The sequence below is a fragment of the Scylla paramamosain genome, chromosome 10 (genome assembly GCF_035594125.1).
Source record: "Scylla paramamosain isolate STU-SP2022 chromosome 10, ASM3559412v1, whole genome shotgun sequence".
NCBI classification, from domain to species: Eukaryota; Metazoa; Arthropoda; class Malacostraca; order Decapoda; family Portunidae; genus Scylla; species Scylla paramamosain.
In genome coordinates, this window is record NC_087160.1 from 19,003,519 (window position 1) to 19,074,582 (window position 71,064).

Below are 71,064 nucleotides of genomic sequence, written 5' to 3' on the forward strand. Positions count from 1 at the left end.
CTAACACAGTGTTGCTAATTCTTGGACACGTTAACAGAACATTGTATTATGCACTGTCCTTACATGTTCGTCATATTAATACTTCTGCATTTCTTCCTCCTCTTCCTTTTCCTCCTCCTCCTCCTCCTCCTCCTCCTCCTACTACTACTCCTCCTCCTCCTCCTCCTCCTCCTGTTTTTCTCCCCCTCCTTCCATGAAATTCATTGGCAAGGGTAAGGATTCCCGTACGTTGATTCAAGCTAGAGACAAAATTCTGGGAAGGAAAGGGGAAGAGAGACAGGAAATGAACCACCACCATCACCACCACCACCACCACTACTGCCACTACATGCCTACCTCGATCGTCTAGCTCTTCTGTCTCTTCCCTGTTCCAGAGAGAGAGAGAGAGAGAGAGAGAGAGAGAGAGAGAGAGAGAGAGAGAGAGAGAGAGAGAGAGAGAGAGAGAGAGAGAGAGAGAGCTTAATGTTTGGATACTGGGTACAAAAAAAAAATAGGAAGAAAACGAAAAGCAGGTTTCTCTCTCTCTCTCTCTCTCTCTCCTCTCTCTCTCTCTCTCTCTCTCTCTCTCTCTCTCTCTCTCTCTCCTCTCTCTCTCTCTCTCTCCTCTCTCTCTCTCGACATAGACACTTCAAGAAAGTAGTAGTAGTAGTAGTAGTAGTAGCAGTAGTAGTAGTAGTAGTAGTAGTAATAGTAGTACACCAGCAGTAACATCATTAATACGAATGAATTTAACATCACCTACTACTACTATACTACTACTGCTGCTGCTGCTGTTGCTGCTGCTGTTGCTAAGGCATTGCTGTGCGTAGATATGGATTTGTTAGATAAAAGATAGAACCTGATGAGAAACGACAATAAGGTGTGTGTGTGTGTGTGTGTGAGTGTGTGTGTGTGTGTGTGTGTGTGTGTGTGTGTGTGTGTGCGCTTGCTCGCAATCCTGATAATAATAATACCGTGATAATGATAACAATGAAGACATATGAGGCACAAAACCTTAAAGAACAATCATAGCGGAAAATAAAAGTCATATTTCCTTACTAGTTAAACTGAATAAGGAAGCAGAGAGCGAAAAAAAAGAAAGAAAAGATAATTAAAAAATAAATAAAGAGGAGGAGGATAAATAAAGCTACACAAAGGCTGATGATGAGGTGTGAAGAGGAGACGACACGCTAAGGTGTCGTGAAAAGGTAAAGGTGAGGACTTACAGGTGTGAGGTACAGGTAGGAGGGAGGGAGAGGGAGAGGAGAGAGAAGGTGTAGGCTGAAGTAGTTAGGCTTCTTTTCCCTCATTGTTCTGTTCATCATCTTCCTTCTTTGTCTTCGGAGTCATGGCGTCTGGAAGCGTTATCATTATTATCATCATTATTACTACTGTCGTTATTATCATCATTATAACTTTTCCTTTTTTGTGTGTGTTCTTGCTCGTGTTTTCTTCATCTTTATTTCTTTTTCTACCTCCTCATCTTCCTCTTCCGCTTCTTTTTCTTCCTCCTCCTCTTCCTACTTCCATGCATCCCAGTCTTTTGTTTGTCTATCCCAAAGCATCTCAGTAAAATTTCTAATCTCATCTCTCCATCTAGTTTGTTTCTCTCCTGCCTTGCTTTACACTTCTTAGACTTACATTCTTTCGTAATTTTTGTTTATATGTTACTACTACTACTACTACTACTACTACTACTACTACTACTACTACAGCTGCACGGTTTATTACACTTATAACTTCCTCACAAGGTTATCTATCATTGAGTTACTCGTTGTGAATATTGATGTTTTATAGATTCGTATTCTGAAACGCTTTGCTCTCTCACCATGACTGATTTCAAAGGTCACAGAGAGGATTAACCGGGTTCTCACGAATGTGTCTCCAGTTAATAATGAAGAAATCTTGTTAATCTGTGACTAGAACCGTAAAAAAAAAAAAAGAATTCCTTAAAAACCCGTATTACTTAAACTGGAGCCTTTTGAAAGTAGTTGGAGTGCGACGCAGAAGTGTTTCAGAATATGATCCTGTATAAACGCATCTACTTACTTATACTCTTATAGAAACGTGACCGTCTTAATTGTCTACATCATCCCTAGTACTCAATCTGGTTCCCGCGGTTGCATCTTACGAGTCTGACCCGGAACCTTCACCTGGCCCCACATGCACCTCGGTATAAAAACAAAGACAGGCCAGCGTGGATACTTTGGTGGGTTTTCCCCCTTGCAGTGTCTATATGAGGCGTAGTTATTATCTTAAAGGCTGCACACTTGCCGAAGACACAGGGTTGGGTTCAGTTAAGAGTTGTCATTATTGTTTTTTTTTTCTTTGTTGTCCTTAAGTTTGTTGTTGTTGTTGTTGTTGTTGTTGGTGGTGGTGGTGGTGGAGATGGTGGTTTTAGTGTTTTGGGTGGTTTTCTTGTTTTCGTTTCTGTTGTTCATTTTCTTCTTTTTTTTTCTTATTCTTTTTCTTCTTCCTCCTCCTCCTCCTCCTCCTCCTCCTCCTCCTCCTCCTCCTCCTCCTCCTCCTTCTCCTCCTCCTCCTCCTCCTCCTCCTCCTTCTCCTCCTCCTCCTCCTCCTCCTCCTCCTCCTCCTCCTCCTCCTCCTCCTCCTCCTCCTCCTCCTCTTCCTCCTCCACCAAGATTCCAAGATTGCGCAATAAGCCGTATGAGGAACGACTGGAAGAACTAAACCTATTTAGTTTAACAAAGCACAGGATAAGAGGAGACCTAATTGAAGTGTTCAAAATTTTCAAAAGATATAGTAACATTGATGCACATAAATATTTTACCATTGATCATTCTAACCCAACAAGAAATAATGGATTCAAGATTATACCCAAACGTTTTAAATCCCACGAGGCCAAACATTTTTTCTTTAATCGTAAAGTAAATATATGGAATAAACTTCCTGCAGAAATTGTGAACAGCAATACTATTGAATCATTCAAAAATAAAATAGACAAATATTTAAAAGCAAATCCCCAACAAGCTCTCTTCTTGTCCGAATAATTACTAAATTCATTAATAAACTCTTATTTTACAGACACCAGTTTTAATATAAATTGTATTAACTTTCAGATAGGCGTATAGAGTTCATCGTAGGGTGAATAGTAGAACTTCCTTTCATCCTTTCCTATGAAAATTCCATGTCAGTTTTTCCATACTGCATGGTACTTTTCCCAACTATTTCCATGCCAGCGCAAGCTGGAGGGGGTGGTGGGTGGGGAGGAGCCTTCTCCTATGCTGTCCTGTCTCTCTTCCCTGTTGCTAGTTAGAAGTAGTTACCAAACAGCCTTGCAAGGACCAAAAGGTCTGTTGCTGTTTGGCTTTCCTTTGTATTCCTTTGTATTCCTCCTCCTCCTCCTCCTCCTCCTCCTCCTCCTCCAGTACCTTATGTCACACAGCCTCGTAAGAATCAACAGGTGTTATACTCATTGTTTTCCCTCATTGTGTGTTTGTGTCTGTGCGAGAGAAACTCTCTCCCCTCCCTCTATCTCTCTCTCTCTCTCTCTCTCTCTCTCTCTCTCTCCTCTCTCTCTCTCTCTCTCTCTAATACCCATTTCTCCCTTTTTTTGGTGGTCCACGTGCCCAGATTGCAGCGGAAATTTAAAATCACTTTACTTAAAGGTTATTAAAGATTCGGCGACATAGGGGAAAATAATCATAGTACATAAATAAAAGTGACCAATGGCGGCGAGTCACGAAATCATGTCTTATTCAAGTTTAAAGCATCACCGCGCCTTCCAACATTTTTATGGACGTTGTTGTTGTTGTTGTTGTTGTTGTTGTCCTCCTTTTCTTTCCTCCTCCTCTTCGTTTTCTTTTTTCCTCTTCCTCCTCCTCCTCCTCCTCCTCCTCCTCATCATCATCATCATCATCATCATCATCATCATCATCATCATCAAAATTCTTTTCTTTTTCCTTCTCCCCCTTTCTTCTCTTCTTTTCCTTCTTCATGTTTCTTGTTTTTTTCTTCTCTTTCTCTCCTAAGGTCCTTAAATTAAACTTAACGAAAACAATCACATGGTTGTCAAAAGTTCCTTCCTAATTTGAGGGAAAAGTCATAGATTCTTTATGGACACACATTAACATATCTGGGTTTTCACAACTTACTTCTCCCTCCTTCATAATTTCCTGTGGTGTGACGGTGTCATTATCATCAGTTCACTCTCAGATATATTGCATTATATATATCACTAGCTTTTGATTTTATATTATTATTTTTCCATATTTGATTAATTTTATCGTCCTTTTCATTCTATTGCCATTCAGTCGTTTCCTCTCTCTCTCTCTCTCTCTCTCTCTCTCTCTCTCTCTCTCTCTCTCTCTCATGTTGCTTTTTCATTCAGTTGATTTCATTCACTGCATACAAAATCGGAGGCAGTATAATTATACAATACTCACATGGCAGACTTAATGAAAGAATTAATTCTGACGAGGAGGAAGAACATATAATGAATGAATGAGTGAATAAATGAAGGAGAGCAAGGATCAGGACATTTAAAGCGACATTAGTATTATACAGTATCCACCATGGCAGAACTACTGAATGGATGAACACTGAGGAGGAGGAGAAGGATTGGAAAGAGGAGGATATGACGAATGATTGAATGCATGAATGAAAGCGAGCATGGAAAACAAGAGACATTTAAATGCCCCACTATCAACATCAACAGCTGATTTTGGCAGCGAGACTCGGCCACGCAAACCCTTCAGAAAACCACAAATACACCAAACCACACGACCTACAGTCACCGACACCCCACCAAATAAACCTAAAACAACACCAAATAGCACCACACATCTGAAGAATATTAAAACACACCTTGGGAGGTGATATCAATGTAGAAACCTATTTTGGCGGCGTCACGTGTAAGGAAATACTGGAACTGACTTGTGTTTTGGGATCAATGGTAGTGGACGTTCCTGTGTATTTGTAGACAGGCTGCTGCTGCGTCCTGTGGCAGTCCTTGCATGTTGGAGTAGTGGCTGTTCAGTGGATGGAGGTAAGTCTGAGGCTGTTTGGTGCTTAGAAACGCGTGTATGTAAAAGTTGAATGGGTTATGTGAATGTATTGTTTGGGTTCCTCTCCTTCCTTCCATCTTGTCATCCATCCACTGCCCACTCACTTTTGTTCTCGTAGACTTATTTGGATGTTTTGTGTTGTATTTTTCATTTGGTTCACCTCACTGGTGTTGTATCTTCTCATTTGTCGTGTTTCGTGTGTGTGTGTTCTTGGTTTTATTGTTTGTGGTATAAAGTCATCTATTGCAGGTGTTCTATTTTTCCACCTGGCCGCTCGTTGTTACGCATATACGTATTTTTTGTTTGTCGGTTAGATTATCATCTGTTTTATCTCACAGTCAGAGTCACACATGTACACGTATTAATATTTTTATTCTTTGTTGGTTGTATTGTGCATTAGAAAAGCCGTGTCCAGTCTTGTCATCCGCCCACACATATAGGTTAAACACGTATGCACTTACACACTTATGCAAATGCTTAATTTTTGATTGGTTTATGCTATCTTGTTTTGCATTTTTTCTTTAGGGGAGACAACAATGAACGATACACAAAGTTATCAGTACATTACACATGAATAATTTGGCTGTAGTGTTTATAGTAGCATTTTTATATAGTACAGAGTGATTCAGAAAAGTGCACCTGTATCAGGTAATTCTTTATGATAGGTCCTTTTTCCCGCATCTTTCCCCCTCCCCCATTCCCCTAAAACCCTCAAACAAGCTTGGGGACCTAGTGGGAAAGTGGGGTTTTTAGGGTGGGGGAAGCCAAATTAGGGCAAATTTGGACATTCACGAAAAATCTAAGGATGATACACCATATTTTGAAACTGGTGGAAAGGGAAATATCTAGCCTAACCTAACTTTACCCAACTTCTTTCTCTATACATATATGTATAGGTATATCATAGCCTCATAAGAATCAACAGGTCTTATGCTCCTTGTTCTTCATCATTGTGTTTGTGTATGTACAAGAGAATCTCTCTCTCTCTCTCTCTCTCTCCCTCTCTCTCTCTCTCTCTCTCTCTCTCTCTCTATCTCTCTCTCTCTCTCTCTCTCCTCTCCTCTCTCTCTCTCTCTCTCTCTCTCTCTCTCACATATAGGTATAAGAAATTTCACTTTTAATCAGACCAGCTCTGAGCAGAATATGCTATGAATGTATGAGGGTCAAGGAAAAGTGTGGAGTAACAAAGTAAAGAAAAAGTAGATTATAATTCTCGTGTACATTGCGAGCCCTTATGGAGGGATGCTGTAAACTTGTTCCATATGTTGTAAATCTGTTGCAAGGTGATGCTCTCAAACACTAAAGGTTAAGAGCAGTTTCTTCATAAATTTTTCATTGTAAGTGTATGTGTGCGCATATTTCACTAATTTACCATATGAATAGAGTCTTAGCTACTCTATTATATTATAAATATGTGGTCATGTCCACATATTTATTTATTTTCAATTTTTACCTTCAGTTGGCACTTGAGGAAGCAATTCTTGGTTGTGTGAAGGACATCATTGTGTGTGTGGTTCAGAAAAGTTAGGTGAGGGGAGAGGAAAAGCCAGTGAATGGAGTAGTGAATTAGGAGATGGTCAGGGATGCAGGAAAAAATGTAAGTGATAGAGAATTCATTTTGTTATGTCCTCTCCCTGCCATCTTGTATCCAGAGACTATCATATATTCTATTTGAAAATACACCATTTGTTCTGCTTATTTACATTTCCATTTTAAGAGATACATCATATACTTGTTTTCATCATCACTGTCATGTCATTACCAACTTGAATGTAGCTTTCTGCCTCCCTCCATCTCTATCATTCTCTGCCTCCCTCCACCTCTCTTAGACCCATATTCAGAAACACTGCTCTCTCACCACAGCTATTTTCAAAAGCCACAGAGATGATTAGCCAGATTCTCAAGAATGTTTCTCCCGTTAATGATGTAGAAGTCTTGTTAATCTGTCACTGAATCTGTAAGAATACCCTTAAAAACCCATGTCACTTTAACTAGAGCTTATTGAAAGTAGTGAAGGCAGAAGTGTTTCAAAATCAGGTCCTTACTCTCTGTCACCCTCCACCTTGTTCATTCTCTGCCATCCTCCACAGTGGTATGGCGAGTGGCGATGGGGACCGGCTGAGAGTGGTGAGTGCGGCGAATCTGCGTCACAAGATGGACGCCCTCGTGTCTGACCTCTCCCATGCGCTGGACGAGTCGCAGCTCCCACAGTACCACCGCAAGAGGAGAGGCTACAAGCGCCGAGCCAAGTTAGCTAGCAACCTCGGTAAAGGATAGGCTTTTCATTCCCCTCCAAGTGATGGGAGAAACTGCTTTAATTGTTCAGTCATAATCCCAGACTACCTTCTCATGTAGATAATTGCTTCAAAGAAAATAGTTATTAAAATAAAACTGAGACTGATTAATAGAAAACCAGGTGACTCTGATCAGTAGAAAACAAGATCTCATATGAATGTCTAACAAGTGCGTTTTCCATCAGGGCTGTCAAGTAACCGCGGCTTGAGTGAGGATTCTTCAAGCAGCATTGGTGAGGTGCTCTTGTCTCAGGATAACAAGTCGTCCATCCCTCTCACCGACTCAGATGACATGAGTCCCCCGCCGGAGCAACGGCACCGCACACAACTCCTCACCCACCACCGCCCCTCCTCCAACCTGGTGGAGTCAGACTCTGTCAATGAGAACTTTTCACCAGCACGACCTCACAATCGCAGGTAGGTATTGGGGGTTCTTGGAGTTGCCTGTTCATTGATTGGTTACAGTAGACATGCTATGTAGATTAAAGATTCTCTCCAGGGATTCCTTATAAAGTCAGAAACAAATAGAAAACTCACCAAAATTTCTTTAAATAACTAGTGTAGACACAAATATAAACACTAATATGTACTTACCTGTGTTGAATGATGAGTTTATGGGCAATTTTTGCAACTGTTGCTTTGAGCTTGTTTATCTGCCTCCTGTGTCATTCCCACTTTTTTTTCTTTTACATTTAATTATCATTTGCAACATCTGAAATTATGTAGTGACAGGACAGTCTCAGCCAATCAAAATCCACTCAGTCTGTGATGATCATCATTGGCTTTTGTTCAGCCATTTTGAAAGAGTATGCATTCAGTTGCTGTGCAGACAGACGTTATACATGAGTGGCAGGCAGCTAAGGTAGCAAGGCATGGCTGAGTAGTGTGCTGGTAGGCTTTTGCTTCTTTGCTTCATTTGAAAATGGAATAATTTTATGTGTAGTAGAATCCACCAAAGAAAATTTATCAGTAATAAATCTTTTCAACCAAACTGATATATACAACTCTTTTAAAATAATTTTAGCAAGTATTATTAGACAATATTGTTTGTCAGGAGTCAGGATACACCCTCTGAATGCTCTTCACTCACTTCAAATTAACAGTACCTTGCATGTGAAAGAGATTGTGTAGCCCTGCCCACAAGTGGCCTGCCTTGATGCACCAAACACTCCACTCACACCTTGCTCCATCTGTCATCTAACATCTTCACCCATCACAACACCCAGTCACCACACACCACCAGTGATGGCTGGTGCTGTCCCACCCTTCATGTCTGGAGGAACTCCTGAGGAGCCCAGATGCCAAAAAAATTGACATACAAGTTCAAGTTGTACTTGACTGTGTGGCTGGATGAGCTTATATTAGATGGCAAAAAGCTGACCCATTTAAATATAGAATGTACCTTTTACAATATAATTGATGATAATCATACTCTCATCCACATTCACTTTAACATTCTCTTAATCTTCTCATTCATTCATTTCATTCAGGTGACTATCTAAAGGTGCTACATTATATCAATTCTACTTCGTAGCTTTCACATCCACCTGTCACTTTGGTCTGCTCTGGTCAATCACTTGATACCCCATAGGAGTCTCTTGGATGCTTCTTTTTCACCTCTGGGATCAGGAACCTCATTCTGTGGTTCCATGCCCCTTTCTTATTTGTATGTACCAAAGTAGGAATTATCATGCCATTTCTTAGTGTCTGTTTAACCTTCATGCCCACTGTTCTTACGGTTATGATGCTACCATTTTCTTTCCCAGCAGAGCTTTTCATTTTGTATCACTCTCCATGTTTCTTTACTTGCAATGGAGGGACCCAAGATACTTCAAACTCACTCACTCCTGTACTTGAACATTTTAGCATATACTTTATTTGTGACACTGCTCTTCTTATAGATCACCCAAACCAATTTATTCACTCTTCGTTCCATCTGAGGCTGGTGACTGGAATGCAGTGCTTGGCTCATGGCCTCAGAGTTGTGAGTTAAGTTCTGCCTTATGAAATTTTCTCTGTGGTAGAGGTAGTGCTCTTCTCATAACTCTACAGTCTCATTGCAACACCTTAACTCAGTCATTTAACTCAATCTTTTTTTGTTTCTATTGAAATCATCACTTTCCTTCACACTTAACCCTCAGTCTTTCTTCTTACAAACAATATCAGACTCATTTATCACCACAAATATCTCTTCCTGGTGGTGAAATTAGCCAGAAATCCTTTGAATAATTATTGATGAACATGAAGGCCCAGGAATATGAGAGAGAAAGAGAAAGAGAGAAAATATTCTGCTGGGTTTGTGCAAGGGTGAGGAAAAAGATTTCAGGGATTACAATTGAAGGGATGTATAAGGGAGTGAAAGTAGTTATGAACTGATAGCAGGCAGACAGGTAGTGTTGTGCAGTAAGGGAATAGGGGAGATATGCAGTCGTGATCACGTTCAGAGATGGAGAAGCCATGAACATAGGAGTAGAAGACAGCAATAGGTGCAACATTATGATTGTAGTCAGTCCATGAGATATCAACATTGCTGATGCTTTTGTAGGATTTTTGCTTCTGAAGCCATTGCTTTATTACAAAATGGCAACATAATGATTTCCTGTCCATCTGCCAGAACTAAACATCATGTTGGTATGATTTGTGTGAAGGTTATGTATGATTTGTCTGTGATTTGAAGCAGATCTTGTCAGAGAAAGAGAGAGGGGTGGGGAGAGTTAATGCTCCTTGGAGTGCACTTGCAAGTGTCAATACTTTTTGTATAAAAAGAAGACATGTATGATCTCACCTTAATTACTGACCTGAAATAGAATAACATTTGTACAGGCAGAGGTCTGGCAGATGTCATCATTCGTTTATGTCATCATTGTGTTTATGTGCGCAATGACTTAACCTGCTCTCGTGCCCACGCTCTTGAATCTTCCAAGTTTTCCACCATCTGGCTACGACTACAGAGTCACTCTCAAACTAAATTTATCTGTGCTGTATACCTCTCACCTAACTCCTCTGACTATAAGAAATTCTTTGACTACTTAACTTCCAAAGTGGAGCACATTCTGACCCTCTTCCCTTTTGCAGAGATCTCCATTCTTGGAGACTTCAATGTTCACCACCAGCTTTGGCTTTTCTCTCCCTTCACTGACCATCCTGGTGAACTAGCCTACAACTTTGCTATCCTCCATGACCTAGAGCAGTTGGTGCTACTTGTATTCCTGACCGTCTTGGAGATACGCCCAACATTCTTGATCTTTTCCTGACCTCTAATCCTTCTGCTTATGCTGTTACCCTCTCTTCTCCGTTGGGCTCATCCGTTCACAATCTCATATCTGTATCTTGTCCTATCGCTCCAATCCCTCCTCAGGATCCCCCTAAGCGAAGGTGCCTCTGGCGTTTTGCCTCTGCTAGTTGGGGGAACCTGAGGAGGTATTTTGCTGATTTTCCTTGGAATGACTACTGCTTCCTTGTCAGAGACCCGTCTTTGTGTGCTGAGCGCATAACAGAGGTGATAGTGTCTGGCATTCCTCACTCTTTTTCTTGTCCTAAACCTTCTAAACCTTGGTTTAACACAGCTTGTTCTCGTGCTATACATGATAGAGAGGTGGCCCACAAAAGGTACTTAAGCCTTCCATCACCAGAATCTCATGCACTTTATATTTCTGCCCGGAACCATGCCAAGTCTGTTCTCCAACTAGCCAAAAACTCCTTCATTAACAGAAAGTGTCAAAACATTTCAAGATCTAACTCCCTTTGTGACTTCTGGCATCTAGCCAAAAATATCTCCAATAACTCTGCTTCTTCTTCTTTCCCTCCTCTATTTCAACCAGATGGCAGCACTGTTATTACATCTATTTCTAAAGCTGAACTCTTCGCTCAAACCTTTGCCAAAAAACTCTACCTTGGACGATTCTGGGCTTGTTCCTCCCTCTCTTCCACCCTCTGACTACTTCATGCCACCTATTAAAATTCTTCGCAATGATGTTTTCCATGCCCTCGCTGACCTAAACCCTCGGAAGGCTTATGGACCTGATGGGATCCCTCCTATTGTTCTCTGAAACTGTGTCTCCATGCTTGCTCCTTGCCTAGTCAAACTCTTTCAGCTCTGTCTGTCACCATCTACCTTTTCTTCTTGCTGGAAGTTTTGCCTACATTCAGCCTGTTCCTAAGAAGGGTGACCGTTCCAATCCCTCAAACTACTGTCCTATTGCTTTAATTTCCTGCCTATCTAAAGTTTTTGAATCTATCCTCAACAGGATGATTTTTAAACATCTATCACTTCACAACCTTCTATCTGATCGCCAGTATGGGTTCTGTCAAGGCCGCTCTACTGGTGATCTGGCTTTCCTTACTGAGTCTTGGTCATCCTCTTTTAGAGATGTTGGTGAAACTTTTGCTGTTGCCTTGGACATATCAAAAGCTTTTGATAGAGTCTGGCACAAAGCTTTGATTTCCAAACTACCCTCCTACGGCTTCTATCCTTCTCTCTGTAACTTCATCTCAAGTTTCCTTTCTGACTGTTCTATTACTGCTGTGGTAGACGATCACTGCTCTTCTCCTAAATCTATTAACAGTGGTGTTCCTCAGGGTTCTGTCCTGTCGCCCACTCTCTTCTTATTATTCATTAATGATCTTCTAAACCAAACTTCTTGTCCTATCCACTCCTACGCTGATGATACCACCCTGCACTTTTCTATGTCTTTTCATAGATGTCCAACCCTTCAGGAGGTAAACATTTCACGCAGGGAAGCCACAGAACGCTTGACTTCTGATCTTTCTAAAATTTCTGATTGGGGCAGAGCAAACTTGGTATTGTTCAATGCCTCAAAAACTCAATTCCTCCATCTATCAACTCGACACAACCTTCCAGACAACTATCCCCTCTTCTTCCGTGATACTCAACTGTCCCCCCTCTTCTACACTGAACATCCTCAACTATCCCCTCTTCTTCAATAACACTCAACTCTCCCCCTCTTCTACACTGAACATCCTCGGTCTGTCCTTTACTTATAATGTGAACTGGAAACTTTACATCTCATCTCTAGCTAAAACAGCTTCTATGAAGTTAGGCGTTCTGAGACATCTCCGCCAGTTTTTCTCACCCCCCAGCTGCTAACTCTGTACAAGGGCCTTATCCATCCATGTATGGAGTATGCTTCTTATGTCTAGGGGGGTTTCACTCATACTGCTCTTCTAGACAGGGTGGAATCAAAAGCTTTTCGTCTCATCAACTCCTCTCCTCTAACTGACTGTCTTCAGCCTCTCTCTCACCGCCGCAATGTTGCATCTCTAGCTGTCTTCTACCGCTATTTTCATGCTAACTGCTCTTCTGATCTTGCTAACTGCATGCCTCCCCTCCTCCCGCGGTCTCGCTGCACAAAACTTTCTTCTTTCTCTCACCCCTATTCTGTCCACCTCTCTAATGCAAGAGTTAACCACTATTCTCAATCATTCATCCCTTTCTCTGGTAAACTCTGGAACTCCCTGCCTGCTTCTGTATTTCCACCTTCCTATGACTTGAATTCCTTCAAGAGGGAGGTTTCAAGACACTTATTCATCAATTTTTGACTACTGCTTTGACCCTTTTATGGGACTGGCATTTCAGTGGGCATTTTTTTTTATTGGATTTTTGTTGCCCTTGGCCAGTGTCCTTCCTACATAAAAAAAATAAATAAATAAATAATTCAGCAAGTTCACTCTTTAAACTCTGACTTGTGTTGTCAAAATTTTGTCATGTAATTTACTTTACTGGTATCATGCCCTGATGTGTGTGTGTGTGTTGAGAGAGAGAGAGAGAGAGAGAGAGAGAGAGAGAGAGAGAGAGAGAGAGAGAGAGAGAGAAACTCTTTCTGCAAGAGACCACAATCTACACCACATCTTGTGAAATGGTAAACAGTCAAGGTATGGGAAAGAATAATAAATGTATTTCCTTTCCACTATTACTACAGTGTTGATTAGCAAGTTATAGATGGCTAGCATAGAGAGGCCAGCCCTGAATGGCCTCATGGAGTTACTGGCTATTAAAATTTTCTCAAGGCCATAAGTATCAGTTATAATGTAATAGATTATAATCATGGCCACCACTGATATTTATATTAAGAATAGATGATTAGTTGACAAATTTCAGAAAACAGCAACAAGAACAAATATATAAAATAAGAGTTCCATCATTCAGACTCACTCCCTACAGCTGGCCGCACCCTGCCAGCCATTCATCTCAAAGCTCTCCCGGCCCTGGAGGGAGGCCAGGCCAGAGGTATTTAAAATTTCAAGTAATTTGTGCTTCATATTAAGGATTTTTAATGATGTGAAGGGAATAATCTGTACAAGCACGTAGTATGGTACATTGTTAATGAATGCATACATTCTCTCTCTCTCTCTCTCTCTCTCTCTCTCTCTCTCTCTCTCTCTCTCTCTCTCTCTCTCTCTCTCTCTCTCTCTCTCTCTCTCTCTCTCTCTCTCTCTCTCTCTCTCTCTCTCTCTCTCTCTCTCTCTCTCTCTCTCTCTCTCTCTCTCTCTCTCTCTCTCTCTCTGTATCCTCCCTTCTCACCAGAGGCTATCAGCTCACACCCACAGCATCTCTGCAACTCATGTTTATTCTTGTCACCATCTCACTCGCATCCCTTCTCCCGGGTGTCCAAGCCATTTCAAGGTGTGGTGTTTCCCCACCTCTGTCACTTCAGAACTCATTCAATGAGGAAGTGAAATAAAAAGATGCGTAAAGATTTTCACCCCTGTCTTATCCTCAAATTCGTGTGTGTTATCTTGTTTAATGTTATTGGCTGTGAGCTGTTTCATACATTTCTGTTGCACAACCATTTCACTGTCTCTTGATGGAATGTGGAATGTGTTCTTCTCAAATCAAGTATATATTTTGTGATGCACGGTATGTTACATAGATGGACTGAAACATTACATATTTTGTTTTTAAGGGGATTGTAAACCTTAGGAAATTGTTCCAAACTTGTACTTATGAATTGCATTAATATTGGTGATGCAAGTAGTGTGAAAAGAAAGATTTTGGTCCATGGTGGCACATAAACCTCTGAGCTGTCACAAATCTTATTCCATCCTGATGTTCTCCACTTGGCAACTACTTCATCTATATCTTGTCTCCATTATGTACTTTATCTTCCATATTTCTCAACACTGTCATCTTATTTTCTCCCTCATCTGTAAACATTCATCAACTTTCTTTTCCTGAATTTAACATTTTCATTATCTTCCATTTTCTCCACATGACCAGGGACTTGAACCAACAGAGGCACACTTCATTTGCCTCATTGTACATGTTATCCATACTACTCTTGCACTTTCCATGCCACAGTAAATGATACTTCTCTGCATTCTTTCTGTGATGAGAACTCCACATCCATCTTTACCTTGGATGGAATCTTTCATGATGTACTCCCACTATTGTTGCAGTTAGCTCCTTCCTTCTTTCTCTTCTCACTCACTGGGCAGCCACTGTCAGGTGGTAAGGCTAGAGAGATGCTACCAAGAAAGTTCTGGGTTACCAAGCTGGTACAAATAAAAATGTCTCCACTATATAATTGATCCTCCTCATGAGTCCTTTCAAAGTGAGGCATGATAACAATGTGACCCCTTCAAGGTGTAGAGAGGCAAGCTGTCTCCTTCACATACATAAATGCCACATGTACAGTCTTGGTTGATGCAGTAATTGGCTTGAGATAAATTTTTTATGAATATTTCAAGTGCAAAAGTTGATATATATGGATTTTTGTTTAGTTTTCCTCATAAAGTTTTGAGCTGTTGTGAGGAATCGTTCTTTACATTTGTGAGCACACCTGATCCTTTTCAGTGAGATAAACATTAACCATTGTGATAACACACAGATCATTTGCTGTTATTCTGAAAGGTAGGTTCTCATTCTTTCATAGATCAGCCTTAATCACCAAATCACCAAGCCGTGGCATGGATATTCATCTTATGGTTATTATTACACTCACAGAGCTGTATGTTGGTATTTAGTAAGGGAAAGGTGACTGTAAGGTTATCCTCAAGATGGTTTCATTTGTCAAAACTTTTCCTTTGATGAAATTAAGAGTCTGCTTATTCTTTTTATCATGTATTTGTATTTCCATGCAGGAGACATCAGCATTATCATATGTTCTGTATGAAAATATTATGACATTTTTACTACTTAGATTTGAGTAATGGTGAACATCCCTTTTTTTTCATAACACTGGCTTGGGCATTTAAACAAGCACTATGAGTGTTAATTTTTGCATAAGTACATTTTAAGGTACAAAGATGGAAGTTGGAAGTCTCCTAATTGTTTCTAGTGTCAACATTTTTTTATACAGGAAGAGGAAGTGCAAGAGGATGGCGCTAGACCCTGATGTCCCTTCCACCTCCACTCCCCCTGGTCCCCCCACCAACCCATCCATTCTTCCCATGGCCAAACCCACTGTGGCTGTCACCTCGGCCGGCCTGCCTGGGGCTTCCTCCAACTGCCGCAAGAAAAAAGTCCTCCGGCCATCGCTGGACTCAGAGAACAGGTCAGTCAGGCTTCCTTTACTGAACATTGTTTCCACTAATTATATATGACTATGTATGATGAAATGTTTCTTATCTTAGCATTTTTATTAGTTTCACTTTTATGATAATTATTATCATAACTTTATCATATGTTTTAAGACAGGTTCTGTCTTTACATAGCTCAACTTTTGTCATTTGGAAGTAACTTGCCAATTTATGTGTCTACGTAGCTTGCTCATCGTTCTGCTAACTTCAGTATGCTGTGGATTCTTGTCATCATTCATAGTAACTAATGTCTCACTGCTATTTTGATTGGGAACCATGCATTAGCCATCATTCCTTAATGTGAATCTTTAGACCTAGGTTTTGAGTCTGATCCTAGGTGCACAGTCTACATCTTACTCACCTTTCCATTCTCCCTCACTAAGGAAATGACAAAGTGCCTGAAGAAAATAAAGCTTGGCCTTTGCCTTATGAGCATAAGACTCAAAGGGCAAGGACTCGTTGATAATTGAATGCATGTTCTGCTTTTTGCATCCCAAGGTACCTGGCAGTCTCAGCAGGCAAGCGTAAGAGAGGGCGTGAGCGGAGTGTGGAGTGGTGCAGCAGCAACCATCTCTCCCACAGCAAGCGGCATGGATCCTCCACCAGCCACTTCCACAGTCTTCGGATGCACCGGTCATCCCAGCCCACCACAGAGAACAACATGGACTATGACTACTCTGATGAAGCCAACATGTATGTATGCCATCCCTCTTGCTGCCTGCTGCTGAATGATTGCTTTGTCAGCTGTAAGCATTGTGATTTAGGAGGTAGTCATGGTGTGACACAGTGAATCTTACAGGGCAACACAGGAAGGCTCTTACCTTCATGACTTAGCAAGCTGAACTTAACAACCAGAGAAAAGTTAGTAGTGCCTTAGGTGTCTGTAAAGTTTCTTGGCCATTCAGGTGGTTACATCAGCAGATGTTATCTAGTACACACATGGTGAGTGTTGCTATATTGCAGGGAGCACAGCAGTAGTGAGAGCAGCAGTGAAAGTGAGACAGGCATCTACACCTGTGATGAAGGCCGGGAAGCAGATGATGAGCAGAGTGACTGGTTTGCTGAGCCAGACCCTGTGTATGGTGTGCCGGGTGCCCAAAGCTCCACGCGGCAAAGGAACCCTTCAAACCGGCTCTCCTGGTGGAATGATGAGTTTGGCCTGTCCCTTTCAGCTAAGGTATATGACTGGCACAGCTGATATGAATGTTGTTATTGTTGAGGAGGATGAGATTGTGTTGTTGATCCAGTCTTTGGGGCAAGGGAGCCATCCTACATGTGCCTAAAACAAACTGCTCAAGTGTTGCATGGCTACATGTGACAAAACTGAAGCTGCAACTGATATTTCACTGCACCACTGTAATTTTATCATATATTGAGTTGGCCTGCAATTACTGTAATTATTTTGACTTTCACAGGTTACTGACTTACAAAAGCAACCCAGAAGATTTATCAGTGGATTGCAGTATCAAATATAAAGTCTCTCAACCAGTCACAAGACTTGCATCATTACATGTGTTGATACACTCAAGACCTATTGCTTTCACTTTGTGGCAGCTGCTTGGGACACAACTAACGTCTTCCATCCAGTGATGCTCCAGATCTACTGCTTTACTAATGCTGATAGATAGAAAACCCAACCTAATATGAACTGAAAGACTGGAGTGTGTGTGTTTTTTGTTATACATTATGATTTGTACAATAATTGCCAACAGAAACAAAAACTTGGACTTGATGACATGAAAAATAAAGAAAAATTAGACATAATCTTTGGTCATGCAGTATGGATCAACAATTGTTGCAGGTGTTGAGGCACATGGAAAGGAGGTACAGAATTGCAGTAATGCTAATATATATATATATATATATATATATATATATATATATATATATATATATATATATATATATATATATATATATATATATATATATATATATATATATATATATATATATATATATATATATATATATAATGGAATCCCCAAAGTCTGGCAGAAGCTGAGTGTAGCAACTGTAATGTAACACTTGCAGAATTTAGTTTTACAGTTGTTCTTGGCTTTTCTTTGCTAAATTTAGTTTGTTTGAGATCTGTCCAGAAAGTGCCCAACCATTCAGTATTAACTCACACATTACATAAGCTTACTCAGCAGCATCTCACTGTCAACTGAATAACCCTGTGGCAGTGTGTTTATTCACTTGCACTGTGTGGTCCCCCTCTGTTATAACAGATTGCCAAGTTCCATCAAGGATGTGCATCCAGTTCTCAGAATAATGATAATAGCTGGATACTTTTTGGACAGACTTTGTATATGTGGATACTACATAAATTAACTTCTTTTCTTCTCTGTTCTCTAATATTGCAGGGTATGCAGGTTATGCAGGCATTAAAGTCTTGACAAGTAGTCTAGTAATTTTTAGAATGGTGTAATCTAATCCAATCTAACCAGTGTGTTGTGTGTGCCCAGCAGTGTTGAGTGGCAGTGTGACTAACAGCTATGGGTGTTGCTAAGTGAAAATTGCATTCTTTTGGTACTGATCTAGATGAAAGGCTTGACCTACAAGCATCAGAGAAAGCAGAGAATTTGGCCAATTACAATAGTAATTACTGAAAATACTTGAAGTAGGCAGATATCTGTCATTATCTTGGTGTATCTGTATTGGATCAGTATGGTACAATGTAGCACCTTACAGACACACAACATTAATTTTTTATTCAGAAGATGAAGCCACATGAAATAGAATTATAAAAGTCCATTTTTCTCTGAGTTATTTTCCTTCTGTAATTTTTAGATTGATCTACTTTACTATATTGCTGTATTTTCTTAAAGGCTTCATTCTTGGAGGTGATACTTGGGAAAAAATAAATCTTGTTTCATAGCTAAAACAACTGTTGTGTCTGCTTGTTGGGAATGTCTGAAATTGCTGTGGGCATTACATCTCTTCATTTGAGCTTACAATGTCCCAGAAGAGTGCAGCAACACACTGTCCTCTTGCCAACACTGTCCTCTTGCCAAGGATTGCTCCCTTGTATTTGTGGTACTTTTGGCTTAGTAAATTCAGAGGGACCTGCCAAACATGGACTTGCAGCAAGACTGTGCTGCTTTTGCTACAAGATGCCTGTAATGGACTTCGTTTTTAATAAAAGAACAAAGTTTTTAAACTTTTGGTATATTGCAATATTTGAACAGGTTTAGATGCATATTGACCAATAAATGCAGTAGTGTAAGTAAATAATCATATTAAAGATTATTGGATATAATCAATAAATCTTAAATGTGATAGTAAAAAATCCAGAGGAAAACTACAGCTCTCACTATATATATATATATATATATATATATATATATATATATATATATATATATATATATATATGTATAATGACAAGAAGACATAACTGGTCTGTTAGAAAAGTAGTGGTTGTTATTACATGATCTGCTTTTAGGACAATGTTTGGTCCTGTGAACATGCTGAGCCAATTGTACAGTTTGTGAACAATAAACAGTAAGGCATGAGAGGAGTGTATAGATAAGAACATTTCATCTTAACCACGGGTCACTTAAAACAGCCAGAGCACCTCCCTCTTTCCCTTTGCAGGCTCTGTTCAAAGAGAGGTATGAGACAATGTCTGTGGAGAACCAACAGGCCTGCAGACTCAGATTCCAAAAGCTTAGAGAGAGGCTTTTGGTGAGTATTGGCAGACTGTTGCCACCAGTTGTTTCAGATGATACAAATTAGCCAGTAAGGATGTGAGGTAATGTTGACCTTGCATTAGTGTCACTGCAATGGAATGAATACCATTACATTTTTGTCCTCTTTAATTTCTGTCTTGCTGAATGCATTTCCAAATATTGTTTATAGTAATTGCATTTTAAATGTATGTATAGCTTAGATTATTTAAATATATTGAAACTCAGTAATTACCTAAAAATTTTTAGGACACAGAGAACTTGGTATTTTCATAAGACAAGTAACTTTTGAGAGAGTGTTGATGTAATGGTTGATTTATCACTTGTATTTTGAGTAGAGTTGAAATGTTTTCATGGATTAGGAAAGTGGGTGTGTGTTGCCTTGCATTTGAAAGAATGCCATACACTAATTCAGAGTTACCTCACAGAGGCGAGAGATCCGGGCTGGGCGCCGGAGACTGAGGGACAGAAAGCCAGGGTTCAGCATTGTGTCTTCTGTTAATGACAAAGTTTCTAGATTTCTTCAGGTATGTTTTTCTGGAAGTTTTTATATTTCTGTTTCAGTATTTGTGGAGTAGCAATTATGTATATTATGGAAAAATGAAATTGTAGGGATTTAAATGTAATGTGTATAATGAGTATAAGAATGTTCAAATGCAGTGGTACATCTCCATTTTTCTGGATGCTGAGGCGTTTTGTGATTCGGTGCTTCCATAGCCTCCAGCTCTCCTTCCCTTTCTTTTCATCTCTGTCTCTTGCTTTCATCTATGATCCTATTTTCTCTTCAGTTCATTCCCTCTTTTCCATTCTGCTTCATGACACTTAAACACACCCTGTATTTACTCTCTCCAATACTACATTATTAAAACACACCCTGTATTTACTCTCTCCAATACTACCATTATTACTTTAGTTTCTTTTACAAACATCCTTTAGCACTCCGAAAATCTTTGTTCCTTCTCCCACCCTATGACACATTTCTGCCTTGCTGTCCACATGAAAGTATCTGAATCTATTTTTCAAGTGTCACCAATCATAATTACATCAGCACTTTCTCTTGTACCTACATCCCTACTGCATCTTATCTGTTTGTTCTTTGCCATACTCACCTTTAGCTTTCTCCCATCACTGCCTTATTAATGCTAGATTCATTCAAAGGTTGTGAAATATATTCTGTACATAGGTTATATATATATGCTTGACTAAGACCCTTAATCACAGGATCCACTACAGTCAGAGTTGCGACTGAGACCAATGACAGACAAGGACCGAGACCAGCTGAAGCACCTGGCCAATTTGTACTCCCTCAACATCCACAGCAATGACGACCACACGGCCCCAATCCTCACCAAGACCAGGTACTGACTCTCTCTCTTGTGCTTCTTCCGCAATTCCTGTGTGTAATCATTTCTTTTCTTGCTCTGTGATTTCTTTCCCAGTTCCTCTCTGTGATAATTTTTTGTCTAATCCCATTATGTAATGGTTTGTGTCCTAGTATCTCCATGTCATCATTTCATTCCCAATTCCTTTCTGTATGTATTTCTTCCCGAAGTCCTCATGTGATAATTTCTTCCCTAAATTCCTGTCTGTGCCTATTTCTTCCCCAGAACCTCTTATATGGTCATTTACTTAACCTTTCTCCTCTTCCATCCCAGATCTTGATTGTCCTTAGCTGCTCTAGCACTTGAAATTACCGTTGTTGAATACTACTCTCATAGCATTCCTTTGCTAAATATAATCATATCTTTATAGTCATATTTATTAACTTATAAATTTTCAAGCATTTTTTTATTGTATTTCTTGGCATAGGTGAGGTTGCAATCTTTGTTATGGTGCTGTGTTGATAATACATGTTTTGTTACAAGCAATTTCTGTCTGGCAGGAACACCATCACCAAGCAGTGGCTGGAGGTGGATGAGGCCCTGGCATGTGGGGGAGCCTTCCCTGGGGGTCTCCCTGTACCCGTGAGTGACCTGAAGCGGCGCAGGCGCACTCCTCCACCCCCTCCCAACAATCTAACGGAGGGGAGCAATGATTCAGTGGAGAGTGTGTCCAACAGTGCCGGACTCTCAGGTGAAAAATGTCTAATAGAGTCTCATTTAGATATATCTTGTTTGCATTGGTCAGACTGATCTGTTTCTACTAGGTGTATACCAGGCAGGGGATCCTCAGAGGCACTAGATGGGAAGAGGATTCTTGGAATACCGAGAAAAGATTGAGGAAAACCAGCTTTATATATAGGGGCAAAAAATGGAAAATGTGAGGGAATTTCATATCAATGGCTGCAAGGCATAGGCTCCAAGTGTAAGGTCAAGGAAAAGAATAAGGCTACTGGAAATTAAGTGTTTGAAAATGGTAACAAGCTTATGATTGACAGTGTTATGAAAAAAAAAGTTAAGAATAAATTAGGATGTGGTTTCATAGGCCTCAACAGGAGGGAGAGAGAGAGAGAGAGAGAGAGAGAGAGAGAGAGAGAGAGAGAGAGAGAGAGAGAGAGAGAGAGAGAGAGAGAGAGAGAGAGAAAAGACTTAATGTGATGTGTCTTTGGGAGTGTGCTTTATCATACTGCTTCTGCATTAAACAGGCTCATCTTTCCCTCCACATCCTATATAAATAGGCTCAGAATTTTGATAGACAAGTGTTGGCAGAGAGTTGACAGTAAGGTGTTTTGGGTTGTGGCAGGTGGCTACCGTCCTCCGGTGCCTAGCGTCAGCTGGGATGATGACGTGGGTGACTACTGTGCTGACTCCTTGTCTGAGCGACTGGCAGACTCAGAGCCAGATCCGCTGCCTTCCCCTACCTCCCTCGGCCTGCATGACTGCACGCTCTGAGGTTGCTTCTTGCTGGCTGCTCCATCACTGCCATAGTTAAAGTCTCAGTTTTAAGGTAAACCATTAGTTTTGCTACTGCATTGTTAGATAAGTATGTAAGGTGGTTCATATACTTTTAACACTTTCTGAGCTTGATTTTAAGGGATAAGACAATGTGAACATTATTATTATTCAATAACATTACTGCATTGTTAATTCCTAGAGGAAAGTTGTACCTCATGAATGAAATATGTTGGGTAGTCAAGAAATACTCACATAAGTTGCATGTTCTGCCGTTGTGGTATTCCTTAACCACACTCTGTCATAGTACTCATCCCACACCGACCTGCACTGATGGGCTTCAGTTACAGCTTCACAATATTTTTTTCCTGGTTGAATTCAGTACCTGCTCATGTATATTTTCCTTTACCTCTCTGTTACATACCACCAAGACTCACCTTCCAAAAGGAACACACCTTATCCTTATTGAGTGGCCATGTTTTTAACCTAATTAGAATTTACATTATGCTTCTGGTACCTTTAGTTTGCTTCAGAAAGTTAAGTAATTCAGAATTCATCAGTTGTGCCATTTATTTTCTAGTATGGCATGATAGTGGAATAGTATATATATAGTGCGTGAGGGAAGTGCCAAATATCATCAGTATTAAAAGATTTTTTGTTGTCTGGGACATTGGGATGTTTTTATTTAATATTGAATTTATAATTCTGTTGCTTTTAAAATGGTAATAGTGTTTAATGAATATGAAGTACAGCACTTGTATGCATAAGGCATTTCAAACCAAAACACATTTAATGTTTCTGTGTTACTGTATTGTCAGATATAAAGAATAATATCCCTTTGTCCCTACACTGAAGATACAAGATCCTAACTGTGGGTGTTGCCTTGCATTTCCTTCCATTATCAAAATATTGATTGGGGAGTTATGTTTGTTCATTTGGTACATGCAGAGAGTGTGTGCATGGCAATGTCATACTATGTGTATGGTGACTGGGTGCACAAAATGTGCAGTAGTGTGATATCATTCATGTAATTAGTTCTATCTATCATGTGTGGAGTAGGAAGTAAACAGTGGACATTTCTATCAGTATGTACAGTTGTTCATAAATGGGCTGATAGGTTGAGTGTGTGAAGCTTAACATGGCTGTTGATGAGTTCTCTACTGATGAAAGACAACTTTGTACATATGATATACAAGGTTTCATGGTTGTAAACCTAGTTAGGGTTTAGAGAGTCTTAGGGGATTGGAATTTGCTGAAGACAGCATGTCCTATATTACTGTAAAGAATACCAAGTGTGGAATTGGCAGACCTGGATTGGAGAGTATCATTGAAATGATGACGGATTTCCACTCAGTTCAGGCACAATCGACTTCTTTATACTACTGTCTTGTATGATTATAATTTCTTCAATTTACATTGAAGTTGTGCAACTGAACCCTTGTGTAATGTGAGGGGAATTGATCAGGGCCTAGGGATTAAAAATATTTTTAGTATATGGAAATGCTTATGTGTGTTTGTGTGCTCATGTGTACATGTTCCTTGTATTAGTTTACCACCTCCTGCCTATTTTTGAGTATTTTTTTTATGGAGAGGTAGATGTTTGGTCTCCAAGGTTGCATTGGCAGGATTTTGAATGGTGTCTTTTAAGTCAATTGAAGAGCCCCATGTCACCTCATATAGTTCCATGCTGCACTCACTGTCAAATACAGATTAGATGGGAAGACTTGGGTGATCTTCAGGCAGCCAGCTATACAATACATGGCCAGCTCTGTCAGAACTCAAATTCTGATCACAAGCTTACTATGTCTGAGCACTTGGTTGAGGAGCCCTAAGGAACTGTCCTATTTACATGTCCTCCCCCTTTTTTTTTCTCTCTCTCCCTCTCTTTCATCTGTTTTTGGTTGAAAAGACCTTGTATTTCTCTCTCTCTCTCTCTCTCTCTCTCTCTCTCTCTCTCTCTCTCTCTCTCTCTCTCTCTCTCTCTCTCTCTCTCTCTCTCTCTCTCTCTCTCTCAACCTTATGGATCATCAAATCACAAAACTGGATAAAAAAAGAGGCACAGAAATTGGATAACCTGTAAGAGCACCTCAGTCAAGTGCTCGGACATAGTAAGCTTGGAGATTAGAATTTGAGTACTGACAGAGCTGGCCATTTATCACATTACTGAGTGGCTGCCTGAAGATTACCCACCTGACTCCCATTGATCCTGTATTGGGAAGCTCTGTGGGGAGGGACATGGGCCTCTTCATTCACCCTACAGGCATCAATCAAAATCCTGCCAGTGACACGTTGGGGAAGAAATCCACCAAACTCCCTGAAGAATACAGAAATTGAGCGTAATGTCTACAAAAGGAAGACATCCCAGCAAAAGGGTTACCTAATATAAGGAAGGAACAGAGATGCACACTACTCAATAATCTACACCTTTCTTTTCTCCTCCAGTCTGATGTCTTTTTGTCTTGTCTCTCCTCTCTTCCTTTCTGGTGTCTTCTTGTCTGTCTCTTCTCTCTTCCTGTCTGGTTTCTTCTTGTCTGTCTCTTCTCACTTCCTGTCTGGTTTCTTCTTGTCTTCTCTCTTCCCGTCTGGTGTCTTCTTGTCTTCTCTCTTCTCATCTGGTGTCTTCTTGTCTTCTCTCTTCCTGTTTGGTGTCTTCTTGTCTTCTCTCTTCCCGTTTGGTGTCTTCTTGGCTTCTCTCTTTGTCAGATATCTTTTCTCTTTCTCTCTGGTATCTTATCTCTTTTTCCAGTGTCGTGTGTGTGTGTGTGTGTGTGTGTGTGTGTGTGTGTGTGTACATCTTGTCTTTGCTTTCCACTTTTCATGGATGATATTGACCTGATAAATATACAGTAAAACATGGTATTTATACCAAGATATTTCATATTGCCACAATTTGGTCTTTTCCCCATCCCTCAAAGGCCATTGGTACAAATCTAGTATCCCCTTCCCTCAAAGACCATTGCTACAAATTTAATTCAAGGCATAAATTAGGATAAAATGCCAAAATCAAGATAATGAACAATGATGATGCATTTCTTTTTCTCTGCAGAGCAGGTGTTGGCTGGACCACTACAGGAACTTCACATATCTTTGTCAAGTCAGAGAAGCTTGCTCTCCCATTCTTCTGTAGTCATTGAAAGACAAAAACTAGTACACAAGATTATGTAAAATGAAAATCATTGATATTGAACAGAGAATGGTTTTGTAGTTGACAGTTTGATATTTATTTATAGGTGAAGTAAAAGTCTGTCTTTTTCCTCAGGGTCTCTTGACAGGAGACAGTAACCTTTCATAGCTTGATTGAGTATTTACTGTAGACTAGTCCAGTAAACCAGACAGTGTTGCAGGCCATAGTTCCTTACTAGCATTAAGACTTTCAAAAAGATTTCTTTCAGTATTGGCACATTATTACTTTGCAAAATTAAAACCTGTGTTAGACTTTTCTAGATTGCTATTTTCATATTATTCTATCACCGTTCAAACACTGTTCAAATTATTTTAGTGAAGTAGAAATAGAATGTAATTAGATTTTTTAAAAGTACATCTATTTTCACCATGATAAATAATTTTTATAAAATTTATAACAATTAGATTAATGCATATTGTAATTGGTTAACAAAATGTACATACATCAAATAGCCATTGTGGAAAGTGATTGAAATGGTTGGTATTGTGTCTGATCTGAAAAGAAGTCCATTTCCTTCACTTAAGGTTGATGACTGACTGATCCTATTTCCTAATAACTGTGTGTTTAAGAGAGCACCTATAAGAAATATTGCTTTGTGTCACAGCAATGTTCAATAAGTTGTTCAGGAGTGAGCTAATAAACCATCACCTGTTGGTCAATCATGCCACTGCTAATGGTCAGAAGCTGTCTTGCCACAGATCAGATGTTGAGGAACAGTTCATATGATCTTTGATTTTCATGGTGATAGATGTCATGGTTTAGCATTGAAGTTCAGTTAAATTGAGATGGATGAAAACCAAAGTGAACCTGAATGGTTGAAAACTGACAATTTATTGGTTGAAAACTGACGATTTATTGGCTGGCTCACAATATTACCTAACACCAATTATGTATAAAAAGATTAAGAATTTTGTAATGGTTTGTGTGAGACCGTACTTTGTAAGAAGCAGATGATGGTGTTGATTTAAAGGAATGGCTCCAAACTGTATTGCTGTAGGTAGAGGTGTAGCTGGTGAAGCTGGCAGGGTCTGAGAACCTGTTACATCACTTCTTCCTTGATCCTACAATTTTGGTGTGTACCAAGTGTGGTTCTTGCTCAGGAAAAAAAACTGTTAAGTCTTGTAAGTCCTTCCTGCCTAAAATTGAATTAAATTATTTCATGGTGCCATAGCTTTAATGGTAAAGCTGAAGAGAATATGGTAGTTGATAGTTATTTATGATTGTAAATATTTACTAAATATTGATTTTATAATTGCCAACAATTTTTTAATCTACCTAAGAATATGAAAGTAAGGCTGACAGTCCCCTGGGAGGAGAAGCAGCCTAAACAATACATCATCCCCTTTGTCATAAATAAGAATAGAAATACTGAGGGGAAAATTCCCAACTCCTTCGCTCCGTCCCTTTTCATTATTATCTCTTATAACATGCAGGGAATTTAGTGGCAGTATTCTTTCAGCCTGGCCACAAAGTGTGCAACCAGGCAATGTCCCCACCAAAGACCAGTAAACTTGTTACTATATTATTTAAACCAATATGTGGTGGAAATGGACAAAAGTGATGATGCATCCCTTGCTATTGTTATTCCCAGTGCAAATTCAGACAAATCCATTGAGGTGCATGTTGTCATTAGATGAGACTGGTGAAGCATTGGATAGTACCCTGGGATGTTATGTCACATCTGTAAACAATGCAACACAAAGACTGTGTAACACCCCATTTTACTTTAATAATTGAGTAAAATACACTCATGCATTATTTTCCTTATAGCATGTTTACTGTGCGCTTTACAGCATCAAAATTACTTGCTACAGGTAAGTGCTTCTCGAGTACTAAGGTAGCAGTATACTCGAGGGAACTTTCAGCTCCTAATCCATGAGACAATCATCTTGAGAGTCAAATTTTCAAGTTTTGAATAAGCAAATGCATCTTGTAAGCAGTCAGTGCCTTAACTGTGTGGGTCATGTAACTTGTTTTTGTCAAGTTTTTCCTTTTAACCACTTTAACTATTTAATCCTATATCATTCAGGATTCTACTGTATTTGACATTAGGAAAAAAAAGTAGCTTACCTGTAGGGGTTCCATCTCCTAATCTTGTGATTCCACACCCTCAGAACAGCAGACTTTTTGTTGTTAGAAACATTTCTTGAAGTCATCTTTTGGAAATGGGACCAGCTACTCCATCACATTCTTCATATTGTCCTTGTGGCTTTCCATTCAGAACCCTTTCATTGATGTCTCAGCTTGAGAAACTGCTAGGAATCACAAGGAAAGGATTGAAGGGTATAAGTCTTGCAAAGCAAAGGGTTCTTATTCTTGGTAAGAAATCCTGGATCAGTTGTGAGGTAGCAGCCTGGATGTCATCATGATGAAGCTGCCAGTTGTATGACTCCTGCAGATTCAGTCTCTTGCTCTGCATCACGATGATGATAAAAAAAACCTTCATAATATTGTTTGTTGACCATTATGATACTGGATGCATATTCAAGAAGCACAATACTGCAGTATTAAGAATATCACTTGAATCTTGCTCCTCATTTCTTGCTTTTTCTAGGTATTGAGAATACTGGAAACTTTCACCCCTCTAGGTTCTTGTTTCATGCAAAAAACTTTTACACGAGATCAAATTTGTAAATAAACCAAAATTATTCCATGCTGAATTGTCATGAATCTATATACAAATGAAATTTGAAATTCTAAAAATGTTAAGTCTTCAAAAAGTAAATAAAAATACTGGAGAGAGTGAACTGGCAAGGCTGAGGGCTTAACACAATGCACAGCACTGATTTTGCAGAGGTGAATGTGAAAAGTCACTGGTCTGTTATAGCCATCACCATCACCACCATCAATGCCACCATCTTTCCAGGCATTCATATGCAACATTAAATGCCTGCTATTTGACTCTGATGTTCTTCAGTTTGACTTCTAAACAATTTTTACAGAACTAACCCCAAGTGTATTACAAAGACTTTTGAGGCTCATTCCCCCAAAATGTATTATTAACATTGAGTGAGACTTATTTACATGAAAATTATCATCAGCAGGTAGTTCTGGGATGATACAAGTACTCTCAGAATGCTTTGTGATACTGCTGATCACCTTGCATTATTATTCCAGGCCTAAGGAATCCCGGGCTTATCTATGTTTTAAACAATTCCAATGGATTAGCAGAACCTTTTAATAAACATTCATCCATATTTTTAATTTCTCTGTTTCTCCTTAGATTTTGCTAATTGTGCACCATCTATGTAGAAATAAAAAATTTACCAATCTTGACTTTTATTTATAGGTTATAAATCATGAAAAGTTAACCAAAAATTGTTAAATTTTCTTCTGCAGCCTGTTAATACAATCTTGGACACTCAGCATTAATGATCTGGTACAAATCCATCAGTAAATATAAAATGAATCCAGGAGCTGAATAATGTGAAGATCAATCAGTAACTTCCACTGATATAATTCCATCTCAGTATACAAGCAGCACCTAGTGATGCATTCCTAAAGTCTGCCAAGTTACATCACGGTCACTTATCAGGCTGTGATTTACTGAGATGTACAGTGAAACACCCAAATTGTACCATACTACATAAAAATACATATTACCAATAAGCTGCTGCTGACCTTCAGTAAAATGCCAGAGACACAGCAAGCAGCCTTATGGTGAGCTGCTGCTGCTGCTGCTGCAATTGAGCACACTGTCTCACTTAAAACACTTAAAAAAACTCAAGAGTACTTATACAAATTCATTCTTAAAATTGATTTATTCTAAAAACAAAAGCAAACACAGAGCTAGTAACTGAAACCCATCAATGTGTAGAACACATTAAAAACAAACTCCTAATTTGAGGAATACAAGAAAAAAAAAAATAAATAAATAATAAATAAATAAATAAAAATAAATAATAGTAATAATATTAATAATAATAATAAACAAGAAAAGGAAAACGAACTAGTCAGATGCTAAAAAGAACTAAAATTCCAATTTAATGCAAGTTAAATAATCTTCCAAATGTGTGAGCCTGACATCCACAAATTAACGTCTCACAATTGTGTGGAGATTACTTGCTGAAGGGCAATACTGAATTACAGCTTCACTACACTGGAATGGTGCTGATGCATCAGTGATGGATGTTGGCATTACAAACATGCAGTTTAATATTTGAAAAATAGCTAAGCATCATACAATTAATTCTGCCATCATGGTAACAACATTCAAACCAATTCAAATGAAAAGTGATGAAAGTGCACTTTGCCAACCAGCTATTCATTTCCTTGAATAACCATTCCATACAGTACATGTTACCCTGCTAAATCTTTCCTGAAGGCATTGCCAGTATGAAATAACTGAAATCATAATAATCCTTTTCAGGTACGTACATCAATCTGCTTAGCTTAATCAACAAAAACTATACCTACAGTTTTTGTAATTTAACTTTATCTTTGAACATTACAAAATTATTTCTTTTATTTAATTTCTTATGCAATATAGGTATTAATTCTGCTTTAGATTTTACATCTTCCCCATGGGCAGCATAGTAAAGGGCAAATACCTTCCTCTGCAGCTTACTGACCTTCAAGCCTTCCTCAGGGGCATCCTGGAGAACTTTTTTGATGGCAACAGTCCACTTGAAGACTGATGTGGGATGTGGCTGTGCTTGTTCATTTTCTTCATGCATGACATGGTTTTCATTGGTGATAAGAATGCTTTCCTCTTGCAAATCATTTCCTTTCTTCTTTTTCTTCTTCTTTGGCTCAACTGTTTCTTTGACCTGCTCCTCTTCCACTAATGAATCATCTCCTTTCCTTTTCTTCTTCTTTTTCTTTTTTGGCTCTGCAGTTTCTAAATTAGGTTCTGCTTCCTCATTGTTGATCTTTCTCTGAGTTTCGGATTTTGTATCATTATTGTGTAAACCATGCTTATCTTTCTTGGACTTCTTATTTTGCTTTTCTCTCCTCAACTCCTTCCTTTCCCTTTTGTTCAGCTTTGCAGTACCATTACTACAATTAATGTCTGTTTCATTATGTGTTTCCTGAATAATTTCACCAGTGCTTTTCTTGTCACTATTGTTTAATTCTGTCACACCATTCTTAGCACCATTAGTAGTAGTGATATTGTCATTTTTGGAGTTGGCATCTTTGAAAACCTCCCACACTTTATCCACTAGTTTCGTATTATTCACCCTGCAAGAACTCCTCATAAAGTTCTGAAATGAAAAAGTGGACAAATGTATGAAAACTAAGATATAATCAGCCACATGAGTAATGCAGCAGAGGTCTGACACAACCAAATAGATTACTTTATCCCATCTTTATCATGATTCCGATTTCAATTCATCCCTAATTACCATATCAAGTTCCATAAATTTTAAGAGTGCATTTTTATTAGTAGTAATTAAAACAAAGACAAACAGCCAGAGATGAACCTACAACAATTGCCATTTCTTCTCTAGCATCTCTTACCCTAAATTTGGCCTCCTTGCGGGGAATGTTAGTAAAGTAGATGATATTCTGCAACAACCCCCTCAACTGTGGATCCATGTTTTGGGAGTTGGCCACTTTTTCCTTGATTCTCATTACCCATTCCTCTTGCTTCTTCTCTCCTTTATTCTCCTTGTAAACATAGTTGCTTCCCCCATACTTCTGATCCTCTGATATGCATTTCACATGGTTGGCATAGTCTTCTCCCCTGTGGAAGAGCATATGTTATAAACTACTGTATTTGTTTCTCTGTGTATGATGTGACACTTTGGACACAATCTGAGAAACATTTTGAAAGAAACAACCAACAAATTTTCTCTGAAGTATACACATGTTATCACTTATTTCTTATTAAAATCTATTTATTGATTTTTTTATGTCCGGTTTCCCTAATCTGTCAGGGATAGGACAGTGCCTCTTAACAAAGGACTTTGGATTTGGCATTTGGTAACTGTTAACCCAAGTGGATGCTCTTCCTACCTTCAGACCAAGGCCAGGATTCAAACCCAAGCTCCTGAGGAAACCTTGGCCTTGAAAGCAAACATGGTCCCACTGTACCATGGCAGCCCCAGGATAACACTCAAAATAACATTGCCAAAACCAATAAAGGATACAGGATACCAAAACCAATAAAAGTATCTCAATGATTTCCATTTTTACTACCAAACACATGAACTATGACCATAACAATACTCAAGACTTTCCCAGAACTGAAGAGTAATGTAGTGGTAAGAAAAATTTGGGTAATTTTAAATAACTTAAGTTACAGGAGAATGATTGCACAGCTTCCTCACAAATAGAAAGCAATGACTAATCGTCCAAGGGAAACCATCAAATGCCAGCAGTGTTGTTAGTGGTGTCCTACAGGGCTTGGTCTTGGACCCTCTGCTTTTCCTCATGATAGGAGACAGATCAGAACCTGACACACTCAATAGCAGCATCTTTTGCAGTTGATACTAGGGCTCAATAGCAACATCTTTTGCAGTTGATACTAGGGTAATGAAGAAAATCTGCTCACAAGATGCACACCTACTACAGCAAGACCTAAACAAGATCCTAGAATGGGCAGAAAATAATGACATGGTCCTCAACAGAAACAAGTTTGAGCTTCTACGACATTGACATGAGGAAGCACTGAAAAGCTCAACAAAATACTATTGCAGCCAACAAGAAATAGTAGCCAAGAATGTAGTAAAAGATCTAGGTGTGGGTATGAACAATGATGCTACCTTCTCTGACCACATCACTAAAATAACAGCCACAGCAAGACAGTTGTCAGGCTGGATCCTATGGACCTTCCATACTAGGAGTGGAGAGAGTATGTTGACTGTGGAAGTCTCTGGTGTGTCAACGTTCGGAATACTGTTGTCAGCTCTGGTCACCAAGCAAAAGATCTGAAATCAATGCTCTAGAAATTCCCCAAAGAACATTTATAAGCAAGATCCAGGGAATTCAACATCTTAACTTCTGGGAAAGAATCAAGAAACTGCAACTACTTTCACTACAGAGATGAAGAGAAAGATATGCCATAATCTGGGAATTCAACATCTTAACTACTGGGAAAGAATCAAGAAACTGCAACTACTTTCACTCCAGAGATGAAGGGAAAGATATGCCATAATCTATGTCTGGAAGATTCTGGCAGACAGGGTACTTTACATAAACCTGCAGGAACAAACCCACTCAAAGAGAGGAAGATTATGCTATGTGAGGACCACTCCTGGATCACCTCCTAGAATCCAATCACTGCTGCACCACAGTTTTACCTAGAGGGCCCTTACTCTTTTACTGCATCCCTGTGAAACTCAAGAAATATGAGTGGCGTATCACCACTTGGATATATGGCTGGCCAATATTCCAGACCAACTACCACCACCAGGATACCCAAGCTCCAATAGTCTACTACACTGGACCATGGAGGACAGGGAGTTGTCTGGTTACAGTGGAGGCCCATCTCAGCTGCATCACTAACTGACTAAATACTTCAAAGGTATCAAAGGTAAGGTATATCAAGTAAGTTTTAGCAGGCATGATATAAAGATTTTTTTTTAACTTAGTTTGTATGATTCTGAAAATGCCCAAACTAAGATCTTATAATAATTAGTTAAATTTACTTTTCAGAGACTCATTGTTTTGTGACCAAAGCTGAAGTGCAGCAGCTACTGGTTCACCTTGCCTGGCAGGAAACCGCATGACTGACAGCTCAACTTTGGGAGATCCAAAGTAGAAGTCATGCTGGTTAATGTTCAGCTTAAATTAGTTTTTAAAAATTACCCGCTGTCACAGGGGCAAGAGAATAACACAGCCGGAGGTCAGAGTTGGTGGAGGGGGTTAGGGGAGCCAAACCTCACCAATTAACATTTAGGAACGTGTTTGCTTTCCCTATCCTAATGTTATGATCAAATGATGGGGACTATACATGAGCACGTCCCTCAAGCTTCCTGCACGGGAGCTTAAAAAGCCACAGCAAGGGCAATACATCATACAACATACAGCCACCACACAGACAGCACTCACCAGAAGTCCTTGCCACAGTCCATGCACGACACATTCTTGCCCCTCTTGCACTTGAACCAGTGCGTGGTGACCTGGTTCTTCTTCAGGCAGGTGCCACACGTGGAACACACGAAGTACACCATGGTGACCTGTCGCACAAGACCAGCAACGTGTCATTAGGTAGTTCAAGCGTCAAGCTGAGGAACCACAATCACATTCCCTAGGCATGACTGCATGTGGATTGCTTACACTGCCTGATTGAATCAATATAACCATAAGCTAATATTAGTTTCACTATGCTAGTAGTTACTGGCAGTCAATGGTATCAGTCAGACACACCAGGTCCACCACCACCCACCTGCACAAGCCACACGTGTCTACCAGCCCGACGGCGACGCCCGTCGTCTCTAGTCAGCCCGCCTGGCTCTCCTCTCACTAAACTCCCCAATCTTAGCCGCCCACATTCATTAACTATTCATTATATTTATATGTATTGCTTTCATTTCTACTGAAACAACAACAACAAAGGAGCCGATCTGACTCTCCCTTAGATATATTAGCAAAGATTTGGTCAACAGTTAACAACAGGCTATAATTAACTAACTTTGATGGCCTTGTCTTCCTATCAAACTTTCTGAGATGCTATAGGGCATGCTGAAAATATAATTACGGAAGACATCACTGTGACCAAAAAGCGTGTAGTTCAAACTGTTCAGTGCCTTGGTAAAATAATTCGCATTGACTCATGAAATACTTCAGTCATAATCAGCAGTTTAAGATTCTTCTGGAGCCCCTCCTACGTTCATGTGGGCTCACTGTTCCTCACTAACCTTTTTCAAAAGTCTTTTCATCTTTTCTTCAGCCTGCCTCTTCTTCCTCTATCATTATCTATCAAATCATCAATCAAGGGTTAACTAGAGAATTTATTTACAAGGAATTGCTCGTTACCAAGGGTCATATTATTAAGGAAACTGAATAAATAGTTCGTTATAAAGAGCCTTGGATTAAAGTAAACACGGTAATAATGAAGACAATCAGATTTACAAAAGAACAGCGTTATTAATGAAGAACCCATTATAAACAGGAAATACAAAGATAAGAAACCAACTGTTACTAGTAAGACATTTCAAGCATTCCTAATGAACTCTTTCAAAGCAGAAAATCTACGGGCACTACATGTCTCTTTTCACTAACTCTAAGGAAATAATTTGCCACATTTCATGTCAGTGTGGCACTGAAAGAAATGTGATTCCTTGTTGATCTTATTGCCTCTGGCACTAATATTACCATCACTACCACCATAACTACCACTACTACTGCTGCAGCTGCCACTACTACTATTGCTACTACTGCTGCTGCTGCCACTACTACTACTACTACTAGTATATCACCACTACCAATAATTTATACTAGAGTTATGGGTGTTCAAGAAATTAAGGCAAAGTCTCTCTCTCTCTGCATAATCTTGCTACACTGTCATCCCTCTTTCTCCAGTGACCAAATGACTATTGAAGAAGTTCCTTACCAAATAAACCAAAATATAGGTATAACATGACTGCAAACCCCAAGCATTATCTCCAACAAGTTATGCTCCATGACTTAAGACTTTGCTTAATATCAATGAGATCATTCTGTTCTAATTCTGCTTAAGTCACTTAACCTATATATACCTACATGGCAAGTTGTGGTCTCCTTTAGCAAATTTGCTAAGATCCTGTTTCACCCTGTTTTTAAGAATAAAAATGCAGAAGAGGATGTTGCTGGTTCCATTGTCCTGTCCTTTTCAATCACCTTTTACAGTATGCAGGGAATACAGTAGGAGTATTCTTCCAGTGTGACTGCATAGTGTGCACCCAGGCAGTGTTCCCTCCTGATACAGTGTGGCTGCATAGTGTGCACCAAGGCAGTGTTCCCTCCTGATACATAACAAACTGTCACATCAGGCTATCAAACAACTTGAACTCTACAGAAAAAAATCTATTACCCATTCAGCAGGTTCACAAAAATATATGTACAATTTGCTCTGTGGATGTCTCATTCAAATTAAATCTCAATTACTGCACATACAAAGATTGTGGTTTTAAATAATTCCTGCTTATTCATGTGCCCTAGAAAGGACAACAACCCAACAGTCATACACTAGAAATCAGAAGAAGTGCAATGATTAATCTGAGACAACACATACTCTTTGTTAACCTTCACAAGATGAGAAAATGCATGAAGAGGAACTACAGTAAGTGACTCCTATGGTTCTGATGCCACAACATCCCTGGTGCCATATCCCACCAAAGAAATGTGACCCCTGATAAAATTGTGTTATGATATCTATATCTGATGTAACAGATTCAAGAGCAGTATTTATCAACTGGTGCCTGAGAGATAACCTTTCAAACTTTCTTCACTCTCTTGCTCGTCCTTACAGTTATCAAAAAGTAGAAGGAACAGACCGAGCAGGAGGGAAATTACAGTCCAAGGTATAGAAAGGGAAAATGTTGACACAACACTCATCTTCTGTATTTCTTATACTGAAGGACATATATAACAAGTTGACAAAATACTATGTATTACACATACTTCTTATCTCCATCACACACATGATTGGCTAAAGTTATCATGAAGGGTTGTTGAAGAAGGACTATGTGTAGAAAGATGAAGTATAAATAAAAAAATAAATGAATGATGTGTGAATATTCATACATATCACCACAACATAATGCTTTTAATTTCACGATGACAACGTACCTGAAGGAAATACAACTGATGAATGATGTATAGCACAATATGCAGATTTATCTATATAAGCTAAATTGTATATAATTTCTTTATTCAAGTGCAATACATATCTGTTACAACAAAACGTTACAATACTGCACCATAATTAGCACTATCATTCTTCTTCATTTAACGTTGACACAATGTAAGAAACTGTCCAGGCAAAAAAGGCAAAGCCAACCACAATAAGAAGATTGGTCAGGGCAGACATCTGGCTGCTGTCCACATTCTGCTTACTGCTGTCGTTGCTGGCTGGGTCCTGGTCACACGGCCTCCCACTCTCAGCTGCCCGGGCTCTCTCAGCCAACTCCCGTTCTCGCTGGGCCAATTTGTTCTCAATTTTCTGTCATTGAAGATACCACAGAATAAATTACTAAGACAATTAAACCCTAAACAGATACAGATGTAAATCTAAAACATACATAATAAATAATCTTATAATGCAGTGGTTCCCAAACTGGGCAGCAGGGAATGTGAAGATAATAGTGGGGAAGTGTGGAGTCATCAACCCAAACATCACTATTTAAAAAGTTTATAGTGAAATTATTCCAAGAATAATGGATAGAATGAAGGGTGGAAAGATATAGGCATGCTTTATATGGGGACTGCCACATGAAGGCCTGATGGCTTCTTGCAACTTTCCTTATTTTCCTTGTTCTTGTATAACAAGTACCTGTCCTTACACCCATACAAAGTACAATTCTATTAGTCACTCTAATCTGCTTTCTATTAGTTCAGCTTTCCTTATAAGTTTTGCACATGTAACAGAGCAACTTGTCAAAACACTTTGACCTGCTGATACAGTACAGTAGTGGGTTGGGGAGGTCAAGTTTGTTACAACCCAAAGGGGGTGACATGTAAGATAATTTAGGAGCTTCTTTATAATGAGATGGAAAACAACTTACTTCAGTAGTTTCTGGAAACAATTCAGTGAAGATTTTGTTCTTAAGGTTAAAGCTTAAACTCTGCTGGGCCAATAGTCTCTTCTCAGAATCACTTGTCTCAATGCTGCCAAACGTTGGAGATTCTTCCAGCTGTGTGTAAAGAGATTTTCTATTATAGTCAGCTTTTGCATATGAACAGTGCTATACCTATTATCTCTATTAATATTCCTTTCTTTCATAAATGCCAATTTACATCAGGTTACTTATGATCAAACATATTGACAAATATACTAATTAAAAAATATTCAGAAATATGTAATCATCACGACTTCAGTAAATAAATACTGCCATTATAAACTAAAACGAGCAACATAAATTCTGATATCATGCATCTTTCTGAAACCCTGTAATAAAATCAACCACCTATACTGCACTCTGCATCCTAACAATTAAGCTATAGAATGAAATTAAAGAGCCAAAGGAACATTCATAATGAAAGAAAGGATGCTTTTGACAGTGTGGCCTTCAGACACAAGTAAAACAAATTGACAATAAATAACACCTGTGCTGTGTAAGCTGCACTGCATGAATTGTGAATTACTCACCATGAAGGAGAGGAGTCCTGTCAAAATGGTGGCCACAGACCAAGCAGGATTCCATGTGTCTGGGTGGAAGTCAGAAATGGAGAGGCAGAGACGAGTATTTGTCTTGAAGCGTCCTGATGGGGAAATCATATATATGCTAGGGGGCCGGAAAGGGTACTCCATGGGGAACACCAGCTTGCCATGGTAGAAACCACCTGCATATGGACTCTCTTCGGGACCTTCCACCACATAATGCCTGGGAATAGAATGTGGCTCTATTCACTCTATACAGTGAGAACATGAATCAATTAATAACCTTATAACCAAAATACTTAACTTATGGTTCTGCTTCATCAAAATCTATGGGTGTTTATGAAGTCAGCATATGCTGTGTTGCTCACCATTCAAGTATATTGGAGGGCAGAGGCTCAGCAGTCACATAAGGCACTGGGTCACGCTTGATACGCATGTAGTCAGCCCGCAGTCGAGCCGATGCTGTACGAGAAGGCTTTGACATCCCTTATTGATATTCCTCTGGAGAAAAAATAAAAAAATCTAAATAAATTCTTTAGCAATATGTAGTTTTAACACCTTCTAATTTAGTTGCAAAAAAATTTAGTTTATAATTCCTTGAACATGATAATAATCTAATGCTGCATTGTATAACCCATAATTATGTACTTTCAAAAATACATTTTTATTGCCAACCACTGATAAAGCATGTACAATACATATCTGTGGAAGTAGCCCAGCTGCATATACAGGCATTGTCACAACACAGTACACAGTGAGTAGGACATGTGCAGACTTAGACAATCACTTCACTATTTCTATACAGTGTATAACTGCTTGTGGCTCATCTTTTGATACAGGAACATGAAATTCACCTTGCACTGCATGCGTTTTGTTAGAACCAAGCACTCATCTATCCCAACACCCCACCACATACAGCACTCCACATGATGGTGTTCATGAAGAGCCTGTAGCTTTTAGCAATGAATGAATGAATGAATGAAATACGTTAATAAACAAAATAAACAGATAAATTAAATTCACATACCGTACTCACCAGTACACAATACAGCATTATCTCAAGATTCGTGTACCCAGCACTTGTGTTCCTCAGCTATTTGTGAACTGAGGAAGAAATTTATAATTTTACTAATTTTCCTCTTCACATATATTGAGTTCATGAAATTCTAACGTCGTCCAAGTATTGCATCTCAATTAGCGTAATGAATTTTTATCATCTTTTACAACTGAGTTCACATCTGTTAAGCAATCATACTTGTGATGCCTGAACCCATCCATGGGACTCACCAAATGCTGGAACACTCTAACATCCAGATGTGAAAGTTGACTGGTGAGTAAAAAGTGACAAGATAAATCATCATAAATATGAAGTTTTTTTTTTTTCTATCATGGCAACCACCAACTATTTTAAAATCCATAAATAACAAATGGATCAAGAGTGCATGTACCCAATACACATATAGAAATTCAGTCCGTTTGCATACTTCATGCATAAAACTGCAGACAATGCTTGACTCATATTTTCCCACAACATACATTATTTCCTTTACATGATGATGAAACAAAACCAAAGAAGATACTGAACATAGTAGATACAGAAAAAAAGAAACAGGAAACTAAGAGATAAGAGAATTATATAAATGCTGAGAGTGTATGTTCAAAGAATGGATGAAGAAATTTTAATATGCATACAAAATTAATATTAAGAGCAACTGACTCAAGGTGCATTGCCTGAACTCTGTTGAACATCACAAAACTGCCATATATAATCCCTTAACTGCCACCGAACACACAATCTCCTCAATCTTGTGCAACAATAAAAAAATAGTGAGCATGGTGAAATGTACACAGTGAACAACGTTGAGCATGTACCGTATGCAGGCTTATTTGTATCTTGGATCTATTCCCAACCTTATTTTCTCTCTCTTTTTCTAGGCTTCCATGATGTTTTTTTTGGTTTTAAAATGAGACGAAAAAAGAGAAGCCATGACAATTACCAGAAATTCAAAAGACTCAAGGTGGCAATGTGAGGCCGCGATGTGGTAAATGTCAACCACAGCTGGCACCAGACCTTCACCAGTGAACAGGGTGAAGTGCCCAGCTCCCCCCAACAATGTTATGAGCAAGTATACAAGTTAGTGTTGTTTACATGACTTGAAAGGCGTAGGGCAAACAATAATAACCAGCCAGTATACACCCACTACCCATTATTGCACAAGAGAAGCAGTACTTACCGACTAGCAAACTTATTCGTGATTTCGTGTTCCGTGCCTAAGTTTTCTGAATCAGGTGATGGCGAGCAGGTGACGTAATCTACATTGGGCGCATCTCAATTCCTTTTCAGCGTCACGGTCAGCAGAAAAGTGGAAGATATGCTGAGGGAGTCATTCTTTCGAAGAGAACTTTGTTGTTTATGTTCTGTATCAGCTGTGGACGTCACGACTGCGCGGAGTCGAGGCCACGTTGGTTCATCCTGCTCTTGAAACCTCGGGTGAAAAGAAACCCACAAATACATCCACTATTTCCAATGCAATGCATGCAAATCTTGGCCCTTGTTCTTTACTTCTTTTAAGCTCTCATTACAACTACTTTCAAAGGCCACAAAAGATAATTGGCCATTTTTTATATATATTTTTTTATTTTTTCCTTATTGATAGGGTAGGAAATAACATCATGACACGTTTCCTGATATGACAATACGTTTTTTGACCTACGGGGGAAAAAAGAAACCCACAAATACCAAAAAAAAAAAAAAAAAAAAAAACAGTTTTGGAGCCTGTTCTTAAGCTCTTTGGCCTTTCATTACGACCGCTTTCAAAGACCACAAAAGATAACTAGAGTTCTCATTGGTCTTTTTCTCCACTGACGATGTGGAATCCCTGCTGAGCGATCACATCATGGAAAAAGCCTTAAAATCCCTATCAGTTTCCCATAGAGCTGTAATAATTAAGAGATAAGTAGTTGAAACATTTGATGACAAAATTCCTTATATCCTGACATAACGCATTCTCTCTACTACTGGCAATCTGTCTCACATCACAGCAACCGCAGTTTCCACTCCTCCCGTGTTTTCTTCAGCTTTTTATTCATATCACATCCTTAGAGGGTAGGAAGAAAAAGACTCCTAGCAGAATCCATGGTTTTGTTTCTGCTTTGTATCCTTAAACGTTTCGCCGTCCAGCTTCCACAATAGTACTGGGATTTTTTGAGTGTTTAATCTAGTTGATAAATGGTACGATAAGTTTTTTTTTTTTTCCTTTATATGTATAACGGCTGAAATTGGTGAAGAGGGGGAGCGAGAGAGGCTGGGGGAGAGGGCCAAAGGAGGGAACCTGTTCAGGGAAGCACAACACAGGAAGGTAAACACGGGGTGCCTCGTTTGTCTTTTACCTTTGTATCTGAAGACTGTGGCAGGTCAGTTTGCACAAATTGTGTTTAATTACATGTGTGAATAGATTATTACTCATTGGAATATGAAAGGTGTGTGTGTGTTACCGGCAGATTACCTACAGGAATTATGATCAGAATACAATATAACAAGAGCTAGGCAGAAAACTGCAGTGTTCTACTTTCAGCACTTTGTGGAAAGATAATTCGTATTACAATTAGGAGTGTGGTTAAATAATGTTTGATTTAGAAGGAAGCATTCATGCATCACGTGGTGCTGCCGTGTACCTGCATGCTGGGTGCTTGACATCATGATATAACCACTTGTGCCTCAGAACCAGTTTTGCTGTGACTGGTTGAATATTCACACCCTACTATCATGACTGTGTTTGTGAACTGATTTTCATAATCAGCAATAGGACAGCAATATGTATGCCAACAAAGTCTAGTTAAATATGGTACACTATATGTGTAACTTTAATCTCTGCAGATGCTACGGTCGTTGTGCCGGCTTACGGCACACAGCAGGGTGGTCACTTGTGCCCTCAGACCTGCTGTTCAGGCCACTCCATTGGAGACATTTAGTGCACTTCTAAGAGCCAGTGCCACTGTGTCCAGCCAGAATTTGGCGTGTCAGTACAGCACTGGTGTGAGGCAGACAACTCACCTGTCACTGAAGGGCGTTTCTGGGTATGTTACAGACTATATTGGTCTAATATAATCATGGTATTGTTCTGGGATGGAAAGTTCGTCTTGAATGTGAATATAAATTGGTTTCATTTAGCCAGGTTATTGGTAGGCAGGATCTAAAACCTTGCCACCTTAGCCACTGCTGTTATAAAGTGTGTACTTTTAATGCTTTGCTTCCCACACTATAATTTATTCCCACCTCTGGCTGTCTGTAATCAATCCAGTCATAAATACGTACATTGGATTGTTTTATTTTATGTAGGATATTTCTATTCCAAAGTTTGTGGCTTTGTATTTGATGATCCACATATAGACATATAGATTTAAGCTCTTCATAGCTGCAATGTTGTCTTTCATCATCATAATTAAATAAATTTATGAAGGGCACCAAATTATCTTTTTGCAATTGGTAATTGATTTTTTTTCAACCTGCAAATTTTTGAGTAAAATTCTAGTTCAGTGGTGTGTTTAACTCTTGCTGTTTTTTTTTCTCACAGCTCTTGAGCTTTCTATTTTCTGCATGCCATTGTCTTGCTTTCTTAAGCACACCATTCCAAATTCCAGCTTTCATTAGTGCATCATTCCAGATTTCATTAGTGCATCATTCCAGATTCCAGCCAGCTAACACTAAATATGGAGTGATGCCAATCCTGACCAACTTGGCACCTCTTGCCCTGCCCTCTGCGGGTGCCACCCCCAGCCGCTCTGTGGTCAAGTGGTCATGGAAGAAGGGCAAGAGGAAGACTGTTAAGCCTGTTTTGAAGCGATTCAAGAGACTCCATTGGTGAGACCAAAGTCTGTTATTCACTGACATGCAGCTTAAAATAGTACAAAAAATTGATGAACCAAATTACAGTGTTACATTAATGCCTTTTGGAAGTATTGTGTTGGACTATGATTTGTGTTCAGCTGAACCAGACGTTCAATCCTAGACCTTATTTGTAGTCTTGAAAAATGAAAAATCATGCAAGAAGCTTTATCCACATTTCCATTTTTCTTATGTGCTGCTTTCATATAATTTTAGTGAATTTCTTTCTTCTCAGTTCATACATTTTTCCTTTGTGTGTCATTTTCCACAACAAATTATGAACTAGTGTTTTGTGCTGTGGTGTCTACCTCCGTTAATGGGTACCTTGTTCCAGGGGAACACAAGGCATTTGGATCAGGGCTCGAGCAGGTGCCAGAAAGAGAATGTGGAAGAAATCTCCTGCCCAGAGACGTCGGTGCAAGACGCATGTTTTCTGCAATGCAACACAATCCTATATGTTGGATAAAATGGTGGGTATTTTATTTGGTGTTTATAATGCATAGAGAAAGAGTCTAAACTGAATAGTGTTAGAAGAAACCCATATTCTTTATTCCTTTCTTTGCAGAGATGCACTATATCACACCATTGTGTTCTCTTCATTCCTTTATATGTTGTAGTTTGATACCCTCCAGTTTATTCCTTTACCTTCCCTCAATGGAGAAACCATTTCCACTCACAAAACCCTCACCCTTAATTTTGTTCACATCACAGGTATCCCTAGGTAACTTTATAACTTATTCTTCAGGTGACACGGTATTGGAGGAGAATGAGGTTCTATCCTGACGACCCTTATGCCCCCTACATGAATAGAGAAAACTTCAGGCTGACGAATGGTTACCCAAAGGAGTTTTACTAATCACCACAGTGTACTGAGAGAAGGTAGTGTGGGGGGGTAGGAAGCTGTTTCACTTACCTGCTCATCACTATTAGTTCCAGACCCAGAGTGGAAAGTTCTTAGCAACCTCCTTTGGTTATCTTTTGATGTACATTGTGTATAGTTGTATATTGCAAATTATGATTCTAGTATAATTTTGAGTATGTTGCTAAATTCTTGGCTTAGCCTCATCTGTCTTAACATGTTTGTATCCTTGATAAAAGTCAGACGTTATGTATTAATGTTCTGTTATTTGGCCTTGGATATGGGAGCATAGGTATTTTACTGGTTAATGTGTGTGTGTGTGTGTGTGTGTGTGTTTATATATATATATCCATGGGTTTCCTGATGAGAAATGTGAAGGCAGATCATGTTAAGGATAGAATAATTGGAAACTGATCTGTCAGATATACATGGAAAGAAAACAAAGAACATAATTGTCTTTGTAAGCATATAATGGCCAATAATTCCACATTCCACATGACTTAAAAAATGGCTATATATTTACAGGAAAATCCCAATGATACAAGCAGTTAGGTTCTATCTGAATTGCTCATACAGTGAATTCTCATATAATAAAGCAGTTAGATTCCATTTGAATTGCTTATACAATAAATTTTCATATAATGAAACCTGTAACTAATGTAAAAAATGCATTAGGTTTAGTGACCCTTGTCACAAAGGTTTTCAAGCTAAAACGTATGATACCGATCACAACAAATGTGTCTATGTTACAGGACTGTTGATAAAGCAACCTGAAAGAACATGATTTCATACTAATTAAACACACAAAATGTGCATAACACTCACCAATGCAAAGCTTAGTAAGTAGGGGACAGAAGAGGAGTGGATGGTTCTCTCACAGTGCTCACAAACTTGTCCCTGCGCATCTGAATCATTGTACATTGCCATACAGCCCAGATGTGTTAGTGGAAGGTGCAGGAAGGCATACATTTTAAACTTTTTAAGCTTAAAATTTTACTCACTTTGTACTGAAGCTCATATCATCGGATTTTTGTGCTCATATAAAGAAAATATCTTTTATCATCAGTTTCTCATATATCAGATGCTCACATAATGGAACCTTCCTGTACTTATGATACTTTAGGTCAGTGGTTCTTAGCCTTTTTAATAACACAGCCCCTCAAAGAAATTGTCATTTCCTCCACAGCTCCCTCCTGCATCAATGAATGAAATTCCCTCTAAAGATGTTACAAAAAAAAATTAAGAAAATTGCTTTTAATCTTTTTATGGAGTATAAATAAAGCTCTAATGACATACTTGACACTAATAAGCTACTGTAGATCTTTAATGTGTGGTTGAATGCATGCCAGTGTGCACAGTGTGAGTCCCCTTCAGTGTTCATCCCGTTCATGTATTTCATCCTGACAACAACATGGAAAAAGCAGCTTCCCAAAGATACGTGGACCTGAACAATGTTAGAATTTGAAGTCAGATGTGAGATTAGAGGGTAAAAAGGAAGGTACTTATCCAGAATGTCGCAAGATCCAGTTCTTGAGAACTAGCACATCATCCAAAACATCAGCCACTTCACATTGAATTGGCATGAAAAAAACTTGTGAATAACAAACAGAGCAATACATGCATGTTTACAGTTCACCAATAGATTTTTGGTTGCTTACTGTTTTTAGGTAAATATAACTGAGATAAAAGCAAACATCAACAGCCTTAACTGAATAAATGAGAGATTGTCACAGATGTGTATAGAAGACTGGAAGAGAAAGCAGTTCACCAGTCAACAATGAACAGTATGCATACAGCTCCAGAATGAGTTAAAACCCTCCCTCCCATGGCTTTTGAGATATATGGAAGGGAGAGATCAGCAAATACAGGAAATGGTCACTGGTAAGTAACTCTAAGACTAAGCAAGAGTAGTAGACTATAGAAAATTCAAGTTATAAGGTGGTACTTATGCATTTTTCATAAACTTTCTCAATATCAGACCACACTGTCAATAATAGAAAATATAACTAGAAAAATTTGTTTTTTTCTCAAGGGCTTGCACCCCCCCTTGAAAATTACTGATGCTCCCTCCCCTAGGGGAGCACATCCCCAGATTAAGAACCACTGCTTTAGGTTCTGTTTTCAGCACTTACATTTGCAGTCATTATCAACATTATCAATAAGTAAACTTTGAGTAAGCCACTGGGATTGAAGGTTGCATCTTTGTACATATTTTGGCACCATACCTATCCTGTCCAAGACTGTATGGGGTCCACAAGCATTTCATCTTATAAAGTCCTACCCTCCAACTGACTACCTTCAGCCTCTCTTTCATTGCCACTGTGTTGCATCTCTTGCCGTCTTCTGCTATTTTCATGCTAACTACTCTTATAATCTTTCCAAGTGCATGCCTCCCCTCCTCCTGTGGCCTTGCTGTGCAAGACTCACTCTCATTCTTATTCTCTCTAATGCAAGAGTTGACTTGTATTCCCAATCATTAATTCCTTTTTTTTGGTAAACTTTGTAACTCTCTACCTGCCTCTATATTTCCTCCTTGAACTCTCTCAAGAGGGAAATTTCAAGACATTTGTCCTCTAATTTTGTCTGACACTTTTAACCTTTCTTTTGAGACTGATGCCTCCCTTTTTTTTTTTTTTTGTTCTTACAGAAAAGGACATGCATGTGGTATGCTTTATGAATACTTATTACTATTAGTAATATATTCAAGGCAACAATAGCACATACTGCTAAATATAATTGATTTTTATTTTCAAATACAGTGCAGTACATTAGTAGATATAGAACAAATGTATAATTTCTATATTAGTGAATGCAAATGATAATTTTTAAGATTCATTAATAGAAATGAAAATTTCAGATATTGCAATCCAATCTATATGCCATCATGCAATGTATTGGTAATATATAATATTGGAACTGAATTGTACAAATATTTTTGGGGTTCTAGATCAGACATGTGATTTCAAATTCCTTGAATTAATTCATAACTGTAAGAGTTTGGCCATAAAAAAGTGAATAGCTGAAAAAATTTATTAAATTTTTTGTTTCCAGGATGTGGGACATGGACCCACTTTTACATGCATCCCACCAACCTCTTTCCCCAACCTCCTCCCTTTGAAAGAGGAAAAATTACCATTATTATGTGGCATTTGCCTACATTAATTTATAGAGCATGTTGATGCTCAGTGGTTAAAATTGATGGTACACAAGTTTTATTTCAAAAACAATTTCTTGTCTCTAAGCATTCACCCCCCCCCCCAATTTTTCATCATGCACCAGTACAGCATCACTAAATACGAAGTTTGCAGCAAACATTTGATGGTGCACAAGTAATGCAAGACTGCTAAATATGAAAAATAAGCCCTTGCACACCATCCAAGAGCATCATGACCAATGTATTTTCCTTTCTGGTACATTTTGATGGTCATCATTGCCTGCTGGCAGACCTGTCTATCTTCGCTGTCACTGTTTGAGGTGTACAAAAGCAAAGCACTTGCAGTAGCACTGGTAATGTTCATCCATGAAGATTTAAGAAGCCTATGCAGTACAATAGCACTAGCTATGAAAATCCATGAAGGAGCAGGAAAAGTATGCAGTGTAGTGGCACTACTAGTGACCATGTGTAGATGTGTAAGAAAGCAATGCAGTACAGTAGCACTACTAGTGCCCTTCCTTTGATGTGTATGATTACTATTACTTATTATGATTACTGGTGTTCAACTGTGGAGGTCTTCTAAGAAGCAGGTGCAGTAATAACCATCTATGGTGGTGTAAGAAACTGTAAGCAACAGTGATTAGTGATTAGCCTACAACTTTGCTATCCTCCATGACCTGGAGCAATTGGTGCAACACCCTACTCGTATTCCTGACCGTCTTGGAGATACGCCCAACATTTTTGACCTTTTCCTGACCTCTAATCCTTCTGCTTATGCTGTCGACCTTTCTTCTCCGTTGGGCTCCTCCGATCACAATCTCATATCTTTATCTTGTCCTATCGCTCCAATCCCTCCTCAGGATCCCCCTAAGCGAAGGTGCCTCTGGCATTTTGCCTCTGCTATTTGGGGGGACCTGAGGAGGTATTCTGCTGATTTTCCTTGGAACGACTACTGCTTCTGTGACAGAGACCCGTCTTTGTGTGCCGAGCGCATAACAGAGGTGATAGTGTCTGGCATGGAGGCGTACATTCCTCACTCTTTTTCTCGTCCTAAACCTTCTAAACCTTGGTTTAACACAGCTTGTTCTCGTGCTATACATGATAGAGAGGTGGCCCACAAAAGGTACTTAAGCCTTCCATCACCAGAATCTCATGCACTTTATATTTCTGCCCGGAACCATGCCAAGTCTGTTCTCCTACTAGCCAAAAACTCCTTCATTAACAGAAAATGTCAAAACCTTTCAAGATCTAACTCCCCTCGTGACTTCTGGCATCTAGCCAAAAATATCTCCAATAACTTTGCTTCTTCTTCTTCTTTCCCTCCTCTATTTCAACCAGATGGCACCACTGCTATCACATCTATTTCTAAAGCTGAACTCTTCACTCAAACCTTTGCTAAAAACTCTACCTTGGACGATTCTGGGCTTGTTCCTCCTTCTCCTCCACCCTCTGACTACTTCATGCCACCTATTAAAATTCTTTGCAATGATGTTTTCCATGCCCTCACTGGCCTAAACCCTCGGAAAGCTTATGGACCTGATGGGGTCCCTCCTATTGTTCTCCGAAACTGTGCCTCCGTGCTTGCACATTGCCTAGTCAAACTCTTTCAGCTCTGTCTGTCAACATCTACCTATCCTTCTTGCTGGAAGTTTGCCTACATTCAACCTGTTCCTAAAAAGGGTGACCATTCTAATCCCTCAAACTACCGTCCTATTGCTTTAATTTCCTGCCTATCTAAAGTTTTTTAATCTATCCTCAACAGGAAGATTCTTAAACATCTATCACTTCACAACCTTCTATCTGATTGCCAGTATGCGTTCCGTCAAGGCCGCTCTACTGGTGATCTTCTGGCTTTCCTTACTGCGTCTTGGTCATCCTCTTTTAGAGATTTTGGTGAAACTTTTGCTGTTGCCTTGGACATATCAAAAGCTTTTGATAGAGTCTGGCACAAAGCTTTGATTTCCAAACTACCCTCCTATGGTTTCTATCCTTCTCTCTGTAACTTCATCTCAAGTTTCCTTTCTGACTGTTCTATTACTGCTGTGGTAGACGGTCACTGTTCTTCTCCTAAATCTATTAACAGTGGTGTTCCTCAGGGTTCTGTCCTGTCACCCACTCTCTTCTTATTATTCATTAATAATCTTCTAAACCAAACTTCTTGTCCTATCCACTCCTACGCTGATGATACCATCCTGCACTTTTCCACATCTTTTCATAGACGTCCAACCCTTCAGGAGGTAAACATTTCACACAGGGAAGCCACAGAACGCTTGACTTCTGATCTTTCTAAAATTTCTGATTGGGGCAGAGCAAACTTGGTATTGTTCAATGCCTCAAAAACTCAATTCCTCCATCTATCAACTCAACACAACCTTCCAGACAACTATCCCCTCTTCTTCAATGACACTCAACTGTCCCCCTCTTCTACACTGAACATCCTCGGTCTGTCTTTTACTTATAATCTGAACTGGAAACTTCACATCTCATCTCTAGCTAAAACAGCTTCTATGAAGTTAGGTGTTCTGAGACGTCTCCGCCAGTTTTCCTCACCCCCCCAGCTGCTGACTCTGTACAAGGACCTTATCCATCCATGTATGGAGTATGCTTCATATGTCTGGGGGGGGTTCCACTCATACTGCTCTTCTAGACAGGGTGGAATCAAAAGCTTTTCGTCTCAACTCCTCTCCTCTAACTGACTGTCTTCAGCCTCTCTCTCACTGCCACAATGTTGCATATCTAGCTGTCTTCTCTCACTATTTTCATGCTAACTGCTCTTCTGATCTTGCTAACTGCATGCCTCCCCTCCTCCCGCAGCCTCGCTGCACAAGACTTTCTTCTTTCTCTCACCCCTATTCTGTCCACCTCTCTAATGCAAGAGTTAACCAGTATTCTCAATCATTCATCCCTTTCTCTGGTAAACTCTGGAACTCCCTTTCTGCTTCTGTATTTACACCTTCCTATGACTTGAATTTCTTCAAGAGGGAGGTTTCAAGACACTTATTCATCAATTTTTGACCACTGCTTTGACCCTTTTATGGGACTGGCATTTCAGTGGGCATATTTTTTTATTGGATTTTTGTTGCCCTTGGCCAGTGTCCTTCCTACATAAAAAAAAAATAAATAAAAAATCCATGGAGGTGTAAGAAAGCAGTACTTGCAGTGGGGACCATCCATGCAGATGTTGTATAACAGTAGCAGGAAGGATACAGAAATCAAAGATGCAGTGGTGACCATCCATGGTGTAAGAAAGTGAAGCAGTACAGTAGTTGTAGTCTTAGGGCTAGTTGTTGTTGTTGTTATTATTATTATTATCATTATTATATTAGGTTTTCCTCCTCTTTCTCCTCCTCTCTGCCTGGCCCATGTGTGCTGAAGTCAGGCAATGTGGATTTTAGGTAGGTTTATTTAATAATCTTATCTGGAGGATGTAGAGAGGGATATATGAACAGGAGAGATTGTACATATTTTTGGTAGATCTTGGTTGTGGAACATGTTTGACTGCTGACACTTTATCATCCACTGTGTGAATCCCTTCACTGTCAACAATGTATTCCAAAAAAAAGGTGATCTTGGACTCCATCTCACATTTTGACAGTTTTACCCAAAGGCCAGCTTCCTGCAGTCTGTAAAACTGAATGCAAACTCTGAAGATGTGACTCAGCTGATTTACTTGCAATGATATTTCATCCAGGTAGGCATATATGGAGTCCCCTAATATACCTGCAAACAACATATTGATCATCTGCTGAAATGTAAGCAGTGCAAATTTCAGACCAAATGGCATGCGTAACCACTGATAGTGCCCTGCTGGCATGCTAACTACAGACTTCTCTGTACTCCTTTGCCATGGGTACTTACCAGTAACCAGAAAGCAATTCTAAACTGCTGTAGATGGTAGTACCATCCTCTATGAATTTTAACAAGTCACTCAAGACAATCATCCTCCGTTACCTCATTTACTTTCTTAAAACCAATGACTAGGTAATAACTATTGTCATTAGAAATAAGGAAGAGTGGACAGGGAATAGGAGTGTTTGATAATTCCTTGATGTAGCATCTCTGACTTGCTCCTCAACTATTGCCCTCTGGCTATGGGGTAATCTGTAGGCTGGAATGTAGACTGGTTTGGTGTTTGGTTTGAGTAGGATACAGTGTTCTGCATGATCAGTACTACCAAGGAGTTCGCCAGGCAACATTATCATGTTGCAGTATCCCACAAGAAGATCCAGTAGCAAGTGCTTCAACTCCAGGCAGTCCACAACATTGACAAGCGAACTTAGGGTTGGGCCCTGCCCCAGCTCGATGTCAGTGGAGGACTGCACCATAGCGACACAAGCTGTAGGAAACTCTAAGGGCATTGGCAACAGCTTCTGATCATACACCAAACCATTCCTAAGGTAGATTCCATGTTTCACATGTACTAGTCCTCCTGTAGTGTTTACTACTAATGCAGAGATCACATGACCTTCATGAGCTGTGGAAAGAGTTGACCCCATTGCAAGGCTCTGGAATTTATTGGGAACTGTGAAACATGTCACTATTGACTGGTGTGTCAGGAACCGTAATGGGAATGTGCATTGCTATGTGATCCGGAATTTCATGGTTACCCACAACAGTGGCTTTAATGCATTTCCAATTTACATGTGGATTGAAAGTAGTTGAAGGTACATGAACAGAGGGAAGTACACATGAGGTACTCTCATTATGCTTCCTGAAATTACTTTTGTTCTTGTGCCAGAATGATTTGTTATTTTGGGTAGCTAAAAGCATAGGCTCATTCATCGTCTGAAGTGTCTTCCCCTGAATTATGACTGAATTATTATCAGGAAGAATGCCAATGTGGTTGGACTTCATGTCTGTTAGTTCCAGTAGTCTGTCAGCAGAAAGTTGAAAGTTGGAGGCAACATAGAAATCCATCTGCTTGACTGGAATTCCACTTTTCATTTCTATGGGTAAGGTAACCATCCCTAAAATCTTTATGGTTAAGCCAGTTACTCCCTGTAAGTTCAAGTAGCTCTGGCGTAATGGCCACCAACCACCACGAACATTCTGCTTAATAACCTTATCCTCTTCCTCCTCCTTATAACGCATAATCCAATGTGTCTACTCTCATCCGAGGCTAGTAATATGAACTATGAATGGCAGCCAGGATCTTGTTGCAACCTGGATGTCCAGCCATAGACTGATCATCCACAAGTTGTAGAACTACTGGAATGAAAACTTCTGGAATAACCAAAAGGTCTTTGCATTCCTTGTGGCACACCATCTTGAAGTGAATAGCTTCAGACAGAACACCCCCAATCTGTACGTGTGAAAAACAGCGAGATAAATACTGTATAAAAATAGTCAGCCATGGAGACCAAACTTGAACAAATTAAGTAAAATGTGGCACCAAGTTGTATTGTATGCTTTCTCCAAATAAAAAAAAAATACTGTAACATGGTAGTGTTTGCTTGTGAATGCTTCACACATTGAGGATTCTAAAGACAAAAGAGCATCAGACGTAGACTACATTTTCCAGAAACCACGTTGAACAGGTGAAAAGTAACTGCCTCCAAGTACCATATAAGCTTGACATCTGCAGTCTTTTCCAGCAACTTACAAATACAAGAGGTTAAGAAAATAGAGGAATAATTGGTTGCCAACTGACGATCTTTCTCAGCAACACACCAAGAAAAGTGAAAATCACTGGTATTCCAAATAAAGTTAAAGAGATCTAATAAAAAGGAATAAGCCCTATCAGACATGAAGCATAAGACTGCACATGGGATGTCATCAAGGCCTGGTGACAAATCACTGCAATGAGATAGAACCATGTTTAGTTCCGAGACAGAAAAGGGGACATTATAAAATTCATCCCAAGCAGAAGCAAAGTTACCTCCATGTGTTTCTTAATGATGATGATGATGATGAGCCACATATGAATTAGGATCCTTCCTGGAAACACTACCAAAGTGATCTGCAAATAGGCCAGCAACCACCTTAGGATCAACCACCATAAGACAATAAAGGAGGGGAAGGAGGCAAAAAAAATCCCAGGAATTTTGCAAACTCTGTTCCACACTTGTGTAAGTTGGGTTTGAGTTTTAATTGAGGAAAAAGTCTTTCCAAGACATTTCCTGTGCATTCTTTAAGACCCAATGAGCTTGAGCTTGTGTCTGTCAAAAGACATCCATGCACTTGGGGTCCCTTTGATGTTGGAAAAGACAGGAGAAAGCAGTACATTTTGCTCATGCAGCAGCAGAGCTATCACTGTTTCACCAAGGGACCAGATGTTTAGGAAAACACCCTGACATCCTACGGATGGATTGGAGAGCAGCAGATTATAATACATCAGTAAAATATGTTGCAGCCTCATCAGAACTATCAAAGTCAGCCAGCAAACAATAAGGTGAAGTGATTTCTGTAAAAAGCTGTCAATCAGCCCTATCTAGACACCACTGGGGAATACAAAACCTTGGTTCAGACTCAGTGGACTTATGCAAGATGAATCCCTGTATGAGAAGTCCATGATGTTGCTGAAGATGTAGTGGAGGGCTTTGCTGAAGATGTAGTGGAGGGCTTTGCTGAAGATGTAGTGGAGGGCTTTGCTGAAGATGTAGTGGAGGGCTTTGCTGAAGATGTAGTGGAGGGCTTTGCTGAAGATGTAGTGAAGGGCTTTGCTGAAGATGTAGTGGAGGGCTTTGCTGAAGATGTAGTGGAGGGCTTTGCTGAAGATGTAGTGGAGGGCTTTGCTGAAGATGTAGTGGAGGGCTTGGCTGAAGATGTAGTGGAGGGCTTTGCTGAAGACGTAGTGGAGGGCTTGGCTGAAGATGTAGTGGAGGGCTTGGCTGAAGACGTAGTGGAGGGCTTGGCTGAAGATGTAGTGGAGGGCTTTGCTGAAGATGTAGTGGAGGGCTTGGCTGAAGATGTAGTGGAGGGCTTTGCTGAAGACGTAGTGGAGGGCTTGGCTGAAGACGTAGTGGAGGGCTTGGCTGAGGACGTAGTGGAGGGCTTTGCTGAAGATGTAGTGGAGGGCTTGGCTGAAGATGCAGAGGGTATGTCTGTGACAGGGCTTTGCTGAAGATGTAGTGGAGAGCTCTGCTGAAGATGTAGTGGAGGGCTTGGCTGAAGATGTAGTGTAGTGAAGATGCAGAGGGTACATCTGTGACATTTTCCAAAACAAAGAACTTGTTGCAGACAATAACAGCAGGAGCAGCATTCTAACTAAAGGGGAGGAAATGGTTGAGAAAGGTAAGAAGGTGCTACAACTATGTTAGATGTAGAGGTGGAAGAGCTGTAGAGTGGAAGGAGGAGGCATATCTCTCTTTGCCCAACCATCCTTCTGTCTAAAAAAGAAGTTCCTGCCTGGCACTACTGAGACTAATGAACTAAGAATTAGGAAGCCCGCTGGGCAGAAGCCTACAGAGCCCGGGTCCACCAGGCATCCCTGGAAACTCAAGGTGCTAGTTCTATGGTGGTATCTCGAGTCCCACCTTGCCCGAAATTCCACCCAATAGAGGTTCCCTGTCTCTCACAACTCCTGGGAGTGATACCTCTGGTGGCCAGCTACCCACCCATCCTACATCCAAGGATGAGATGCACATTCATGTGCAAAAAATGTCAGTCCCTTGAACTTTCCATTCCCTCCTGTGTTGACATGTCGTGCCCATCTCATGCACATGCCTATAGGCCACCAGGCATGGGCAACCTGGTGAGCCAAAATAAGAGATTATTGAAGAATACAAAGGAGGTGGCACAAAGAAAGTTGCTGGGCTGTCACGGAGATTATAATGGGTATACCTGATAGCTTCCCTTCCATCCCTCCCAGAATGAAGATCTAGGTTGGTCTCTTTGAACGGGACTCCTTAAATGAGCCTAGGCCACCGACTGCTACAAGGCCAACTCTTAATGCTGCTGGCTTGATAACAGATAATGAGATCAAGAGGGCTATTAAGTCCACTAAGCCCTCCACAACCCACAGACTGGACAGTCAGAGCCCTCAGCACTTTGAATCTAGATTGAGCCATGAATACCTTGCTGCTCCTCCAAGATGTCCTGCAGAGTTAGGCCATGGGGAAAATTACACTTACCCCCATGAGTCCTGAGGCTAAGGAGCCTGGTGATTTCCACCCGATCACCATAACATCACTCCTGCTCAAGCTCTTTAATAAGATTATAGCAGTGAGCCTCATGGTGGCAGCCCCACTGCTTATGCAGCAAAAGGGGTTTGCATCTGAGGAGGGTGTTGCAACAAACATCCTCCTCATACAGGAGCTCATCCAGAGCACCATGTTGAATAAAACCAACCTTTGTGTTGTGTTTATTGATTTTAAGAAGGCTTTTGACTCAGTGAGTCACCCATCTCTGGTAGCTGCAACCAATAGGTGGGGGTTTACTCCTTCACCCACTGAGCTGATCTGTAATCTTTATGACAAGGAATGCACTAATATAATGGGGGACACTTGTCCCATCAGGAGGGGAGTATTGCAGGGGGACCCATTATCCCCACACCTTTTCAATGTCAAGTGCCAGCAGATGTAGGAGTGCATCTAGCTGGAACTCCTTTGAATTATACAGTAAAATCCCTCTTATCCGGCATCAACGGGACCGCCGACATGCTGGATACTTGAATAGAAGTGAAATTATGTCCACAATCACCACCCTACACTCATGCATCTTACCATAACAAAGATCAGCTGATCTTAATCAGCAGCTGATCTGATCAGCTGCTTAAGTGTAAGCACAACACGCTTCCTCTTTTCTACAACTTTAGGCATGATGAAGGCGTCAGGCGATAAATAGTGCACACGCGGGACTGAGTCACTGAGTAAACACAGTGCAGTGGGCCGCAGGTGGCGTGAAGCAGTGTGCTCTGGTGGCGAGGGGACAAAATATGCCTCGCGTGGGAATTTTAATCGATTTTATGAGTACACATTGATTTTTTATTGATTTTAAGGCTCGGGGAAAAATGTGCCGGATACTTGAATCTGCCGGATACTCGAATGCCGGATAAGAGGGATTTTACTGTATTGCCTATGCAGATGATATACCACTAACAGCCTCCACACCTAGTGACCTTCAGATGTCACTTAATGTGCTTGTCAGGGAGGCTGCTAGAGTGGGGCTGGAACTTGGTCACCAAAAATGCGCCACAATGTACGTCCGAGACGACAGAAAGAGGAAAAAGATGGCTGGTGGACACTCAGGCCACCTTCTATGCTGGAGGTGTCTGAATTAAAGTGCTCAGGCCAGGGGAAACTTACAAGTACCTTGGCCTAGAGGTGGATCCAGCCATAGGGCCAAGCCAACTCAGATCCTTGCAGCCCTAATAAGTGATCTTGAATCCCTGCAAAGGTCTCCCCTAAGGTCCCAACAAAAGCTATGGTCTCTTAAGAACGTAATGGTACCTAAGCTCCAGTATTCCAGAGTGCTAGGGGAAACAACTAAGGGCACTCTTGAGAGATATGACCATGAGGTAAGAACATTCATTAAGAAGGCACTCCATCTTCCCTTTTGCAGAGATCTCCATTCTTGGAGACTTCAATGTTCACCACCAGCTTTGGCTTTCCTCTCCCTTCACTGACCGTCCTGGTGAACTAACCTACAACTTTGCTATCCTCCATGACCTAGAGCAATTGGTGCAACACCCTACTCGTATTCCTGACCGTCTTGGAGATACGCCCAACATTCTTGACCTTTTCCTGACCTCTAATCCTTCTGCTTATGCTGTCACCCTTTCTTCTCCATTGGGCTCCTCCGATCACAATCTCATATCTTTATCTTGTCCTATTGCTCCAATCCCTCCTCAGGATCCCCCTAAGCAAAGGTGCTTCTGGTGTCTTGCCTCTGCTAGTTGGGGGGACCTGAGGAGGTCTTTTGCTGATTTTCCTTGGAACAACTACTGCTTCCGTGTCAGAGACCCGTCTTTGTGTGCCAAGCGCATAACAGAGGTGATAGTGTCTGGCATGGAGGCGTACATTCCTCACTCTTTTTCTCGTCCTAAACCTTCTAAACCTTGGTTTAACACAGCCTGTTCTCGTGCTATACATGATAGAGAGGTAGCCCACAAAAGGAACTTAAGCCTTCCATCACCAGAATCTCATGCACTTTATATTTCTGCCCGGAACCATGCCAAGTCTGTTCTCCAACTAGCCAAAAACTCCTTCATTAACAGAAAATGTCAAAACCTTTCAAGATCTAACTCCCCTCGTGACTTCTGGCATCTAGCCAAAAATATCTCCGATAACTTTGCTTCTTCTTCTTTCCCTCCTCTATTTCAACCAGATGGCACCACTGCTATCACATCTATTTCTAAAGCTGAACTCTTCGCTCAAACCTTTGCTAAAAACTCTACTTTGGATGATTCTGGGCTTGTTCCTCCCTCTCCTCCACCCTGACTACTTCATGCCACCTATTAAAATTCTTCGCAATGATGTTTTCCATGCCCTCGCTGGCCTAAACCCTCGGAAGGCTTATGGACCTGATGGGGTCCCTCCTATTGTTCTCCAAAACTGTGCCTCCGTGCTTGCACCTTGCCTAGTCAAACTCTTTCAGCTGGAAGTTTGCCTTCATTCAACCTGTTCCTAAAAAGGGTAACCGTTCTAATCCCTCAAACTACCGTCCTATTGCTTTAATTTCCTGCCTATCTAAAGTTTTTGAATCTATCCTCAACAGAAAGATTCTTAAACATCTATCACTTCACAACCTTCTATCTGATTGCCAGTATGGGTTCCGTCAAGGCCGCTCTACTGGTGATCTTCTGGCTTTCCTTACTGAGTCTTGGTCATCCTCTTTTAGAGATTTTGGTGAAACTTTTGCTGTTGCCTTGGACATATCAAAAGCTTTTGATAGAGTCTGACACAAAGCTTTGATTTCCAAACTACCCTCCTACAGTTTCTATCCTTCTCTTTGTAACTTCATCTCAAGTTTCCTTTCTGACTGTTCTATTGCTGCTGTGGTAGACGGTCACTGTTCTAAATCTATTAACAGTGGTGTTCCTCAGGGTTCTGTCCTGTCACCCACTCTCTTCTTATTATTCATTAATGATCTTCTAAACCAAACTTCTTGTCCTATCCACTCCTACGCTGATGATACCACCCTGTACTTTTCCACGTCTTTTCATAGATGTCCAACCCTTCAGGAGGTAAACATATCATGCAGGGAAGCCACAGAACGCTTGACTTCTGATCTTTCTGAAATTTCTGATTGGGGCAGAGCAAACTTGGTATTGTTCAATGCCTCAAAAACTCAATTCCTCCATCTATCAACTCAACACAACCTTCCAGACAACTATCCTCTCTTCTTCACTGACACTCAACTGTCCCCCTCTTCTACACTGAACATACTCGGTCTGTCCTTTACTTATAATCTGAACTGGAAACTTCACATCTCATCTCTAGCTAAAACAGCTTCTATGAAGTTAGGCATTCTGAGACGTCTCCACCAGTTTTTCCAACCCCCCCCCCCCAGCTGCTAACTCTGTACAAGGCCTTATCCGTCCATGTATAGAATATGCTTCACATGTCTGGGGGGTTTCCACTCATACTGCTCTTCTAGACAGGGTGGAATCAAAAGCTTTTCGTCTCATCAACTCCTCTCCTCTAACTGACTGTCTTCAGCCTCTCTCTCACCACTGCAATGTTGCATATCTAGCTGTCTTCTACCGCTATTTTCATGCTAACTGCTCTTCTGATCCTGCTAACTGCATGCCTTCCCTCCTTCCGCGGCCTCGCTGCACAAGACTTTCTTCTTTCTCTCACCCCCTATTCTGTCCACCTCTCTAACACAAGAGTTAACCAATATTCTCAATCATTCATCCGTTTCTCTGGTAAACTCTGGAACTCCCTGCCTGCTTCTGTATTTCCATCTTTCTATGACTTGAATTCCTTCAAGAGGGAGGTTTCAAGACACTTATTCATCAATGTTTGACCAGTGCTTTGACCCTTTTATGGGACTGGCATTTCAGTAGGCATATTTCTTTATTGGATTTTTGTTGCCCTTGGCCAGTGTCCTTCCTACATAAAAAAAAAAAAAAAAAAATCTGCCTCATGACACTCCCAACACAGCCGTCTATGCAAAGGTCTGTGATAAGGGATTGCGGGTGTCGCTCTTCACAGTTCTTGTGCCCTCATTGTGTACAGGACCCCTAGAAAGCCTATCTGCCAGTATGGATGAAAGGACTGTGAGAATAGCTGAGGCTGTGCTGCTTGTCTCCAACCCAACAGTCAAGGAGCTGCAAGAGGCTGTGGCCTTGTGCCATTAGATCACTCATCTCATGAGTGGATGGATGATGGCATCCTCCTCATAAGAGGCTCCACCTATGTAAAAGCCATTAAGACCCATCTCAGGGTGGTGAGCATGAGATTAAGATCCTCATGGGGAAGACCTCATTTTGTGTGATCTGGGGTGTGGTAGGCCCGAGTCCCTTGACCACATACTCCAGATTTGCCCTAAGTTGGCTCCTGAGAGAATGAAAGGTCATGACACTGTCCTCAGTTTGCTAGTGAAACAGATGACCAGTAAGGATCATATGGTTCTCAGAAAGCCAATCATATGGACCTTTCCAGGGGTGAGGAAACCTGATGTCATAATGTGGGACTGACATCAGTCCGTGGTGCTGGACGTTCAGATTGTCTCTGACTCTGGAGCTGGTGACATTCTGGACCATGTCCATGGACTGAAGAAGTCATACTATGACACCGAAGATATCTGCACCTGGGTCCGTACCAAAACAGGGCACACCCCGATGTTTGCCACCCTCACCATCAACTAGCGAGGCATCATGGCCACCCCCTTTTATATGGCTGTGAAATCTCTTGGGCTTAATAAGGCTGACTTCTGCCTCCTCACTGTGAGATCACAAGAAGGTTCAGTCACAACCCTCTGGACCCACTGGGACATTGGTGGGTGGGGCTGAGGCTAACCCACCACTTGTGGTCTAGCCAGTCCATCCCAACAGTAGGCGTGGGATTGATTTTGCTTCGGCTCCCACTTGTGTTTTTAGATTCTTTGCTTTTTTCGTGGTTTCTTCTATTCCTGGTGAATCTTTCTCTTTCTTCTGTTCCAAATAGTGCTGAGATAGCTTGAGAGAATACACATCATCAATTAGCTGGTGTGCCTGCGAGTGGTGACCAATCAGGGGTAATCGAAGGTATTAAAAAGGCCTCACAGGAAGCTGGAAGGGAGTTTCTGCCATGTTCAGCCTAAGCAGCTTGTGTGTTATGCTGCGAGATGTGTGTCGTTCCTCTCTCGCCTGTGTCCTCAACCCCACATCTTGTCTGTGTTGGTGCATCATGCCCTGTTTCCCCTGGACAGCTGTGCTGAGACTTATAAAAGTGTGAGGTTTGTGATGCCTGAGTGACTCTGTGCCTGGTGAGTGAGTGGAATGTGTGTGTTGTGCTTGTGACTCTACCTTTGGTGTGGGAAGTGGTGCCTATAGTGACTTGCCAATCATAAGATACCTGTGCCCTTGTCCTCTGTTGATGAAATATACACCTGTGCTGTGCACAAGTTTTTCAATGTCCTTGTCCTTTGAGTTGCTTTCACCTGCACCATGATGCCTGGTGACGGAATGAGTGCTGTCCTGACTATGTCAGAATTGCTGCCTGCCTACATAATAAGGGTGTTACTAGTGGCTGGTCAGCTGTTGGCAGTGGTGTAAGTGGTGGTTGTTGCAACACTATATCACAAGTAAAATTATTAAAATTAGTAATATTTAAAAGGGATGCAATAATATATTCAGAAGACCTGCCTTATCCACAAATAAATCCCAGGAAAGAACCCTTCTTCTTCTTGTGACCCCTTCTGCTTTTAATTGCTTGATAGGTCCTCCTTCCCTTCAGTGTTATGCTCTGGTCCGTCCACTACCCATAGAAGGCGAGTGGCGAGCAAAGCACAGGGAACAAAACTACATATGTAACATATTACGTTTCCTCCACGCCTGTACTAGGAACTCTTTCATCACCCTTACTATCCTCTCTTTTTCTATCTCTCTCCCCTTGATATAGGCCCAGCACTGTGAGGACTCCACTGTCCTCCTCCTCTAATCTCCTACTCCACTCATCTTCTATGATTTCAGTTACAGAGCCTATCAGCCTGTCTCTCTCTTCTTCATACCTGACACACTCCACCAGGAAATGTTCCACATTCTCCCTCACCCCTCTACATGTGTTACATTTCTGGTCCAGCTCAACTGTTTCCAGCCTTCACCTCAAGCATCCCTGTCCTTGCCTTCACTAATAATTTGCTGCCCCAGTCTCCTACATGCCATTGGAGCATGTCAGGTCTCTCCTTCCACTTGTACCACTTAATGTAGACTTTGTTTCTATTCCTGTCTGCCATCTAACTAAACCACCTTTTTCTCTCCTTTTCCTCACCTGTGTCCTATCCTCCTTCAGTCCTCAAAGATTTTTCCTCCCTTTCCACCTATCCATTTCCCTATTCCATGAAGATCTAATAGAGTTTTCCCCTCACTTACTGTTTCACCCATCTATCCAGATCAAATCCTTCTATCTTCTTCAAAAAGCTCAGCCTCCCCTTAATCATTCTCTCTCTGAATGTGCTCCAGCCCATCTTTCCTCTGACAGCTTCTACTGCTGTGGTGCATGGAACACCTAACCCCCACTACCTACTATAATCTGGGTCTAATCTTGTTAAGTCTCCCTCCCAGCAGTAGTTAATTTCAGACTCATAAAAGCAGTAAGGTACTGCCATTCCCTCCCATAAACTTTTGCCTACCTCATACTTGTTGACTATCCTACTCCCTGCATTCATTATCACTCCTGTCATCTTCCTGGCTTTTCCTTCATTTATTTTCATCCGTTTTTCACCTCCTATTCCTTCTTTGCTTACCTCTAACCCCAAGTTAAGTGTACCTCTTCACCACCTCTAGTATGCTGTTCCCTAATACCCACTGTCCCTCTACCTCACTATTAAACTCCATCACCTTACATTTCCTGTCACTATACTTAACACCATACTCTCGTCCATATACGCTGGCTACCCATATCAACTCCTCCATGTCCTTCTTACTTTGTCATCAGCACTGTCATCAGCATAGGCTAGACATCCTAATCTATCCCCAACTTTAACACCCTTCCCTGACACCCTGATCCTTGTTATTAACTCCTTTATGTAAATATTAAATAAGGTTGGGGACATCACACACCCCTGCCATACTCCAATATTGTTTCTCATCCAACCTGTACTAATGTCTCCTGTCATGAATTTCACCTCATTATCCTCATACAGCTTCCTAATTACCTGCACTACCTTCCTGTTCATCCCTGTGTGCAAGTAATGTCAGCAGTTTGCTCCTGTCTACCCTACCATATGCCTTCTCTATATCTAAGAAAACCAAGTACAGCTCCTTCCTTAGCTTTATATTTCTTTCAATAATTTCCTTCATAACTAGCACATTTTGTAAGCCACCTCTGCTCTTCTCCAAGCACCTTATTCTCCTCTATCCAAGTCTTCAATTTATTATCAAACACCCAACCAAATGCCTTGGCTAATATGTTTACCACTGCTGTAGGTCTGTAATTACCTATGTCCTTGCTTGGCTTTCCTCCTCCCTTGTGTATGAGTGTAATTCTGCTCCTATTCCAATCTTGAGGCACCTCCCCTATCTCTAAAATTTTCCTGAACAGCCCAGTTAGTGATTGTCTTAATGCTTCCCCACTGTACTTTATGAACTCACCTATGATGCCATCTGCCCTGCCTGCTTTCCTGGTCTTGAATCTAACCACTAAAGCTATATCTTAACATCTTCCATCTCCCTAGATTTATTACTGTAAATGGACATATTTCCTGTTTTCTCTTCCTCCTCCTCCTCCTCCTGCCAAATAATCCTGTGCCAATACTCCTCCACTATGGGCACCACTTCGTCCTCTCTGCTTGCCTCCCTGCCATCCACCTTCAGCTTCACCCCCTGGAGTGTTGCTGGCCCACCCAAGTTCCTCCTTAATCGTCTCCATGCTTCCTTTTCTCTTTCTCTCTGTGGCATATTGTTAAGGATCCTTGCCTGCTCTCTCTCCCACTTCTTAATCTTACTTTAATGATAGCCTGAGCTGCTTTCTTCGCATCTATATACCTATCCCAAGCCTGTGCCCATTCTGCTTCATACCTTCCTCCTGATCTCTTTGCCAGTCTAGCTAGGTTCCCTTTGTTTCCTATTTTCTCTTTTCCTGTCTCCTAATGCCTTAGCTACCTCCTCATCCCACCATCCTTTCAGTCTGGTTTTCCCTACCTTAATCTTCTTTACACCTACAGACTTCTTTGCCTGGCACCTTATGTTTTGTTTGATGTCACATTCCCATTCACTTACTGTACTTCCTACCTCCTCTCTCTCTCTCTCTTGGCATAATTTCTTCCATTTCTCTACAGTACTTCACCCAGTCTGCATTCTTTCTCTTCCCAACAGCAATGCTTATTAATAAGTGATCTGAAACATCTATTCCTTCATTTTTCCATATCCTACATCACTGTTGTTCTACCTGTTCATTTACTATGACATAGTCTATTGCCGACTCACTTCTCCATGTTACAGGCTTTTCTAACTCCCAGTTCTTGATCCTCATTCCCGTGTCCACAGTGAAATCTAAGATCTGCTGCCCATTTCGGTTCACTGTCTCCTCCCTATATGTCCATTTAGATCACCCATTACAACCCATTTATTTTGTCATACTCTCTCTTTCAAGCTAGTCACTGCCTCATAAAGCTTCCTGTTGTCCTCTTCATTCCTCCGGCTCTCCATTCCCATATACACCACTGTCACCCACCACTCGGTCCCATGCTCTGTGATCTTCACTGTTAAGATGTCACCCTTACTGTAACCTAGTCTACCTTCCATTTGTTACCTTGATTTCCTCCACACTCCTACCTTCCTTTTCCCTCATAATCGCCTCCACCCCTCCTTTCTTCTCTCCTGCTTGCCTGGCTCTGCCCAAGACTAACCAACCTCATTCACTCTACTCAATGCTTTCATGCCATCCTGCCTCACCTACTCCTATCACGTCATAGTCTCTCCCTTCTTCTATCAGTATCTTCCACCTTCCCTCACTCCATCTGTTTGTGTTTAGGAAGGCAAGCAGCATCTCTCCTTTCTGTGCCTTCTTCTATTCCTGTCTGGCATCCTCCCAGTGCTGGGCCCACTCTATCACATTCCAGGCTACCCATACCTTCTCTATATTGGACATAACATACACAACTATAGCCCATCACACTCCCATTCTTCTAGCTTCCCTATGCATCTGTTCACCCATCTCCTCTCCTGGCCAAATTTTCAACCCTCCTTATCCTCATGGGGATGCACATCAATAAGGGCCTCTTGTCTATCTATCTTCTTTACCATGTGAACTATCTCTTCCATCCACTGCACTGTCTCCTTTTCTCCTATCTCCTCCAAGCCATTCCCTCCTCCCTCGATCACCACCAGCTACTCGGGTCCCATTTCCCTGAGGTGTTTCTTCACTACCTCATGGATGACCCTGATGTTGGCCCCTGGTATACTCTTGTCCATTACCTTATATCCACCTTTTGACAACATATAGATCTCTTTACTTACTCCCCTCATGAGACTATCTCTGAATATCCATACTCTCCCTCCTGCCTTCCCCTGTGTCCTCAGCTTTGGCCTTCTACCTTCCTGTATCTTTCTCCAGGAGTGGTGTCCTACTCCCATTCATGTCCCTGTCCTTGGCTTGGCATTGTCCCTCAGCTCCATCCAGTTGCTGTCCTTCTCTTTCCTTCTGTTGTAATGATCCTTCCTATCCTGGTCTATCTTCTTGACCTTACCACTGCTGCTCTCCTGCACCCTACTGGCACATCCCACAGCCTGTCTAGTGGCCACATGCCTCTCCTCACAATCCTGCTCTCCTTCATCTGGCCCTACCTGCTCCTTCTTCCCAGTCTTTTCACAGTAAGTGTGGTCCTGGAGTTCTTTTGGTTGGTCCTTCACTTCAGTAGGGAGCCTAGAATCCTTCATCTCCCTGCTTTGGCCTTCCTCTTCCCCTCTGGCAGACCTGGCGTCACTCCTAGGGGCGTCCTCCCTGGCCACCTCCGTTTCGGAGCCCTTCTCCTCACTTCTCACAGTGAGTGCCTTCCATTCCTCCTCCCCTGAAGAGACACCTGCTGCACAGGAACAAGAGGTTCTTATTCTTGAGGATCCTATCTCCTGCCCCCTTTAGCCCCACACATTCCACATGGTACCAATCATAGCACCTTACACATGCTACTCCTTGGTAGTGAGGTGTTACCACCTTACATTTCTTGCAGTCACTGTTAAACATTTTTCTTACCTAAAATGAGGCTACCACACAACCCACATCCTCCAATAAGTTTACAAATGTTTAAGAGCTTCTGCCTAGTACTCACCTACACCAGAGCTGCCTCACTGTCACCACCACTCTAACACCTCTCTCTAAGTATCAGCAAGATGCAGAAAGTCACATCTTCACCACAACAACAGAAGAGGTATTGCTCACAGGTCCACCAGACTGGGACACTACCAGTGTCACACTGTAAGGGTGTCTAAGCAATCATTACAGTTTGGCTGTGTTTCCTGGGACATTAGGTATACAACCACGGGTGAAATGTGTGACCTATCTGGAGATGGAACACATTGCCAACATTGCATTAATGGCTAGAAGCATGAGTGGATGGACACAAAGAACCTTAAACACTGGAAATTTTTAGTGCTACCATGGGGGAAGGAGACAGAGGGGACATGTCCCCCTCAATTTTTGAATTGGGGGGATATCATAGGTTTTGTTGCCCCCAACTTTTACTTAACTAAATCAGACCACATATGTGGAAGAGGACATTAAATATAGCAATAATCAACAGTTGGTAATCTTGTAAAGAATAAATGATTAATAAATATATTGATTCTCATTGCTCACCACAGCTGTCAACTCTAATGTTGTTATTGTCCCCTACAACTTTTGGAAGTTAATTACACCCACGAGTGCTACCAGGGCTGCCAAGAGAACAGAAATATGCTGGCGCAGGAACAGTTTGGGGTCCCCACACGATCCCATGGGCCCTGGTGCAATGCATTGGCTGATCCCTCACCTCTTGGTGAGCCTTACCCAGGTTGGAATACTGCTGCCACCCCGGGCCTCACATAAAATTAAGGAAATAGCAGCCCCAGAAACCATACAAAGGACCTTCACAGCAGATGAACTGCTGGGAGAGACTAACACATCTAATTCTATACTCTCTGCAAGGGAGGAGAGAGATAAATACTCCTAGAGGGCCTTAATGTAGGGATAACAGTGAACAATCACCCCAGAAGATGCCGACTCTGCAACATTTAGGGAAGCCAGGCTGATTTGCATCAGGTGAAGACACTGCTCCATAGCTCTCACCCAAAATTGGCCAAGGCTTTTCAGCTGCCTGTCCAGAGAATTCAGGAATGCCAGTGACATTAGTTTTAAGCCCAAGAGGAGGCCGAACACCTGGTTGAATGATCTGCCACATGCCAGAATGTCCAGCAGTTACCATAACACTCAGTAGTAGTGCGAGAAATGGAAAACCAGGGCATCTGGGAGGGAGCGGAGGGCCAACTCTGCTTGACCTTTCATGGGCCAAACTTAAGTATCTCAAATAGTAAGGCAACGCAGTATTGTAACACCAATGGTGCCCATCCGTGGAGGTAAGAAAACTGCGCAGTGCAATAGCAGTGTGACCATTCATGAGGTATGAGAAACCAAAAAGTATATAAGCCTCTTTCAGAACTTCCTTGCTCTACCTCCAATTCAATCCTCCCCTTTGTACTCTCCAGTATTACTTGATTTTTTTTTTTTTTTGACATGGCCACCGGACTCGCTGCTTCCTTATCTAAGCACCACCAAAACAATTTTTAAAGGGAACTGTATTACCTATTTAATACAGATTTGGTAATTTACCTGAAGTGGAATAATAATTAATAATCTTAAAAAAAAAAAAAATCATGGTTAAAAAGTCTGGGAAATTTCGTTTGAACTAAGACTCAAACAATATTTACTTACTTTACGTGCTATTGTAAAGGATACATATGCATCCCAACCGGAACCCCAACTGTTGGAGTTGAAGGAAGAAAAAAATACGAGCAGTTCTAATCCTTAAGAGTACCTTTGATATTATTAAGGTAGTTGCACCCACCATGTTCATCTGTTTTCTCTTGTTCCTCTCCATCTCACAGAACAGGGAGAATTAAGCATTCTCTGGAAATATATTTCTCCAGGTTGGTCTTATTCTTGATTGGCTATCATGAAGTTGGCTTGAAGCAGTGTTCGTTGTACGCAATCCTGCAATAAATTTGCTGCATTTAATAAATGACTTATCAACAAGCACTGTTATTTGCACTTTATGAAACACTGGGTTATCTTTCTTACATTTTTAAATAGCAGAAGCTGATGCGGGATATCTTCATCCCTGGTATTCCTGCATCCTCCTGAAGCTACATGACACAAAACTAACTGGAAGGGCCCGCAAAGACTTAATTAAGGGTTAGTGGTACCTGAAAGGCAAAGACTGGACAGATTAATGTTACCTGAAAGGCAAGAGATTAGATATCCTAACGCCAAAAAAGAAAACTTTACCGTACATTTTGCATAGTTTGTGCTGCACAATTTGTGCTGATGCTGGAGCTCCCGCGCTGTCCCACGTTGTCCCGCGATGGCTTGAAAAGGGGGTACTTACCTGAAATAAATATACAGTTTAATAATCCTACCCAATGCTTACGTACATATAACACATCTGACGTAATTTTTTTTTTCAACGTAGACAATCACTCGAACGTCGCACAAAATAAACTTGACTATGTTACTGTAAGGGAAAATTTGCGGGGACCAAACCAATAATCTTTTGAGCGGAAATTTATCATATGGTCTTCCTCTGATTCAGATAAATTATAGGCTTTAGAGACAAATAAACTCAAACTTATAACACGACAATTTGTCATGGATCACTAACAGACAATATACACTTGCCAATACTGAAGAGACGAGGCGCACGTGCTTCAGTGCTGGAGCAGAGTTCCTCCAGCACACCAGCTTCTGTAACAATTAAAAATTCCACCTTGACAACTGTAAACAAAATATTGATGCCTAAACTTGATACAAGTTCATCCTACCGAAACACATTAATTTCCTAACTGATCAAGGCCACCAAAGGTCCACGTGGGTCATTGTGATCTTAGTAGCCTGGACTAGGTGGCACTGTAGACCTCAAGTATTCCGTCATGAGGTTCAAAATTCCCTGTAGCATACACAGTTGCATATTTCAAGGCATACTATTATATCTTCATTGACTTTATATACCATGCTGACTTCCTGACTACCCTAAGTACTTAACCCGAAAATATATCATAATTCACTAACTCAAAAATTGTTTGCCATCAACTTTCATCCAACACAAGACGAAATACTTACTGTGTCGATGGCAGGAGCCTGGCATCCCTGGCACAGAGCTGATGTGGAGGAAGTGGAGCTGCAGGCAATCCCAATGAACTGCCTGCTACCTGACAGCCCCACTCAGTGCTGCGCTAGGTCCACCAAACTCCCACGGGCAGGGTGGGGCAACAGTGACACGAGGGCCAAAGTTAGCCTTCCCTTTGAATCGAGAACACTGCACGTCACCGCACATCACTAGACACACACTTCAGCAGCACTCTGTAAGAACAACAATATGCTGAGATTGTGGCAGGAAGGAAGTAAATGCAAAGAAAAAATTAAGCGGGAAACGGTTTAAAAATGTCCCGTTATAGCAAACGAGACTACCAAACGCAGTATTGTGATTTATCCGAAACATTGCATAATTTCCTGATGGTATAAAATCATAACCGTCACAATACCCCAAGTACGATAATGGGTGACTTAAACGTGGCGGGGCGGCGCGAGCGGGAAGGAGAAAAAGCGTGAAAAAAAAAGAAAAATATACATATAAAGCGAATACGTAACAATGACAGGTTTGAATAATTCTTAAGGCTAGCTAATTGCATTGCTCAAAAAAAAAAAAAAAAAAAATCCATGACGGCACATTTGACCGCCATCGGACGTAACTCACTTGCCGAATCTTCCTCACGCACATCTTAACCCGCCCATTTTATAGTCATCCTCCTTCCCTCACGTCCATCATTCACGCCAAAACACTCCCCAATATCTTAACCACCACGGCGCACCACTAACAAGTAAATACAACCCCTATGTGAGGAATAATGATAACTTGACCAACACCATCTTGTCACGCATTACCTTCTCACCTCCATGTCACGTCTTCCTACAGGTAACTTCTCTATCGCCCTTAACTACCTCAATACCTACATGCATATAGATATTAATAATGTTAGGAAATATGTATGGAGTATCTCAGCTTGATTTTGGTTTGGTTACATGGATTTTAAAGGTAGTAGTTAGGCGCGTGTCGAGGAGACTCACCTGAACACGTCCGCCTACCTCAAGCTCTGCTGGGAAAAGAAGGACCCGGCAAGTTTGAATTTCCTGATTTGCCGCCTTCTCTTCGTCCGATTCCTTGCATACTTGATAACAATACTGAACGATAATATATTTTTCTCACTGCTAATCACCCTGAGCGCATTAAATCGTCTGTAGTTGATTGAAAATTGATTAAATATATAAGTTTGAGCTGAGTTTCAGGTTTGTTTGTTTGTTAGGATTTATAATTCAGCGTTACGCAATGTAGATAGTGATCATAGTTTCGAATGAGTTGGTTAACTGGCTGTCCTGTTCAAGAAAATTAAATATAAGAATTTATAAATAATTGCTGTAAACAACAATTAATGTGGTTTAATATTACGTGTGTACTAAAATAAAGTGAATAATGATTTAAGAGGCTCCATTATAATACCCTGTCACCAGAACCATAAAATATCCTTAAAACTAGAAAGAGGCATTTGAAACTAATCGAGGTGCAGCGCAGAGGTGTTTCCGAATACAATCCAGAGCTGCGCTGGGTGGCCTATACAGCTGTGGAAAAGGGACACAGGAGCGCACCAGAAGGAGACGGGATCAAGATATGGGATCACCGCTCGCAGGTAGGGTAAGCAATTCACCTAGGCGTCTCACCTGGCTAATTTCCTGACCCTCTGTGGTATCCTGCACTAGAGAAGAAGGAAGCTAGACTACTGATGCACCACCACATACTTGCATCACGTTACTTTATCTCAACCTTCTTCTGTCCATCTCCTTAATGCAAGAGTTAATCGGTATGTATGGGAGGCTGTGGGTATAACTGCGTATGGGAGTATGGGAGGGTATGATTGTGATGGATGGGTAAAAGAGAAGCTATAGGTGTGATAATGGGTGTGTGGGCGTATGGGAGGTTTTGGGTGTGATGGGAGGGTTGTGGGAAGGTGTATGGGAGAGTGTGGGTGTGATAAGTGGGCGTAGGTGGGTGTATGAGACGTTATGGGCGTAATGGATGGGTTAGGGTGGGCGTGTGTGATGACATGGGTGTGGATTGATGTGTGTGTGTGTGATGAGCGTGGGTTTGTGAGGCGCAGATGTGTGTACTGAAGATACTGGTGGAAAAGAAAAAAAAGGTAATTAATATTTTCACTAATAATTCACGACCTAATTTAATATCTAAGTAGTGGAAAATAGCTGTCAAAAAAGAAAGACAAAATGACATTGCACAATATACTTTTCGCCTCATTCTCGGCTAAATGTATCCCAAATAATCGAAATACTGGTAAATTAATGGCATTACTGATGTACACCTTATGTCACAGAGGATAGAAATGAGGAGGAACACCGGAGAGATAGAGAGGAGAATAACAATATAGTGTTTGTATCGAGGTATCATACTGGCTGGGGACTGAGTACTGGCCTTTCAGTATATCAGGCGGCCGCCACACGCTTGCAGAGGAGATTATTATTCAATATATTTGGAGCTCATTGAATATAACAAGCCAGGGTACGTACTCTCAAACATCTCAGCTTCTATCCCTACTTGTTACAGCTCTAGTGGAAGTTACTGTGTGTTCTCTTGGTGTCTTATCTTTACTTGTTACAGCTCTAGTGGAAGTTACTGGGTGTTTTTTTTTTTTTTTTTTTTTTTTTTTTTTTTACTGTTTTATCTCTACTTGTTACGGCTCTCGTGAAATTTACTATGTGTTCTCTTGGTGTCTTATCTCAACTTGTTGCAGCTCTAGTGGAAGTTATTTGGTGTTGTCACGAGTACTTCCATCATTCTAGCGGTATTTTAACACAGATTCTGCATCATAAATTGGAAAGCTCCTCCGTATTAATTACCTTTGTAGCCTTTTAAAGTAATGCTTGTGAAAAAGAAAAAAAAAAATTCTGGCAGTGTTCATCATTAACAGCAGGAAGAAAGGATGGCACGGAGTAACACATGGCGTATTAACGAGGCGAAGACGGTGACCTCTAGAA

The 71,064-nt window shown here is 40.7% G+C and overlaps 4 protein-coding genes and 1 long non-coding RNA gene across 20 annotated transcripts; 2 read left to right on the forward strand and 3 right to left on the reverse strand.

Moving 5' to 3' along the window:
* Positions 1-4,827: 4,827 nt before the first annotated feature.
* LOC135104303 (G patch domain-containing protein 2-like) lies at positions 4,828-28,815 on the forward strand. 14 transcript variants are annotated; one of them, XM_064011544.1, is made up of 13 exons: positions 4,828-4,987; positions 7,097-7,272; positions 7,486-7,717; positions 13,482-13,547; positions 15,598-15,813; positions 16,337-16,531; positions 16,802-17,015; positions 19,439-19,528; positions 19,959-20,057; positions 20,752-20,888; positions 21,413-21,603; positions 22,213-22,416; positions 25,408-28,815. In XM_064011544.1, exons 2-12 carry the CDS (start codon positions 7,101-7,103, stop codon positions 22,359-22,361), a joined length of 1,761 nt encoding a protein of 586 aa, XP_063867614.1. In that variant the 5' UTR covers positions 4,828-4,987; positions 7,097-7,100; the 3' UTR covers positions 22,362-22,416; positions 25,408-28,815. The 14 variants fall into 14 exon arrangements, with proteins under 14 accessions (XP_063867614.1, XP_063867617.1, XP_063867619.1 ...); XM_064011547.1 differs by having other exon boundaries at positions 15,619-15,813; XM_064011542.1 differs by lacking the exon at positions 4,828-4,987 and adding an exon at positions 6,453-6,603.
* On the reverse strand, positions 28,808-34,028 carry LOC135104304 (cell growth-regulating nucleolar protein-like). Its single transcript, XM_064011558.1, has 4 exons — positions 33,878-34,028; positions 33,541-33,668; positions 31,006-31,231; positions 28,808-30,749 (listed from the first exon to the last, which is right to left on the reverse strand). The coding sequence occupies exons 2-4, from the start codon at positions 33,660-33,662 to the stop codon at positions 29,958-29,960; spliced, it is 1,140 nt and encodes a 379-aa protein (XP_063867628.1). The 5' UTR covers positions 33,663-33,668; positions 33,878-34,028; the 3' UTR covers positions 28,808-29,957.
* Positions 34,029-35,479: 1,451 nt separating this feature from the next.
* Positions 35,480-40,283, reverse strand: LOC135104305 (ubiquitin-conjugating enzyme E2 J2-like). Of its 3 annotated transcripts, none has more exons than XM_064011559.1 (6): positions 40,027-40,283; positions 38,829-38,896; positions 38,161-38,293; positions 37,781-38,015; positions 37,197-37,325; positions 35,480-36,634 (listed from the first exon to the last, which is right to left on the reverse strand). In XM_064011559.1, exons 3-6 carry the CDS (start codon positions 38,274-38,276, stop codon positions 36,407-36,409), a joined length of 708 nt encoding a protein of 235 aa, XP_063867629.1. In that variant the 5' UTR covers positions 38,277-38,293; positions 38,829-38,896; positions 40,027-40,283; the 3' UTR covers positions 35,480-36,406. The 3 variants fall into 3 exon arrangements, with proteins under 3 accessions (XP_063867629.1, XP_063867630.1, XP_063867631.1); XM_064011560.1 differs by having other exon boundaries at positions 38,820-38,896; XM_064011561.1 differs by lacking the exon at positions 38,829-38,896.
* A 748-nt stretch (positions 40,284-41,031) lies between these two features.
* On the forward strand, positions 41,032-43,789 carry LOC135104306 (large ribosomal subunit protein bL35m-like). The gene is made up of 5 exons (XM_064011562.1): positions 41,032-41,151; positions 41,670-41,869; positions 42,480-42,653; positions 43,012-43,147; positions 43,423-43,789. The coding sequence occupies exons 2-5, from the start codon at positions 41,670-41,672 to the stop codon at positions 43,531-43,533; spliced, it is 621 nt and encodes a 206-aa protein (XP_063867632.1). The 5' UTR covers positions 41,032-41,151; the 3' UTR covers positions 43,534-43,789.
* A 20,872-nt stretch (positions 43,790-64,661) lies between these two features.
* Positions 64,662-69,326, reverse strand: LOC135104307 (uncharacterized). The gene is made up of 6 exons (XR_010270372.1): positions 69,091-69,326; positions 68,086-68,325; positions 67,645-67,710; positions 67,048-67,354; positions 66,815-66,960; positions 64,662-64,801 (listed from the first exon to the last, which is right to left on the reverse strand). It is a non-coding gene; the product is annotated as an uncharacterized LOC135104307 (long non-coding RNA).
* Positions 69,327-71,064: the final 1,738 nt, after the last annotated feature.

Excerpts from the sequence above, each read along its gene's own strand:
- LOC135104303 (XM_064011542.1), top strand. Across the intron at positions 19,529-19,958 it reads AGCTTAGAGAGAGGCTTTTG|AGGCGAGAGATCCGGGCTGG; the intron begins GTGAGTATTGGC and ends GTTACCTCACAG. Across the intron at positions 20,058-20,751 it reads AAGTTTCTAGATTTCTTCAG|GATCCACTACAGTCAGAGTT; the intron begins GTATGTTTTTCT and ends CCTTAATCACAG.
- LOC135104304 (XM_064011558.1), bottom strand. The coding sequence starts at position 33,662 with ATGGTGTACTTCGTGTGTTCCACGTGTGGCACCTGCCTGAAGAAGAAC. Across the intron at positions 31,232-33,540 it reads GACTGTGGCAAGGACTTCTG|GGGAGAAGACTATGCCAACC; the intron begins GTGAGTGCTGTC and ends GCTCTTCCACAG. Across the intron at positions 30,750-31,005 it reads GCAAGGAGGCCAAATTTAGG|AACTTTATGAGGAGTTCTTG; the intron begins GTAAGAGATGCT and ends TTTTCATTTCAG.
- LOC135104305 (XM_064011561.1), bottom strand. The coding sequence starts at position 38,276 with ATGTCAAAGCCTTCTCGTACAGCATCGGCTCGACTGCGGGCTGACTAC. Across the intron at positions 37,326-37,780 it reads CAGGACTCCTCTCCTTCATG|CTGGAAGAATCTCCAACGTT; the intron begins GTGAGTAATTCA and ends CTTTACACACAG. Across the intron at positions 36,635-37,196 it reads TGTTTCCAGAAACTACTGAA|AAAATTGAGAACAAATTGGC; the intron begins GTAAGTTGTTTT and ends CTTCAATGACAG.
- LOC135104306 (XM_064011562.1), top strand. The coding sequence starts at position 41,670 with ATGCTACGGTCGTTGTGCCGGCTTACGGCACACAGCAGGGTGGTCACT. Across the intron at positions 42,654-43,011 it reads CGATTCAAGAGACTCCATTG|GGGAACACAAGGCATTTGGA; the intron begins GTGAGACCAAAG and ends ACCTTGTTCCAG. Across the intron at positions 43,148-43,422 it reads CCTATATGTTGGATAAAATG|GTGACACGGTATTGGAGGAG; the intron begins GTGGGTATTTTA and ends CTTATTCTTCAG.